General features: G+C 40.3%; 1 protein-coding gene across 3 annotated transcripts; it reads right to left on the reverse strand.

Moving 5' to 3' along the window:
• Window positions 1–3039: 3039 nt before the first annotated feature.
• On the reverse strand, window positions 3040–56781 carry pcdh19 (protocadherin 19). 3 transcript variants are annotated; one of them, XM_068326508.1, is made up of 5 exons: window positions 53808–56781; window positions 50803–50917; window positions 27599–27657; window positions 25716–25888; window positions 3040–5707 (listed from the first exon to the last, which is right to left on the reverse strand). In XM_068326508.1, the coding sequence occupies exons 1-5, from the start codon at window positions 55952–55954 to the stop codon at window positions 5148–5150; spliced, it is 3054 nt and encodes a 1017-aa protein (XP_068182609.1). In that variant the 5' UTR covers window positions 55955–56781; the 3' UTR covers window positions 3040–5147. The 3 variants fall into 3 exon arrangements, with proteins under 3 accessions (XP_068182609.1, XP_068182607.1, XP_068182606.1); XM_068326506.1 differs by having other exon boundaries at window positions 50590–50917; XM_068326505.1 differs by having other exon boundaries at window positions 50590–50935.
• Window positions 56782–72089: the final 15308 nt, after the last annotated feature.

The following is a 72089-nucleotide window of genomic DNA, read 5'->3' on the forward strand; positions in this document are numbered from 1 at the left end:
TACGATCCTCCTCATAGACTAATGGATGTGTTAGTAAGAGCATCCAGACCAGCTTTCATGTTGAATCCACCGGGGGGTTTAAAGAAAATGGCAAATTAATTATAGAAATGAAGCCAACCCCCTTTTTTCTTATCAAAGACGGCAGCTGTGTGATATCCCTCACTTGTTCTTTGTCTGCAGTGCTGGAATGCGTCCTGTTCTGCATCTACTAGTATTCCATCCCTCTCCTCAATCCATACTATCGCACTCAAGAGGAAGATTTGCTGTGTATGTGGGGAGTGAAAAGTGGAGTTTTATTGAGTGAAAATATCATAGAAATTGCTTTAGTCTAGCAGAGAGAATCAGGCTCTGTCTTGGCTTTCATCTTATTTCATAGCTTTTAGACCCTTCCACTCAAAGTCAACTAATAAATCAATATTTCAAGTGGGATCTAGTGTTGTACTGACATCCTACTGCTGGCTGTGAAAACACATTAATCACAGGCTGAATGTGAGCTTCAATGACAGAGTACATGGTCCTGAACAGTGTCTGTTTCAATGTTTTTAGAGACAAACTTTAAATGTCTCAAAATGGCACGTTACCCACTCCAGTAAATGAAAAGAGCGCTATCAGAAGAAAAGATACTGCTACACACTCACCTTAGGTGTTGAATTCTTCCCAAAGGAATAGGAATGAGCAACAATGAATGCATGGAATGCTAATGCAGTGTGAGATCCAGCCTAGAAAAAAACTGGTAATTTCCATTTTATCATCAGAAATTGAGTCCACTTCTCTCTAGGTGTCATTGTGCAGATTTTCACATATTCAAGATTCACAAACGTTCACATTTGGAATTCTCAAATCTTGTATCGCAGATTTAACTAATCTGATCCAAGGTGGAAGGGTTGATAGATAATTCCAGATAAATCGTGGAATCTTCAGTATGCATCAGATGTAGAATATTAACAGAAATTTTAGCAAGGAAATAATAATGAGTGATTTTTGTGTCAGCTGTAATATAAATACATGGAGAGGTTTGTTATAGTTATTTTTTCCCACCTGCATTTATGTTAGTCATGGTAATCTGGTGCAATATCTGTGTGGGCAGACACTAAAATTGTTTATGAAATGACAAGATTAGTTGGTTTAAGTCCTTCAACAAATATGAAAGCCAACCCCACTTGTCCCACAGTTCTAAGTGGAAGCAGATATATATTTTGGGGGGGTGGGGGGAATTTTGATGAGTCATTCGATAAATTCATAAGTTAGTCAAGGATTTTACACAAAGGGTTGTTATTCATGTCATCATGTGCAGACTGCTGAAGTTATAGGATGACTGGTAGACCTCCTGTGAATTTTGACTGTTTATTGATTCATCATTACCTCATCTCAACCCACAGAAAAACTACCAGGTTCATCTTTTTTATAATGTGGGACAAATCCTTTTAAGCAAAAACAATCAAAAAGGATTTATATAACATCACATTAAATGCCGACTTACAGAGTTCATTTTACCTCAAGAAAGTAGTGCATCACTGGGATGGGCTTCAATAAAAATTAGTGCGGCCCAACATAACGTTTGTGCATCCCAAAAGTAATAACAGAATATATGGTAGAAGCCATACGCAAGGATTGAGTTTTGCCAATACTGTAGTACAATATAAAAACTACACAAACTGTTAATTTTAACGATTTTATCAATAACAACATAACTGTTTCAGTAAAAAGGGAAAAAAACAACAGGAAGATTACATATTATCAAAATGTTACAGCCTGGTGGTCATTCTTAAAAAAACAGTTTAATAAAGAAAGATGTAATACAGTTAGTTTTTTTTTCTTTTTCTTTTCACTCAATAGTTTTCTTTACCTTTAATTCATATATTTTCCTGTGGACACTGCACCAAGCTGACAGAACCTTCCCCAGACACATTTTTTTTGTAAGCTGCATTTTGTCTTGGGTGCTGACATTTAGCCATGCCTCACCCATGGAAAAAATCACGTCCATTGCGGTACAAATTTTTGCTGATTTTCGTTCGGCTTCTTCTGCATCTTCTTCTGCACTGTCCACAGTAATATCTGTCTCTTGCTTTTCATTAATCTTTGTTTTTTATTCAGGACAGCACTCATTGTCGCTTGGCTTTTCGCCAACTTTTGCGTCTTTTTCGTAGGCATGGTTATAATGTGAGACTAATTTGTCGCTCTCTCACTGCAGTGTGTAAAATGAGCAGACATCATGTTGCCGTTTGGTCGACTTAATTCATTCATTGTCACAAACCGCTTCATCCGTCTATCCCAGCTGGTTTAGGCCGTGCGGCGGCGGAAACTCGGGCGCAACGCCTGTGCACTGCGGAGCCACACAGAGACGCAGACACATGCCCTCACACCTATGGCCAATTTGGAACGGGCAATTAACCTGAAGCGGATGTGTTTGGAGATGGGAGGAAGCCGGAGATAACCCACGCAGACACAGGGAGAACATGAAAACTCCAAACAGATCGAGACGTGAACTCGGAACCGCATTGCTATGCGGTGACAGCGCTCCCACTACACCACCCTGTCGCCCCTGGTCGATTTTAATAACGCTGAGATAAGCAGATGTGTCTCGTAACGAGAAAACTCGCATGAGATCAAAACACAATGGCGATTTCTGGATTCGGAATTTAAGTGGAGAAATGGATAAATTTTGAATATTTTTGTTGAAAGTATATTTTTTCCCAATATTATATCGCGGAAAATATCTTCTTCTTTTTTTATTGTAAGTATTTAAAGCATTGGTCGGACGCACATTGTCTGCTGATCATGCGTCCCTGTCAAAAAATGCGTCAAAGACGCAAGGACGCATGCAAACAAGGACACTGTGGCTTGTGCAACTGTTAGGTTCCATTTTATCAGTAGCCAAGCTAGCTAACTCCCATTTTATTCTCTTGGAAATGAAGAAAACTGTACAATAGGACTAGTATCAATGTCTTATCTGATCTCCTGAAACAATGTGACAAGAATAAAAACTCATCACAACTTTTAAGTTTTGCTTGTATTGAGTAAAGACAAGGAAACAAAAAAAACATTTAATAGTTTAATTATAAGCTGCTGAATACATTCAGTGATTATTCCGATTTTCATGTTGCCATAAGCCATGGGTGAGACCAGCAAAACATTCAGCTACAAGATCTAGTTTGTTGTATGCAATTTGTCCATTTTCATTCATGTTTTCCCATGTTGTACAAAGTTTTACTGCAAAGCAACATTTAACCACATTGCTGATGTGCAACTCGATTCTTTCAAGACCTTAGTTGAGTCAAACATATTTCCACCCAATCTGTTGTGTGGTGCTGGTAAGAAAGGAAGAGCCCGCTTTATGCCACTCTGGTCTCAACCATATTTTTGAGATCAACTGAACACAGATGGCACAGGTTTACAGCAGTACCAAACAAAGCTAGTGCATGTCCAAATGCCTTCAGTTGAAGCTGAAAAGTCTTGGTTAAATTTAATCAGGCCCAATAATAAGCCAATTTATTAAGATAGATGAAATAGGTGGAATTCCATCACCAGCTTGAGGAACACTGGGAGCCTTTGCTTCTCATCCTTAGATACTAAGATTAAGCAACATTCTGCACTCTGTAAGGTTTTGTTTGCATCTTTTTGGTTTCTTTTGCTATCTCACTCTAAGCTCATTGGACTGACACACTAACGTTGGTGCTGATATCGCTTTTTTGTTGTTGGGTTTTTTTTTCTTTTTCTTTTTTTTGTTTTTTTTTGCCTTTTTACATTTTGTAATAGCCCACACAGAAACTTGATGGCACAAGAACTGACCAATAAGAAACTCTTTACAACAAGGTAGACTGCAACAGTTGCCAGGGGTCACACAGTAAACAAAAAATAATAATCCAAGTTCATTTTTGAAAATAAAAAAAAAATTCAGATTCAATATAAAAGCAAAAGACAAATGAACAAAAGCAAGTTAATTTCAAGTATAACTTACTAATAAAATAACTACACGGCATTAAATATTCTCATTATACATTTTTAAATTATTTATAAAATATATTTTGGCATATGTTTTTTTATTTTGTGTTTGTGTAACAAACGCTACTGTAGCTTCAGTTGAACACCAATTTGTTTTTTTTCTCTTGAAACAAAACATTAAAGGGATTGTCACATAACAACGGGTTATTAAAAATTATAATAGTAAACCCTATACAGAGTTTCACATAGCAAGACATTGAGTGACGATCCCTTCTATCCTAGCCCCACAGTCAGAAGTCAAAATAAAGTACAGGACCAGAGCACAAAGTTCTAATTTGTGCTCCACTGGCTACAATCAAGGTTGGGCACAGGATTTTTCAAAAGCAGGTATTAAGTATTTTTTTCATACAACTTAATTTGAACACAAGGATCCATCTGTCCCACTTCCAGTGTTTGGTGTGTCTGGGCAGATTGTGAGTTCATTTCGCTCCGTCCTTCATGAAATATAAATACTGTAAGACCTCATAGTCTGATGACACCAGGATATCTTCAAGGATATGCAGATAAATTTCTCCTATAAATTGGGAAAAGGGCAAAAGAGAGAAAGAGGTGTCCGTTTCCTTCTCCTGGATGCACTGAAAACTGTTGGAGTAAATTGAGGATATTTTTATATGAATCCTGTGCATGTCTGTTGTTGTTTACTACATTGATGAAGCTCACTATACAAAGGAACAAAGAGCGATTTTGGCAGCTAGACCAAACTGCAAAAGCAAAGAAGGCAAATATCAGTGTGTGATACAAAAGTAGTTCAAAAGGCATAACTGTACTTAGGAAGTGGCACCTCAGATGTCCAAACACATGGCGCAAGTGCTGGAGAGCACCACTGGCTATGTCCATGCAGTCCGCAGTAATCTGTCCACTGATTTTGGACTGATAGAAAGTGAAACAAAAAAACAAAACAAGGACAAAGTACTGCGACTACAACAAAGCCACATCCACTACCTCTTGAGCACAAAACTAGCTGCAGCATAAAGTCCATCTGCATCCCGATCTGGATCTTGAATATTCTAGACTGCAAATGGGCGTGTCTCTCTACTTCCACAGCCTGACTTTGTTCTGGGTACACACAGCTATTGCGGGGTACATATACATTAGTTTGCATTGTATGTGTGTATGAATCTCGGCGTGTGTAATAGAGAAACTTGCTAAAGCACAATGTCCTTCAGGCGTTTGCTGCTGGGGGACTCCTTGTCTCGGCCATCGTGGAGTAGTGTGTTGATCTCCCTGACAGCTGGCTCACTGTCCTTCCCCTCCGGCTGCCGAAGCAGGCTGTGGTTGGCAATTCGCTCTGCGTCGCGGCATTTCAGTGTGTTGTAGGCAGATGACGGCTTGGACACTGGGCTCTTCAGGTGCACAGGGGAAGTGATGGGGCTGGCTGCCTCGCGCCCATTGCCAGCTTCACGGACAGCACCTCCATTGGCCTTGGGGCTACACACCTGAGACTCCTGAGTCCGCTTTCCTTTTATCTCTCCCCGTTCCACATCCTCTGGCCCATCCTTGCCAAAGGTGGCAAAAGTCCTTTTGGTTGTGCCATCCTCATAGTGTGGCACGTCCACCGTGGTGGCCTCAATGGACAAGGCGATGACATTACGGGCATGCTCGGGTGACTTTGCACGTGCCGGGATTGGAACACGAGGCATCCAACAGCGGTCAGAGTGGCCTAGGATGCGACACTCGTCCTGGCAGTGAAAACCTTCACTGGGATCTGTAAAGGGGACAAAGAGAAAAATGGTTGTTAAATTTGTCCTGGCATGTTTTGAGCCCGCATACTCATTTACACACAAGTCTTGTTTGACTCATTGGAGTGTTTGTCTCTCGTCTTCAACATTTCTGAATGTTTTGTTTTTCACATGAAACGCACACCTGCATCAAGACCGCAGTGCTGTTAACACTGCTGACTGATGACTACAGCTGTATGATTGGGGCACTTCTAATATGCCAATTAAATTACGTATTGTTAAATCAAAAGTCCATTTGCAGCTCTTGTGTAATCAGGTTTTCTGTAGCAAGGCTAGATAAAAGGCTGGTTTAAACAGTGCAATCAGATATCTCTCAGAGAGACACCAGACAAGTTGCGGTGTTGTTGGTTGGTTCATTTCTCTCTCTCTCCTTCTCTCTCATCTGGCGCCGTGTTATAAATATATAATGATGTTTAACGCTGGAGTGAAAAAAGAATTCCCTGAGTCTGTATTGCTGCACTCTTTTGTACTTGTGAGAAAAGACTTTCAAGACATTTTTGGAATCTATCAACAAAAAAATGTGTCTTGCTATATTAATCAAATTGAATGCTACAATTTTGTAATTTTTTGTATCTTGCTTGTTTTAATTCACAAATCTCTAAATGAAAAAGGGCTTGGTGCTAGAAAAATGAAAATTTGTGGAAGAACCTCAATTTTTTTTTCAATTAAAAAAATCTTGATTGGAGAAAAACAGATTACATTATATATTACATGATATGCGTTCACAAAAATAATTCAGAACTGGAGACATGAATCAGAAAAGCTCTCTATGCTACTGTGTTTTCCACCTGCACCAATATTCAAAAGCACCTTTCACACAGATACGCATCACATTCCTGTGCTCCCTACTGCTCATTTCACTCCTGGCAAGAGCCATCCTCCATTCCAGGGACCCAAGGTGACAAGAGGGGATTGTGAAAGGGATTGCCATCGACCCAAATGCATACACTTACATCTGGCAATCGCAGCTTGACAGATCACCTAATTAAAATCAGTAATGATCTGTTTTTCTCCCCTTTCCTGCTCTAGTGAGATGTACCTCGACTAAGGCCATCGGGTGTCTATACTTAAAGATTGGAAACAGACTTTTTGGTGAAAGATATGCTCGGGGTATTTCTCAAAGTATAATCTGATGAGGCTGACAGATAACATGGTGACTAAATGACTGAATGAATGATCAAAGTGTATCATAGGCTGTTTGATTCCGTATAAGGGAGTGAAGCAGTCATCATGTCTGAAGGCTTGAAACATGAGCACCAGCAACAAAAACGGAGATTGTGTGGGTCCAATTACACATAGCTAGGGTTAAATAGTGAGTCTGAACACCATTTAACACTAGTTAAATGCTACAAAAGTCATGCACATTGATGCATCTTTTAAAAAAAAGGTCTTCAGCTGCATCATTCACAAGCAGCTTATAGGATTTAATTCAGTTGAGGCATGGCTGGTAATACAGTAATCCCTTGCTTGTTCGCACTTCAAGATGCACAACTTCATTAAATCGCAGATTGTTAGTTGGTAGTCACGTGATACCGTACACGCATGCTACTGGCTGACAGCCACTGTACGTGCACTGCGTTCCGAGACTCATGGAACGCAGTGCACTTCTGTGAAACACAAAAGTGCCTCAGAGAGTCTATAAGAGTGTGGGAAAAGGTAATACAGATATCAGGTGGTTTATAGGGAGGGTCTATAAATGTTTTAATTACTGTAAATAATAAAATAGTTTGTCGCAATATCGCGCAATTTGTTTTTCGCAGGTGGTCCTGAAACCCATTAACCGCGAGTAACAACAGATTACTATATTGTTGAATGCAAGGGATAATTAAAGTATCAGAACAAATTAACTAAACCACAAAAGAAAAAGTTTTTTTAATTTTTTTTTAATTTTATATACTGGTTTGATCTCCGAAGGGAAATCAAGATAGCCCAATGATAAATTGGTGATTCTTGACGTTTTTATTTCAGCATAAAATCTAATGTACAGTGAGATAGTTAATATTTTTGTGCTAGCAGGCCATGCCAAAATCCTGTTTAGAATATGTATTTGTAGGTTCAATAATGCCTTCTAAAGTTGTACAGACATGCTACACATCAAATCTACACTTAATAAACTGATTTTTCTGCAAAAATCTGTTTGGGCATATTACATCTATTCTCTGATAAAAAATTTCAAGCATGTTGGTAATGACAGGAATTTTCTCTAAATACTTTGACTTTTTTTGTAGCCTGAAGCTTCTAAAGCATGAAAAGCCTTCAGGCTCAAAGATATACAAGTTGTATGCTCTCTACTTAGCAGTGATGCATATGCAGTGAATACCATTTTCTTGCCTTTCCCCACGGAGTCTATGGGAGGGTTCTGGGTTGTAAATGACATTGTTATGAAAGCATACTCTATCACACATCCTGCCTCTGCTAAGGGTTTCATAAAACACAGATGTTGCTCTAAAAGACACACAAAGTGCAGGAGACATTATTTCAATTTTTAAATAAAATGACAGGACATCAACCTCAAACACACACACAATCTCCTCCTACTCCATAAAACTTGTCAACTGCATTAGCAAGCAAAGAATTAATGACTTTTACAGTGGCTTTTAAGTTTTGAAGTGAACAAGTTCAGAATGGAAGACAGCGAAGGCACCTCCTGCAGTGAGAGAGTGTTCCAAGTCATTAGGAAAGTAAGACTGCCAATCAGTTCCAGGAACAGACCTAGCGCACGGAGCAGGATGTCATGAGCGACATTTCCTATCAATGATTTAATACATATTAATTACTGAGGGAGCTCCGTCAGGAGGAGGAGCTACCTGTTCTTGTCAGTGTCTCATATTTCCTTTGTAGCAGTGTAATGGAACTACAAGCCAAACTCTGCGTATTAAATAAGACGGCACTGTTATTAAACTGAGCTCCATGGTCTGACAAGAGTTGCATCACAAATATGTTCATTTACACATGTATATTCAGGTACACATGTACACATGTGTATACATTGGAAAATCAGAAGACTGCTTAGTAGCATAAATGACTCTGCAAAGCTCTTTTAATTAAATTACACCGTAATCCAGATATTTTTTTAAACAAACGTAGCACATGTGAATATTGTCAAGTGCGTAATGTATAATTGGATAGCATGATCGAAAATCTATTTTTTTAAAAATCCTAGTTTTCCCCTTATCTTGATCCACTCCAGACACTCTTGTTTTTTTGGTGCATGCATCCTTCCAGCCAGTTTCAAGTTATAGTTCCTTAAGCAGTTCCTAAAATGAGCAAAACACAGCGTTTGGCAATGTTAAAATGATTTTAGAAAATACTGTAATTTGCATTAAACCAGGTCCTTTCAAATTTTGAAATTTCTACTAATTTTTCCCACCCGCTGAGTTTCCTGACAAACCATTATGCTGTTTTTCTGTGATCCTGTGAGCAGACAGATGACAAACAGATGCTGGTGAAAGCACAACACCCTTAACGGAGGTAATAATAAACATTGTCACTTCAAATGTAAAAGCAAATTTCTCCTGATAATGCTGACCATGTTATTTGGTTTGTAGTTATGTGGCATAGCATTGGGAGAAAACCCACACATCCCCTTGATTTCATCTTTCATCTGTTGCCTGCCAGCAGCCAATTCAATTCTGTCTCCTCCCTGTCGATCAGATGAAGACGTCTTGAATTCAAGCAGACAGATCTCCAGCTTCATCATGGGGCTGCCACAGCCTGACAAGCTCATTGCTTAATTCATCCTTGTGCTTCGAACATAATGATCCCTACATGTCATACAGTTAAACATGCTATTTGCCGTTTACTAATATAAGAAAGAAAGAGGATGGAAAGCAGATGGAAGAAAACTCCCAAAAAAACTCAGTTTTCACTGGATATTTTTCTTTTCGTATGGCTAACACATGGCGCTTGCCTTTGAGGACAAAGCCAATATTCCTTCCAAAAACAACACACAGCCTCAAGGTTGAAAATGATGTAATCCTGTAAAATGCATGTAAGCACTTACAAGAAACAGAAGGCAAGACCGAGAGGCCAGAGACAGGGTTTAGTCAATGTGAACCCAGATTCAGGTGACAAAATCTTAACTCTATAGTGTTTAATTTAACAGGAGCCAAGAAGCAATGGGAACTGATGACACAATTCAGTCAATTCTAGCAGGATGAACCCTAACAGAGATTTGGAACAGCAGTGTGGCATGATAAATCATTTTAGGAAGAGTGTCTGCCACATTGGGCTTAAACTGCTTCTTTTTGTATTTCTTAGGTTTTTTTTCCTCCGCTGACATTTTTATTGTAGCAGTAACAAGGAATGTCCTGATTCTGTTTAAGAGAAAAACAGATACTCTTAAACAGACACCCAGACAATGCAATTAAGGTGTACCTGTAATGTTGCTCTTGTGAAAGAAAATAATTTAAGGCAATTCAAACGTGAAAAGACGTTTTCCTTTTATTTCCTCTCCATCTTTGACTCATTTTGAAAAGATGATTATTCAGCTCTGGTGATCAGGGAGTTACTGGCAACTCTGATTTTATGCTTTGTGGGGTTTTTTCCCCCCATTATTTTGCATTGTGATTTCTTTTCTAAAGGACGGCACAGTGGTGCAGTGGGTAGCGCTGTCGCTACACAGCAAGGTAGTTCTCGGTTCGAGTCCCGCTGTGTGGAGTTTGCATGTTCTCCCTGTGTCTGTGTAGGTTCTCTACGGGCTCTCCAGCTTCCTCCCACACCCAAAATCAGGCAAATTGGTCAGTCCCAAATTGCCCTTAGGTGTGAGTGTGTGGTTGGTTGTCTGTCTGCATGTGGCTCAGCCTGTACCCTGCCACACTCCCGCAGTCGGCTGGGATACGTTCCAGCACCCCGTGAGCCACGATGGCGGAAGAATCGGGTCTAGAAAATGAATGAATGAATGCACTTGTCATAAAGTCTGAAAGAATTTGACACATTGGAAGTTAAATAAAAGTCCGCAGTCCTGACGACCCAATTTGAAGAGAGCTTTGCACGGGAGTAAACAATCTCTGTCTTGTCTTAATGGTATGCAGAGGAATTTCATTTACTGCGAAAATGCCATCCACTTTTCTGCTTTCATCTTGGGGTATCTTTTACAATGAGATGGCTGTTTTCTAATTGCTCTCATATTCATTTTCCATCCTGGCAGTCATATGGAAAAGATTGATTAAATCTAAATTGTTACTACAGCCTTGATGGAGCCTGTGATGCAGGAAACTAAGGGAAGTATCACAAGGGAAGAAATATTTGGGAGGGGGAAAATGGCACCAGCAGGATAGAAGAACAGACGACAGTCTGTGGTTTGCTCGGAGTCTGAAGCATGCTTGAGACCTAACAGGCTTGGCCCTGACTGAGCCTCACACAGGGGACAGAGCTTAACATCTAGGATGACGTAACTATAGCAGAGGGCAGTTCTGCATCCAGCTAAGGCTGAGGCTTGGCCAGGCTGCCTCCTACACCACTCACCAGGGAGAGTCCAAGCTCTGCTGTCATCCCATCCAGCCAATTCAGTCTGTGGGCCATAAATCAGCCTGGAGGCCTGGCTCCTGTGGGAGCAGCAAGATGGAGTGTGATGGTCTTGTTTTTACAAACAGTAGAGGGGCACCCTTACTGCGCCACGCAAGTCATCATTCTTTACACAGCACCAGGTCCTCTCCTTCTCCCAACAGCATCTGGTTCAGTCACATCAAGGTACCCCCCTCTCAGCTCACCAACTCAAGCCGAATATTTATCCTACTCCTTCTGTCCTCTTCCGGCATCAGTACCACTATCTCATGAACACTGGTGTAATTTAATAAATCCTTCACTCACAAGTCTATCAGTCTTATTTCTACCTATTTGAGCAGATTTCCTGGTGTTCACCTAGTCAATTATTAATTTTGAAGGAAATTAGACTCAATGGATTGCCTTTTTAGGGCTGTCACATGGCTGGTGAAGCCAGGGCTTTGTACAGCCTATTTCTGACCATTACCACCACTGTCAGTTCAAAATTGCAGAGTGTGTCTAACAGCTTTTCACTTCCAGAAGACCTATCCCCATACTGCCAAAAGCTGATTCAAAACAGCAAGTTAATTTTAAGTTGATGTTGAAGTCATTATTGTTTTGTATTTGTCAATAATTATTTTAAAAGCAAGCAACAAGGCAATTCTGCAAGTGTTTACATCCATTGTTTGCATATTTCATCCCTTGCTGCTGGCCCATCCAGCTCAGCCTGTATATTCTGCAGCGGAGCCTGGTATAAAGAATGAATTTCCAAACTGGTGTTGACAAACAATGCACTGGGTTCTAAATTGGTACAAACAGCATCTGTTTAACAGCTGTGTAACAGCAGCGGGAGGGGAAAAAAAGCAATCACTGTGCTGTTTTATAAATCACTATGTCATCGCACGGCACTGTGTTGCTCAAAAGCAGGACCACTGGCCAATGGACTGCTTGATGTTGTGGAAACGGTGCGAGCTGGTTGTCATAATAACATACAGTGCATGACCAGGCTGGTTGCAATTCCACAGCAGCAGATTATACATTTTCTGAAAGGATTCTCTAGCCTTATTTTGCTCTTTCCCTGCTAACCCTGACTTCTAGAGATTTCACTGTGTCAGAAAATGTTGAGTAAGGCTCCAGAAGCGTCACCCTTGGATTGGAGCAGGACTTACAGTATCTAGATCTTATGTGATAGAGCTTTTTAGAACATAATTCATAGCCTCATGTAGTTATAACTGTTATTCTCCCTCAACATGCGTCCTGGACTGGGTTGAACCCAGACAGATGGACATAAACACATAAGCTGTGTTAGGCTGCCAAGAAGACTCGGCCCAACAGAAAACAGAGGGTTCCCAAGATAGGTAGAGGGAGCAATAGAACATACTAATGTATCCATGAAATGGCAACAAGCCGCTGTGATGGCCACACTGCCGACCCAGAAACATAGATTCGGTAAAGGGCTCCTCACTGTGAATCTGTCTCCTACTGGAAATAAACATAATATGCTAGAAAGGATACTGCTTGTGCCGAAGCCCTTTCCTGGGGGACAAACTTACAATTGTAATTACAGGTAAATTGTTTTCTATGCGGTTTCTGGCCTTACTAGCACATTTTTGATTTGCATTTTTACAAAAAACAAAGTTTTAGAGCTTTCTTATGTGGCTCTATATTTGGATGTATTGGCTACCATGACCGCGGTGCACTGGCGTCGTGCCCAGAGTGTCCCCTGCCTCACGCCCTATGCCGCCGAGATAGGCTCCGGCTCCCCGTGACCCGCTGTGGTGGATACAGCGGTGGTAATCTGAAGATGACTGACTGACTGGTTACTATGATCAAGCACAAACATAATTCGTTTTTTGTTTCATTTGATAAAGATTTTCACACCCAAAAACAACAAAATCAAAAAATTGTGGGGAAAAATGTTCCTTGCAAATACAATTTAATGACTGGAGGAGAGTCAGCAATGCATTTTGATTTAAGATTTGGATTTATTTACAGTAATGACTGGAAATTTTAATATGCACTGTATGTGCTACAAAATAATAATGCTATACATATTGCTGTAATTGGTACAAGAAATTGCCTTAACTTTGTGGTAGTAAATTAGATACATTTGTTGCCACACAAAACTATTTCAAGAAAAACCAATCAGTGATGTAATTCAATGATGAATTTCATCAGGAAAATTCATCTTTGGATGGTGTTTTAGAAGGGATCATTATTTTAAAATATGAAAATTACAGGATAAAAAGATGCAATTAAATGCAAAATGAAACTGCACATTTAGCTCATCTTGCTTGAGTAATTTTGTTACATTTCCAGTTAAAATATATTACCAGAAAAACTGTGCAGGAAAGAGACCATTCAAAAGTGAAACAATTATAATTTTATCAAAACATCTGCTATCCTAATGCAATAATGGATGCCAGAGATTGAAACACTATGGGAAAACATTACAAAACAATACTGCTACATTGGTTGTTTGTTAATCTACTCAGTCCTTGAAATTCCACAGAATGGCACTTCCTACTTTCATTGCTTCTATAACTGGTGGACAACTATTACTTGCATTAATATGAAAAAAAGACGCAAGGTGCAGATACCGTCCTTTAGACAATTCAATGTAATACTTAGATTACAATTATTCAGTGATTAAGTTGCATTTATTTAACTCTGAGAAAGGTACGTATTTAATAATGCAAATAATAATGTATTTAATAATAGTGCAATTTCCTCCGGGATTAATAAAGTATATCTATCTACATCTAATATAATTTTTTGTGATGTGATGTACTTCATGAAGTCATCAAATGCCATTCTATTCAACACTCACCAACCAAATAATTCCTGTGGGCTTCAAATTAACCTGCATTTTGAAGCCACATTAACAGGATAATACACTCCTAAAACTCAGTACAGCAGTCTGACTGCCTGCCTGTGTCTGTCAGCTGCCTGCTTGTCTGCCTACATGTCTGCCTGCCTGCCTCATTCTGCTTGGTTAGTTTTCTCTGAAACACTTCCGCAGAGGACATCTTTAAATACACTGGAACAAATGCAGGATTTCTGTGTTTAAGCTTGACCGAACTAGCAAGCTAATTTTCTATTAAACCCTTCAGTCTGGGAGAAGCAAAGGGACAGAAACAGAGTCCTAAATTACATCTGTGACTGGGGATTGGAGTAGAGGAAAGCCGTACGAGTAATGGGGATGAAGGGGAAATGTTTCATTGGTAGAGGTATGAAAAATGGTTTGTCCCAAGCGTGAAACGATCAAATCCCGAAGCCAAACGTTATACATTAAACACTACATCTACAAAATTGTTAGAACCTGTTTTTAATTTCAGATATTTTAATGTGGGTCAGAGAAAAACTAACTGCACTTATCAGGAAAATGTAACACTGCAGAATGTGTGTAGCATGAAGAGTTTATTTTGTAACAATATGTGTGTGAGAAATTAAAAATGATTGACAAATAGGGAATGGATTTAATGGTCTATGGCACATAAATTCCATACAGGAAGAAACCGCTATATTCTCGTATTTGTCGTTGACAGGCATTTCTCACCCTTATCCTTTTTGAATATTTTTATTTCCCCAAGTGCTTTAATTTTTGTCTGAAATAAACACATTGCCTTGGCTCCAAACAACTGTAGCACACTGGGCAACAAACCAATTTCTAAGGATTCCATTTCTCTCTGCAAGCTTCAGCTTTGCCTGAAAAGTGTGGCCTTACATAATTAATATAATGCGGCTTCTCATTCAGTCATGTTCAATTTGTGTCATCCAGGACTATGTGTTTTAAATTCTATTTTATTTTCTCGCAAAAGTGACAGTGTGGTTCCTACTCTTATTCTTTTCTTTAAAAAATAAAATAAAACTTGGCATTTTTCCTGAAAATTCAACCCACATGTGGAAGTAGGACATGGCGAATATGGTTGTATGTGGTGTGTCATACGGGTTTGACTCAGCAAGGCAGAAATATATTGGTAACAGGGGGGTGAGCCACACTGACAAATTGGTCTCGATTTGTAAAGACTGTTGCCCTGTTTCCAACTGATCCAGATTGACAGTGCCACTCAGGAAAGAGCAACAAATAAAATAAATAAGGATAACACAGCCAGGACCTTGCTGCTCAGAGATGCCTTAGATTTACACCTACTGGGCAGAGGGGAGGCAAGAAGGAAGCGTTTGTAACTCATTCTATTTCTCTGTCACAGGAGACATTCTGCTTGGCGTTTGGAAGTCATGCTGCTTCTTTCCTAGGTTCTCCATTATTCACCACAGGGAGGGAAGTTTGCACCAAGATACCATTTAATATCAGGCAGTCAAAACCATTGTCCACAGCATTAGCCACCCACCAACCAGCAGTGCTCTAAATAGCGGATTGTCAGCAGCGATGTAGTCCAAGGAAAGAGCTGCAGCTCGTATCTAAGACTTGCAGATTGAAATGTAGTTGGGTGACTGGTCTGAAGAAAAGACAAGGAACTAATAGGCATATTTTTTCTGATTTGAGGAACATCACTATAGCATAAATGATGGCAGGGGTCTGACACAGTGGTAGTAATTGGATTTCTCAGGGACCTTGTGCCCACTGATGATAACATGCTGAGCTGTGACATGAAAAGTCCTTATGTGTGGCAAGGGAGCAAGGTGCAGCAGAGTGGAAGTGACAGGTGTCAAAGATCTAATTCCCCAGCGCCTTCCCGATCCTCGACTTCCTTTTCTCTAGAGCTTGCAGAGGAACAACCTACCCTGTGGTAAAGCCAAAGACCAGGCTTGACATTCAGTCACAAATCGAAGCTAATAAAACCAATGTAGTGCAGAGGAGAAGGAGGAGGGAAGGGGGGGGGGAGTGCTGGCAGCGCCATAGATATAAAAGGTCATGACCTGATTGCTTGCTTTATTTATTTCCTGATGCTAATGTGAGCTGAATACAGGGGGAGCACAGGATGTCTACGATGTGTTGGAGAACACACAAAGGAGCCAGAGACTCCCACTGTGGATCTTACAGAGGATGTGGGATGGTGCAGTGTCTGGCCTGAGTTCCCTCCCTGTCCTCTGCATGTGTTCTGGCTTCATCTTTAACAAGGACTGCATGAGAACAGGCACATCATTAAAAAGAGCCACTCTGAGGCTTTCCTGTCTGCTGTTAAACTTAACAGCCGCCCTCTCCCATTACCTTTTATCCTTCCTTTTAAAGAGGAGGGGGACAGTGGGGTTTGAAAAGTCACATTTGGCTGGCAAGATGCCTCTATCGAGTGAAGTCTGTCCTTTAGTCAATTATACATAAACAGAGTGAGGATAAAACTGCCTGGAATGTATTAAGGTATTGTTTCTTTGAGGGGAAGACAAAAACCTTTATACTGCAATGAGACAATCTTCATACTGTAGCACACACTTGCTTTACACTGACCTAATTATGTATAATATATTAATGCCATATGATAATTTGCTTCATTGTCAAGACAAAGATGTGGTAACCTTGAGGATGCATCACGTTAGCGGCCATTATACAACAAAAAGGACCTTTGTGAACCATGTTTCTCATGTCGATGAATTCACTTTTATTGGATTATCCTCCACCACTGGTTGAGACCTTGTCCGGCTCTTGACCCCTTTCAGACACAAAAAAGTCAAACAGGCAGAAATCATCAACAGTGTCGTGAATAACATAAAAATTTAATTAACTACGATTAACTCTGTGTCATTTTAAGGTTATGCTCATTAGAATTTCTATCTATAGGCAGCTGGTATAAATAATGACAATAATGATAAATAGGACAAATGTTTCAGACAACTTGTAGGTTCTGGAATAGGAGAATATTTTGCAAGACAAAATCCAAATTAAGTCTTGACCAGAAGACCTGGGAGGCGACCTAAGTGCACATACATCCCTTCAGATCCTCCTCTTCCTGTTAATATACCTTCATTCCCTCATCAATAGTTTATAATCTGTGTCACAAGCTGCCTCTCACGACTCAGACCTACTCAAAATGTTGAATTACAGCATAGTGAGCTCATCCCCACGAGGTCATCCAGGGGGCAGTGAGTGAATGCTGACACTAATTGGTGAATGAAAGATAGTAATGATGGAGTTAATTTAGAAGATTCCTCTTAAACCTCTGTAGGGTACAAATCCAAAGAGTGCATTCTTTCAAGTCATGCTTCCATAGGAGTGAGAGAAAGTCCGCATTTCATCTATAAAATGTTGGAGAGTAAATGATTTTCACTGAATATACATGAGTATAATAAATGGAAATGTTATAGCAGCATGCCTAAAGGAAGTAACCTTTTGTTGCCACCGCTGAGGAGGACCACATAACTTTACATATTCCTGATACTCCATCTGAGTTATTATGTTGTCAGGAGAAACAAGGGGATAAGAGCTGAGGGGAAAAACCACGGTGGAGATGACGAAGGCATTGGGGAGACACTAGAATGAAAGAAAAATAGGACGTAGGAAATCTCAAATGGATTAAAGAGGATGGAAGTATTGTGATTTTCACAGAGAAAGGAAGTAATGGGGGTTAAAAAAAGAAATGCAAGCTGCTGCAGCATAGGAGAACCCACCCCGCCACCTCCCACCCCCTCTCTGTCTTCCCCCCTCACTCACCCCACCCCCTCTCTGTCTTCCTCCCCTACTCCAGCTGCAGTGATAAATGTCTCTTTGTATTCTGGACAGAAAACTGCAGGCTACAGTGTACTTGTCAGAAGACAGCTGATTTTACCCTTAAACAGAGCAGAGTATATTCTTAATCTTTCCCTTCAACTAGGGGGGAGATAAAACAAATGCTTTGTGCCAAGGCACATTAATGCCTGAAAATCTCTCCTCATTCACTACAGTTCTGTGTGTGGTGTGTGACTGCGAATGCACTCCCGTGTGCATGATGTACAAGGTTTAGTTATGACATATGCATACAAACTTCATTGCTGTTTCCTGCATTTCCCAGCATCCTTGATACATCTACAGTATAGCTGTGAGGTTCCACCATGAGGGTTCAAAACTGGGAGCTGGTGCTACAGGTAATAGAGCTGATTATAGCTATCCAGGCTGCGGGCCAGCTGCCAGGCTCTGCCCTGCCTGGAGGGAGCACAGGCTGCCTGGTGTCTGATATCCTGGGTTCCCTGTAATACAAGCCTTGCTTTGGCAGTCACCCTGTGACTATCTTGCCCACTTCCAGCCCACACTGAGGCTTCTTTGAGTTAGTCTATGTGTATAATATGTCCTTATCGGGTTGTTTACTCCACATTGTATTAGTCTATAGCGATACTATTTCAGCAACAGGGTTGCGGTAACTCATGCTTAAGCAAATGAACATCAAAGACTCGAGAAAAAGTCAAGCTGTTAAAAGGGGATCTGGGGTTATATTATCAGATTATGAGTAGTTTCAGATTTATTTATTTTTTCATGAATGCAATCATATTAAATAAGAGTGGATCATGAAATACTGTAGCTCACTGTTAACACCATGATGGTCCAACGGTAGAAAGGAAAAACTCCCTGAACCATTAGCATTGCTGTACTGGTTAGCTGGTTTTACCACGGTGCTGGCCAGTTCTTTGCTCATTTGAATGTGTTGTTGAACAACACATTAAAAAAAAAAAAACTTATTACTAGTGATGATGTGTGTATTTTATTGCCCAGGCCTCATATACAGTTTGTCCATGCTTTCAAGAACATCATCTCAAAAGGTGTTCTGGTCTGATGGTAGTATTAGCAGGACGCCATCACTTATCGGTGACTTCCAAATCAGGTTTACAGTGTCATCACACTATGGTAAAGGTTGCGTTAGGTACGAACACAACATAGTCCTTGGTTGAACACAGAGGAGAATTGTTTTATTGTTGTGTTGAGTCTTTGTTGCTCTCTAACAGCATTAACTTTCTCTGTCCTCTTTTACAATGACTTCTAATGGACTTCGTCTCTCCATTGTAGACTTGTTTTGGTTTTATTTACTGAATGGAGTGATGTTCTTGTGTTTAATTAAATAAATAACAATTTAACTTATGTGTAAGAGTACAATGATTCAAAAAAGTCATCAGTATCTATAGAAGGAAAATGATTTCAATGTGGGTGTCTATACTCACACCACTGGTAAATGACAAGCCCCATAGAATAGGAGGTATTTTTAAAATTTCATGTTGAAGTTCTTATCCCACAAGGTAAAATGGGAGTTTATTTGAGTTTAAAATACATATGAAGAAGCCAAAAAAGAGATCTTCATCCCCTGACACACAGTGATGGTAAATTTGTGAACTGCTTAAGTGAGATACATCTTTGAACAACAATACCGACTTCTAGCCACATATTGTTGAATTAATTTCTAAAACAAATCTAAATTATATTATTGGGAACAGGAATGTGATGTGATTAATAGAAGTAAAGCATGTGAAGGTGTGTTTGTGTGTGTGCTGCAGTTGTACATCCATCTGTTTTAACCCACGGTCTCATTACTGCTTGCTTTTTTATTGCACTGGGGCAGAAGCTGCATCCATGCAGTGACCTCAAAACAATTTAAAACACCATGGCACGATTAGGGAAAATAGCTGCAGCCTCACATCCTCCTACATGAATCAGTCCAAGCCACAAAAGACCAGTGAATCGGAGACGACGCCGGAGTTCTGCCGGTAGAATTCAGCTTTATGCCTCCGTCTCTGCATCTCTCCCTCTGCCGTATCGTCTCTTCACTTTCTCCGTCTCTTTCCCTCTTTCTCCCTCCACCTCTGATTAACCTTTACATGCGAACACACACCATGTACTGTGCACACACTGAAATTTAAAATTCAGGTTCTCCCTCCTCTCTTTTTAATACTCACTCGGCCCCCATCAACTTCAGCACATTACCTGTTCTTAATCTCCCTCCCTCTGTCTAGGATCATCCTGATCCCCCTGTTTTTCCATCTGCTGGTTATTGAGGCCCAGCTTGGCTGGGTATTCAAAAAACAACTGTGATTCACTTGGTTTCTGCGGAGATTATTAACACACCTAGCATGCCACAGCATCATGAATAAGCAATGGATATCCAGAGCCCTATTTTCTCTCTCTGCGTTTCCTCCTTTCGCTGCCTCTCTCTTGCCCTGTCGCATTGTGAATTGAATGCCAGGATTGTCTAGAAAATGAGCTGTCAGTGGAGGGCATGCAATGAGATACATCAGGTTCATTGTGAGCCCAAGAAAATAATGAAGTTTTTCCATTTCTCTCGCTGATATGTTCAATATGCTATCCATGACAAGTGTAGAGAGATAAGCAGTCCCCTCTTGAGCTGATTAAACACACTGTGTATATTAGGGAGAGCTTTGGCATTCTAAGGGTTCAAGGCGTGCTATTATTGTAATACAATCTCACTATATGTGTTCAGCATGGTTTGGAAACAACTTCTGCATGCTTTTCTCTTTTTGTTTGTATCAACATTAGTGAGGAAAAGCAGCTAGAGGCACTGCTTGTAAAATATTTAAAGAAAATCAAAACGTGTCAAGTTTGTTTAAGTTCTTCTTCATATCTCTTAACTCTTGGAATTTACCAAAGAACCAACAGAAAGGGCTCATACAAGATTTGTAGAATCTTTTTTTTAAATAATTTGTTAGTTTACATATGCAAGTACTACAGACAAACTCATCGATGCAGGAGGGAAGAATATGTTTCCTAAGTGGGAGAGATCGTTGACCGATTTTACCTGATGCAAAATAAATATTGGTCAGCTCTGTTTTATTAGATTTAGCTGTAATTTCAATAAAACAGCCAGTGACATCATTGAGTTCCACCTTCACTCAGCACTGTGAGCATGACTGCAAAGACGAGCACAGATGGACACAGCTTGAAATGAAATTTTATTTCCTCATACTTCCCAAGCCTCTTCATCTCAGAGGCGAAATCTGCATCTTGGTGGTTCATTACAGACTTCACCACACCTGCCTGAAACCATTCTCTGATGTGTTCGAGTGTGTAGTGCGCCTCAGAATCTTATCTCCATTAATGCATGCATTGCACTGAGCTCTTTGTCACTGTCAGCCATTTTACCTCCACCATGGGTTGCACATTAGATTAAGCAAATCCAAATCAAGATGGATGCTCCCAGTCTAGGGTTTGATGTTAATCAAATCATGAGACATCATAACGCACACTTGTTGCCGGCCTATATCGCACAAAGAGTTTCGATACCTAATTCAATCCAATATTCTTTGGGAGTTATATCCTCTGGCACATTCACACTCCTGGAGTAAAAAGAAAAAAACACTCCGACCTGTCAAAGAGATTGCTTCCTGTTTTGCTCTTTTTATTTTTGCTTCCTGAGACTGCTTACTACATTCTCACCTTATCGCTCCATTTCTGTCTCCCTCATACAAACTCTCGCTCTCTCTCCATCTCTCTCTCCCTCACCCCCTCTTGAGTTGTCGGCACAGCCCTGTTCCTGTTGCCTTCCTGAGTCTGACACCTGTCAGCATTTTTGTTAGTAGATCAGAGAACTACCAACCAGAAATGTTCTAGTATTGAATATAGGGCAGGTTTGCAGCAGGAAAATCATGAAGTGCTTCTTATTCTTTAATTCGATGGGGGGTAGGGAACAGCTTGACTAGCAAAAAATTGAGAGATGTGGGTTGGAGATGTTTAGATAGATGGAAACAGAAGAGAAAGTGAGAACGGAAAGAAAGGGAAACGGATAGAGGAAAGGTAGGGGGAGCTGAATTCAATTAAGAACGGCGAAGCCCAAAGGATCTGCTGATGAAAGACGGGAATATGGTAAAGTCTGCAGCCCACGGAGGGGGCTTCCATTCCTGGGCTTCAGCTTCAGGCACACACCCACAGGGAGGCTAACAGATAGATGAGATAAATTCTCCAGAGGTGGAGGCCAAGGAAACTGTCAGAAATAAAAGAGGCCTGTTCCCTCATCTGTCTAATTGAGCAATCTAGGATTCCTTTGAGTCTGTTAAGCCAAGGATATGCACTTTTTTGTTTTTACTGATGCATACTGACCTCTTGATAAGTCCAAAACCAAGACCACAAACCTCTAAACCGACAAATCGGACAGCATAAAGAGGCATCACGCTCTTCCTTTCCCTCCCGCAGAGATAACTCCAGCGATTTAACAATACATGAATCTTAATCCTTCAAAACCATGGCTCATCCAATCCAGGGAGAATTAAAGTGTGAGCTATGACAATCAAAGGGAGTAAAAAAAATAGATTTAGCTCTTTGTCACAAGCACCCTCCGATTCTGTTCCCTCGCTTCTCCCTTGACACTAATGGTTATACAGAGCCCAAGCTAGCATGTCGCACATTTTTACCAAATCCCCCTAACTTCACAGACATGCCTATAAAGATAAAGAAGAATTCCTTTCACATTGCTTCCTCTCCATTTATGGTTAGGGTAATATCATCCTTTTTTATTCTCCTAAAAGATATGAGCGGGCTATAATGAGTTAGAGATAGCCTATCCTATATAGATTTTAGGAGATGTAATTTGTAATGTAATGTAATTTGTACTTCATATACTTCCCTAATCTAATCCAGTGGGTGAGGATACTTCAGGTCAGGTTTTACTTTTTAGATTCTTGACAGAGATTCATCAAAGGGACATTCACTCAGATTTACATCCGAAAGCTTTTTACAGGCACTTCACCAAATGTTACGTTGCCACGATGTTGTTTGGAACCACAAAAGACAGAAAAGTGGTGAGATAGTGAACAAATACTAGATATAAAACTCCAAAATTGACACAAAAAAAGGTAACAAAAACAGGCCTGGGTTAGTTAGCAGCTGAATCTTGTCACACAAATAGATTTCCACATGAATGCCTGAAAGATGACTGGGATAGAGTCTTTGTGTGGAGGTAATGGCTTGTCTCCTGGGCAAACAAAACCCTCACATGGCACTGGGAATGGTAAACATTTGTACCGTAAAAGCCCGAGAGTTTAACCCTTCCTCCTTCCCCCTTTCACTTCCCTTTTGTTCTCAGCATTTATCAACAAAAGAAAATAGAACAATAAAAACAGAAGAGAAAAAAAAAACAAGACTCTTCTATCCACCGCTTGTGTGTGTTGTTTTCCGTTGGCAATTGCAGTCTTTCAACTTGTTTCTTACTTTAACTGGCAGGAGAGGTACACTGTACAGCAGACTTGTCCCCAGAAGACTTCCCAGTAGTGGGGTGTTTAGCGAACATGCCTATTTATTTTCTGACAGTCCCCTCTATTTACTCAATAGAAGGAATAGACTAGGTCCGTTTTTGTTAATTAAGACAGGCAATCTTGAAGTAAAACTGCATCGTTACATGAATGTAACCGCTACACTGTTTTCATAATATACAAGCCGGCACAGTTATATTTTCTGCAGTAGCACTCAAGTCAACACACACGAAGGAAAATGAAGCTGGGAAAAGTGTGAGCTAGTGTTCTCATGAGAAGCCACAAAAAATCTGATGATGTAAAAATCCTCATATAACAGTAGAGACGGACACAACTGAGACTCATGCTGAATCTGCCTATCTTAGTCAGCCTGCCATGACCTTTAACTATGTAATTAGACCGTTGAGATGGTAATGGAGGGACATTTTCATTTAGCATGTCATTACATTTCTGCACGTGTAAGGATCTTTGGCCAATTCATTTAATAACTGTTAACAGACTTATTCTCTGGTGTGACCAGTGTGCTGACTGATTTTCAAAACAAAGGGAGAGAAGATAACACTGGTGCCATTTTCACAAATCCGCTGGCTTAAAGCAATTCTGTAGTTGATTATGATAAAAAAAGCCAATAATAAACTAATTCAAATTCTAAACAGATAGGTAGTTATTATGTATTTGTTCTGGTAGAAGAATGGATAAAACTGTGAGACCGCCTCATGTTTTGTTTACCAATATTATGCTGCTTCATTATGCATTCAGGGGGCATTGCATCTATTTTGCTGAAACAGATAAAATCATTGGTGATGCTGATGAAAAAAAGAACTGCCTCAGAGAGTTCTCCCCACTTGTAATATCCTTCTCGTACATCATTTCTAATTGTCTCCTATAATGAGCCCCTACTACTTGAGCACCTGTCAGGATGTATTTCAAACATGCAGAATTTTGCAGCAAGATGCAAACCAATTTTAGCCGGTAACATATTGTCAGCAAGTACAATTTTTTTAATTAATTATCCATTTAAGATGATTGGTTGCCATACTAGTATTTCTCAGCTAAGTCATGATGTGATTTAACGGCGGTTAAGATAGAGCCATTTCTATGGCTGTGTTCTTGATTTACATAAAGCGTAGGTTGACAAATAGAACTTTTCCATGTGAAGAATCTAGTTAGCCAAACACGCCAGGTACATGTCGAGAAAAAGCTCACATACAATACGTATAATGCTGCTTTTTCAGCCACGCCCACACATTTTACATTCACTGATTAAAAATAAATAAATCCCATACCTGTCATTCCTGTGTGCATTTTTAAAAATTGGGATGTTTTCTTTATTTTTTGCTCATTAAAAGTTCCTCACTATATGTGCTGAGAAAGAAGAAAGAGTGGTGAGAAAATAGATAGCGTTACTAGGGCAGTGTTTGTAGAAAGGAACCGAAAATACAATGACAACCGAGGGGAGAAAAACTCAATTTGGTGTGAGTTCCTCAATTTGAAGCACAGTGTAAATGTAAACTACAAATATTACGTGATATTTAGGTGTACCTTAAGTGTGTGCTTCTAAAATAAAATATTCTATCCAAAAAAAGTTACTAATATGTGTTGCCCTTACACGTCACATGCCCTGTTCTCCAGAGCTGTGGCACCTGCACATTTCCTTTGAACTCAATAAACACAATCGGGTGCAAATTTTAAAATCCGTTCTCCCTCTCTCCTCCTCTTAGTGACCCTCTGTCTTCATCATATTGACTGGCAGTAGTTAAGAGTGAACACGACCCTAACACTGACTGCTGCCAACTGAGTGGAAGTCTTTTTTTTAAAATGGGAATCCAGAAATGAAACATCAACATTAATTCTCTGTTAAATTGACCCCCTGAATAATGGATGAGGGCACACGGAGATATGTAGATTTCCACCTTCTACCTTGTGGGCCTAATTGCCATCATTCAACCACGTGTGACGCCTGCTCCACTTCTACTTTAAGACATAGCTACTATCCGTCAATAATGTTGGCTAAGCCTGTATCAAAGGGTAGTCTCAGCTGTCAAAGATCCCTCACATTAGCTGCTCTAGAAGGACATCAAAGACCAATAAACACCCTGATGTAGTTCATACTTGTACATCTAAAGCCTGCACAGGGCATAATGCATCTTAAAAGATGCTTCAGGAGCATAAAATAGACTTGCACTGACAAATGCCCATTGGTCTTATCTTGGAACACGAGAAAGGCATTTCAAAGGTTGTTTGAGACCACTACACGCACATATACACATACAGACACACACACACACACACACACACACACACACACACACACACACACACACACACACACACACACACACACACACACACAGGTATAAGCAGGGATTTTCTTACCTTGGTCTGGCAGCTGGCAAACATTGGGGGGGACAGTCATGTTCAGCACATCATTGACAGCAGTGTCAACATAGTGTCCTCTCTGGACATCATGTTCGCTATCGGTCTGGTCGCTCTCCTCGTGGCCGCTGTCCTTCAGACTGTTCCCCTCTAGGTCCTTGAATGTTGATGTGCTACATGGGGGCCAGGAGGGAGGAAACGGAAATGTTGATTAACTGTCAAACCTCCTTCCCTTGCATGCTGTTCTTTGTCCCTGTGTGGTTTGTGAGGAGCAGTATATCTTCCTTTCTCTGTTGGGGTTTTACATCAGGTTGTTGGAGTTTTTAGGGTTTGAGGTCTGTTTCAATGAATTCAAGTTATTTCTATTTTCTTCTAAGTTCTTCATGACACTAAGTAACAAAGACTATGCCACTTTTACATGCATTGTGGAAGACTGCAACAGAAGGAAGTATAAATCTTCTTGGATTTGGGTGATTTTTACCTTCAAAAATAGTATAGAAGCTGTGAGTTGCATCATAAGGGGACATTTTGGATGGATGTGCTGACTTCAAGGACAGTACACTGAACAAACAGAAGGCACTCACTCACTACAATCAAACAAATACTGCAGTAATCAGGAATTCCTGGAAGGAAGATGGATGTCGGAAACGCTGGAAGCATACAAACTGAGCATCTGTCTGGTTTGGGGCTCACAGTCAATAAAGAGTGTGGGGTGGGGGGGCACAATCAACAGCTGCACAGTCACAGCATGATTTCCCTTCATTTGATTTCCATCCCACTGGAACAAATTCTGCTTTACAAACAACACTAAATAGGGGGGAATATATGAACATGTGTTCTTGCAGGGGAAGAAAAATTATGATCGAGTTCATATAAGGGGAGAATAGAGGGTGGAGAAAATGAGAGTAAAAAAGAAAGGCAGAGCAAGTGAAGGGCAGTACAAGGTAGCTGCATTCTTCAGCTTGTCTCACATTCTCCAGCCTGGGAGGAAGGACTGCAGGTAATGCTGGCTTTCTGATGTTATCACTGTAATTGCACCTGTCCCAGACCATAGGCTCACTGGCTCCTGGGGGATTTTCTTTGTAGTGCGCTACAGAGGCCCACACTTGAATTCTCTTTGTTTACATTAATGCAGGGAATCTTTTTTGGGAGGAAATTGCCATAATGGGTTTTCAAAAGGCCCAATTGGCTTCAAACAAAAGACAGGCTGGAATGTTTCATACCTGCAGGTAAAAAAGGAAGGCTTGTACCGTAGCTGGACTGGGCCGAGTTATAAAAACACTAATGGCTAGAGGGAATTATTATATGACCCCCATCCTGACCATATCCCAACCCCCAGTCTTGCATTCCAGCAAACAACTAATTCTCTGGCTCAGATAAAGATTAAATAAAATAAAAAAATTTAAAAAACCCTGAAATTCCCTTTGCCACCAAAAAAAAAGGCAAAATTACTGACTATTCATGAAAATTTCATTTTTAAAGACAGTGTGGAAATTTCTCAAATATCATTTAACAGTTGAGTAGTTGTTTTAAGTCGTAACCTTGTGCAATTCAAGCCACATGTGCTGTTAATGAACGGAATTACAGAAGACTAATAAGGTTAGCTACAAAAATGAAAATCATCACTCGCTGTAACTGCCGCTCTGTGTAATCTAATATCCTGAAAGTATGAGTTTGTGCCTCATTTCAACAAGTGTCTACTAAATGCATTACATAGTAATTTTATTTATCCTAAAATCTTATCTCCCATTGCAATTACACCGAATGAAAAACATGCAGGAACACGCAAACTGCAGCAATCATAGCGGTGCACTCATTAGATAAAACAATTACAGATAACAATTTTAACAAGGCGCTGGTAACAATTCCTAATCAAGACATACCTTTTAATGAGGTGGGCTCTGCTGTTCACGTAACTGGAGTCGATGGAATAATTCTCCGTCTGTAACAGAGGATGTAGGAGGTGGGGTGAAAGGGAGTGGGGGGTTTAGGTTGGGGGATGAATGGAAACAGAGAGAGGTACTTTATATAATTGACGCAACCAAAATAATGTTACCAGTAATTTTCTTTCAGTAGAAATGTTATATTACACAAAAGCCCCGGTGAGCAGCCTCGACTTTCAAAGGGCTGAATCCTATTCTTTTTCAAAGCACACACACAGACAGGAGGACGGGAGTCGAGAGCTGAGGAAAGTGCTGGAGGGAGAGGCTAACCCTCCTGCTCCCAATCCCTTGCTCCCTCGCTCCACTGCTGGTCAGCCCACTGTCTTTAAGATGTAGTCATTAGGGTAGACGGAGGGAGAAGAAAAGTTTAGATTTTCTTCTCTGAACTCTTCACTTTTATCATGTTTGAGGAGACATTAACGTGGAAATATTAAATAAATAACTGCAAGGAAAGTAGATGAAATTAAGAGCGTACTGGGGGAATCTTAACTTCAAAATTGCAGATGAAAAGGCTTTCAGAATATGCATACGATAGATCTCTGACCCACATTAGAGAACATAGTTCAAAGGCATCCCACATTCATTCTCAACATTTATTTAGCAAGGAGAATGTCTGACGAGTAACAGGGCTTGTACATGGGGTTAGTGTATACTAAGCAGGTCAACTCCCCTGCATCTGCCAGGCATCACTCGCATGAGGTAAACCATCAGCGGACCAAAGGGTATCAAATAGAGTCTCAAAGGGATTCCCCAGTCCTGCTAACAGCCAGGATACGACCCTTTCAACAGCGTTTGATAACATGCAGGTGCCTTCTGCAGAGAGAAGTCGCCTTCACTTAAAATTCCATGGAGCAGATACTGTATCCTGATAAAAGCTGTGAGTCAATGGCGAACTTCCGAGGGAACTCTACAGTACCGATATCAAAGCCCTGTTGAATAAAAGTCACCCCTACGATAAGAAAGGTTAACACAGGCACTGGAGCACAATTGCTGATTATCAAGCAGGCTGCACATTTGACACAGGCCTGCTGGGGTAGCAGCAGCACTTCTCAGCTATCATGCATGGTGACCAAACACATTCGGTTTAAAGCTAAGTGAGTGACTGTGCAAACGCACTCCTTATTAAATGTTAATGGTGCTGAACATTTTGAACCTTTTCAACATCTGCATGGAAATAAAACCACAATGCCACAGAGTCTGATGGGTGAGGACAAGGGAGCAGTGGAAATGTCAAACATCGGTCCAAGTCTCCTTGGATCTCTCTTGAAATAAAAACATGAATTCACGAAAAAATAAGCCTGGCTGATCAGAACAGCCGATGTGTGGTATTCACCTCTGGCAAACAGCTCTCGTGACCTGTTGTCAGGCTGTGAAAAATGTAAGAGCTTGTACATGTTAACAAATGGTAACCAAAAAAAGACGATATGCTGTGGGGTATCATAACGATGACAATGATTTATTTTAGGTTTCAAACTAAAGCTGAATTTAATGTATGTCAGGGGTGTGTTTATCTTTTAAAATTTTCTGAAGTGCCTGAGCAAACCTTCACTCATTAGAAACTTTGAGTTTGCACCAAATGTTAGCATCCTTTTGCCTCCTCCTTACCATTTACCCCTGATTTAAAAATTTAACTCAGTGCTGTGGGGAAGCTAAATCATGTGAAAGAAATTAATACAGTGCTCGGTGTTTGTTCTCTTGTATTACCCCTGACTCCTCTTGTTCCCGCTCATCTTGTCTCCATTAAATATCAAAGTTAGCCACTCTGTCAACATACATGCAGCCATGCAGATTAATTATTAACATATACTTTTATCTAAAAATTAGATACTATTTTAAGGATGTATGTGTGATATTGTATTTCACAGATGAAAATATTTCATTTAAAATATTTATAGATCACACACAATTTCTTTTTAGAACAATAATTCAATCATATTTTGAAGCTAAAGCAGTATATGTTTTGGGTTCCACCTGTGCTGTATTTTGGTCCCAGTGAACATAAATTAAACTTCCTCATCTTTTACAGTGGCTGCGCATCCAGTGAGAGACTAATGAAAATGCAAAGCATGAGTAACAAGGGGAAAACTTCATTTAAAAGACAAGATTAAAAAAAAAAATTCTTGTGAATGTCACTCTGGTGGCAGCCTGTAATTGGTTTGGGTGGCAGGTTCTGTGTGAGCACAGCCTTGAAAGAAAAGCAGCATGCCCCTGCTCTCAGGCTGTTCCAGTCCAGAAATGGAACTGTACTTTCCATAATACAATTCTTCCTTGTTTTTTTTTTTTTTTTTCTGGAGCATTCTCTTCAGTATGTAGCATTTGAAACAAAAGAAAACCCTCACACTCTTCCACCATCCTCAGTTTCTTCTTCACCGTTTTCTCCCTATAACTCATACCAACATGAATGCTGATAAGTAACTGGGGAGTGTCTGGGGAAGAATCAGAAGCTTTAGTCCAGGATGCCTGTGTAGAAATGTAAAGTCCGCCCACGCATTTCTGACCAACCTCAAATTAGAGAACATGTCAATAGATCTTGCCTGGAGGTCAGGTTTCAGGCAAGAGGATGAGGACTGCTTAACTACAGCAAGGAGGCCACAAATGGCTCCTTAATCAGGTTGGACAATGTGTTGTTGTGATTTGAGCGGCCCCAGTTTGGCGGCCATAGCCACTCTACCCCCATAATTATTGTTCCGTTTCATCTGGAGGACTGGAGGGAGGAGTGCAGTCTCCGGTGTCACTGTGTGACTGATAGGTAGTCCCAGGATGAGCGTGGAGGAAAGTGGAAAGAGAAAAGCAAGAAAGAGGGTAAAGATGGGAAGAAGTAGGTGAGACTTGACCTGCAGGAGAGTTGCGGTCCAGCTGCCTCAGTCTAGTAGCTTTCCTTTTTTCACCCCTTTGCTTCTTTCTCTTCAGTTAAACCTGAGGCACGGGGACAATATGTTCACTTCTCTGCCACTGAGAGGAAAAGCAATCTCCTTGCCTAGTTGCTGCTGTAAGATTTGATTTGCCTTTCTCCCAGCGTGACAATTGGTTCTGTAGTCTGGATGCAAGTGTATTCATTGTGTAGAGGCATGGGGAGCACCAGAGTGAAGAGGAGGGGTAGGGGAGTGAAGACACCAGTTGTTACACCAGTAAACACCCAACAAGTTCAGCAGATGTCAGAGAGATAGGGGAGAAAAAGAGAGAAAAAAATGTCACACAGATGCCTATTGAATGTATTATCAACCCCTATTGTATGTTTTATCAACGCTGATACAACACAGCATTTAAATAGAGAAGGAAGCTTACCAAAGGGGGAAAAAAAAGAACAAATGCACCATCATTCACTCGTAAAATACTAAACGGGAAAAGACATTATTGATTTTCTTTTAAAAGATTTAAATGAGAGTCATCAGAAGAGGGCATGTCCCTTGGTCCCTGAAAGTTCATAACAGGAACAGATCTAATAGCAAACCGCTTTAACCCTTACATTATTCTCTTGATGAACCTGTGCATTATGAATTATAAAGTGTCAAAAAGATCAAAAAAGGACTCAATGTCTCAATAATAATTTTTTTTTTTAAAAACACACAATGTGTGAGGCTGTGAGCAGGTTTCTGATGAAAAAAATTCTAAAATAATGAAAAAGGAAAATTCTCAAATAATAAAAAGATATTTGGAGTTATATTAAAAGCTTAAAAAATGAAATCTAGATCTTAAAAAAAGTGAAACAAAAACATCAGAAGGGATGCAAAGCTATATTCCGTGAATTTGAGCATCCAGCTCTGTCTGCTGTTCAGCACTGATTGCTTGTTGTGGACACGGGATGCTCTCACTGCCACACCTAAATGCAGTTTAAAACATATGGAGCGATAGACCAGTCAGAATCGATTCTAACAGTCGGATCAAATTTTGCTGCTTCATTCCGTGTTTGAGCAGTTTGAGGTTGAGACTCAGTTTCTGTTTATTGTTGCTGCAGTTCACTCGTGAGCCCCCCTCAGTCCCAGAAGGAAACGTTACACATTATGTTCCTTGTTATTGATATCCCACTGCTAAAGCAAGCTATGAGGAGAAAGAGACCGGGGGGTTTACAGGGCAAGCCAACTGCAATTACAAAATAAAAAGGCTTCATTACCCGGCTCGGCTGGTTGTGGCAGCATTTGATGTTGAGAGAAAAAAAAAGGAAAAGAGTGAAAACTTTATCAAATGAACAATAGTCGGTGTAGAAAATGCAGGCAATCCCCTCATGTAATTCAGCAGAAAAGTGTGAGAGTATATGTGTCTGTGGGTGATTTTCTCATCCTATACACTGAGAATATGAAATGAAAAGCACATTCTTACACACCCTCGTTTTATGCTATCCTACAATACTCAGGTTCCAACAAAACCTGAATTGCAAGGCTGAGCAGGCAGACAACCGTGACGCCTTTCGGTGCATCTCTAAGCACCTTATATTCAGTCTGTGTTACACCCATGGCAAACACATAGACCACCAAGACACCTGCACAGTCCGGGTTTAAATTTTGCTTACCGTGTAAGTAGAAATATTCTTTGGCCCCAGAGCTACCACTGCCCTCTATCCCCATGACCATCATGACCACCATCTTCCCGATTATAGAATTTCCCATAGATCCTCTGCCATCTGCTAGATTATAGATTTCCCTCTTCCTTTATAGAGGGCAGGGCCCCTAAGGGAGGATCAGCGGTAAAAAGGGTGAAAGAGTGCCTGAGGCACAGCCATGGTTTGCGGATGAGATTACATTTTCTATTTCTGCCTGTTAAAGGGGGGCTGATGTGATGAATACAGAGTTGTTACCATTTAATACCAACTGGCTCCTCTGCAAACTCAATTGTGACAGAAGGGTACACATGTGACAAATATCCTGCGACATTCTCTGAATCATTTCACTTCATCACCCATCAATTCACCCCAAACCCAGAAGCCCATTTGGGAATCAATCGTGTTATGAAAGTGAGTGACTCTGAGGAGAAAGGGTTTATTGGTTTCCAGGCTCCCCTGCAACTTGCATATTTCTGCATGTCTCTTTCTTTGTCACACACACACAAGCACGCATGCACACACACACACACACACACACACACACACACACACACACACACACACACACACACAAAAACTTGGTTGAGTGGGAAAAGACACGTCTCTGACCACATGTTAAGTGTTGAACACTGTTTGACCTAACTAAATAACCACTGCTTTAGAACACAATGAAACAAATAGGTAAGCACAACACTTCCTGTCTGCATTTCTGTCGCCTTTCCGTGAGAAATTGAACAAATATTTACTCATTTGGACCAAAACAATCACCCGTTGTCTCAAAGGAAATAGGAGGGAAAAGGAAGAAGCCCATAGAACTGCCGTGGCTTTCTCCACCTGTGCATCACCCCCCCACATAGGAAACTGCAAATTGTGCGGCTGGTTCAGAGACAATAGTCCAGACCAGTCTCCATGTCACTCAGGCCTGGAGGCTCCACAGAGCCACAGAGTCCAGTTAGTAGAAATGTGATTAATTATACATACATTGATAGAAACAACATTAATTATTCATGAGCTTCTCAACGTCAAAGCTATTTCCCTCCCTTTCAGCATGATGAAAAGATTTTAAATAATAGGCCCCATTCGAAGACGTCTGCATTCCAGCGGACTGGACCAACACTAAAGAGGCTTAAGCTGGAGCCGTTGTCTTACCAGGCAATTGCTGCCTGGACCAGTGTGTTCCAAACTGCTGGTGGCTGCGTGGATTTTAGGTTGTGTGTTTTTGTTTAGTCTTTGTCTGAATAGACAAGGCATGTGCTTAAGCCTGTCAGATGGAGCTTTAGTGTCCACTTATAGTGAAAAGGGGTCTACTAATGTGTCACCAGGCACACAAGCCTGGATAGAATTTCATTTAACACCTGTTCAGCATTCAGGTCCGTATGTACTTTGAAACCCGCTGATATTCAAGTCAGAGAAGAAGATAGCGATTTATGGTTTTAACACAGTAAAACAGGGGGAGGGAGGAAAAAGACTCTTTCTATGCTGCTTCCTAAAAGAAATCGGCTTACTTCTCCTAAAGCCTGTGGAGCCTAATCAGACTCAAATAGCAGGAACTTCCCCTTTAGACGAGTCTTGAGGGATTTTCTTTCATTTGGATGTCAGATTGAAATGTTGTCACACTCCTGTTATCCAAAAATCTGTTCATGTGCATATGGCACCACATGCTAAAGCGTAAATTGGTGGCTTTTTTTTTTTTAAACAGGCTCAGGAAGTGTTGGGGGTAACATCTAATCCAGGTAGACTTTGAGGTTGCTCTCTGGGAATAAGCTCTATAAACATGTTTTGAGCAGTCTGTAATTTTTGTGAAATAATTACTAGATAGTGTGTTACCATCTCAGTTGTGTCCTATATTATCTAGTGGTGGTAGGGGGAAAGGGGGGGAGGCACAAAATAAGTGCACAAGGAATTCCCAGAGGTTTCTCCCACCTCCCCTGGGCTGGACTATGAAAATAAACATTCAAACACAGCCGATTATGTAAACACGTTCCACTTAAACGCATCCATGAGAGCAGTGACTGAATAAACACTTTATCTTTGACTCAGTATCCAAATCAGTGAATTTAGAATTAATTTTGATTAACTAAACACTCACGAGGATATCAGAAACGAGAAGTCGGCAAACGATCGACTTGCACTCTTCACGATTGCAGGGCACGGCTCGGTGTATTTTCTCTTAGCAGCTTAACGATGGCTGCCAGCCACATCGTTGCCGCTGGAGTCTCTCTGTCTGTCTCTCTCTCTTTCACCCTCCCTCCCTCGTTTTCTCTCACTCACTGTGACAAGGCATCTTTCCAGACATTTTAGTTAGATGGAGATTTGCAGCAGGTCATTACAGACTGGGAGGCTTTGTGAGCGGATGCAGTCACTCGGAGATGGATTGAGTGAGTCTGTTTATTGACGTGCCTTAATCTGACACTGGGTAAAGGGAATGAGTCACCGCCTCCAGACACACTACCACATCACAGCCACTCCAGCAAATATGGAGGCAGCAACCGGGATACAAGTGGAACTTCATCAGCGCTCATTAATCCAACTACCGCAGGCCACTCGCTCAAACAAATCATGTTTACACTGCCTGGTGGCTGGATAGAGGGGTGATGGAGCTTTACAAAGGGCATGTGTGCAGGTGCTCAGATCAGCAGCAACACACACAGACACAGGCACACACACACACACACACACACACACACACACACACACACACACACACACACACACACACACACAGCCACAAATACAAACATGCACTCAGCTCATCAAAAAGCCACCTGGACTTTTTAACCCACAACTCAACAAAACGTAATATCTAAGTACACCAATGAGTAAAACTCAGTTGTTGTGCATTGTCTCACAAATCACAGCCTGTGCTCGAATCAAGGGTAGATGAGTGGGCTCCACACCAAAGTATGAATCACAGAAAAGGGCTTTTTATTAAACAGATGGACATCTTTGTGGCATCATAACAAAGCCACCGCTATCAGTCCGGCCTAGTTAGCATTTTGATCCTATTTGCGAGTGCTTCAATGTGAAGCACATCTGCTTATAATATTTGGGATGGTCTTTCAAGGCAGCTGTCAGCACTGGGATTGACAGCAGAGTATTAGCTACTCACACATCACTGCTGCATCTGCAAATCCAGCATGTTAACAGAATGGTGACAGACTGCCATCAGGGCACAGGCAGAACAAAACAACATCCAACACGATGGGGCCGACACCGCTGATTGCTTTGTTTTACACTACTGTTAAGTACACTGTTTCTATGGATGTCAACATGAGACTGTATTTTTTTTAATCCAACCATAATTTACCAAACAAATCTAGACCAAACAAATCTAGAAATATGTGTGAAATGCGTAATCCGGTCACAAATAAAAATGGGTCAATTTTAAAGAAAAGCTAACACGCAGACACCCAGACGAAAAGGAAAAATAAGCAAAAGAGATAAACAGTGTTAAAAGGGGAAAAACACAAGACAAATTTACAGTGAAAGCATCCACTAGCACACACACACACACGCACACACACTCAGTTGCACTAGGGCAGAAATATGAAGCTGGGCCTTCTGTCGCTTCCACTGGGGAATGGTGGGGAGTGGGAGAGAGGACCAGATGCAGCAGGCTTGACCCACTCAGTCGTGAGGGAGCGGTGCGTTTCAGCAGCTGAAACACACAGGGATTAGCTGCTCCGACTTCATTTAATTTAATTTGTATTAGGAGCATCTTTGGGGGCAAACATCGTTTTTCACTGCAGGGCGATATACAGGGTCATGGAAAACAGCAACAGACGGTACATCTCTGCCTCCTGCCGTAGCAGTGTATCCATGAGGGAAGGCAAGGCACTTTATTCCAAAACTACACACACACACACACACACACACACACACACACACACACACACACACACACACACACACACACACACACACACACACACACACACACACACACACACACACACACACACACACACAATCAAGCAGATATCTTGTTTCCCTCTAATTATGCCTTTATTATGAAGTCAAATCTAACACATTGAAATGCATCTGAGACCCTGCATCCACCTTTCCACAGCTTGATTTCTTGAAATGAATGCCTTGAATCCTTTTGTTCTGCCATCATAACCAACATGTAGTAATTTTCCGTGCTTATTAAAGCTCCGCTCTGCATGCTTTTGTGTGTGTTTGTTGCTAACACACACACACACACACACACACACACACACACACACACACACACACACACACACACACACACACACACACACACACACACTAAGCTGTTACCTACCAAGAACATATCTTAGGGGTGGATGCTTATCTGTGCCGATGCAGATTGGAGTTCTCTTTGTCTCAGTGCGGTACACAATAATATTTGTCTTTTGTTGTTTTTCATTATTTCTCCAAGGTTGATATAGTTTGATATCCTATAGTGGAGGCATTCTATTAGTAACTGCCAGACATCTAATGTGCTTTTACTTGTACTTTGATAATTTAACAAATGAAAAAGGAGAAGAAAAAAAAAAAGTACAGTTGAAGAATTCAAGTCCCTATTGAATGCTGGAAAATGACTTATTCTGTTAAGCAGGGGAGGAAAACAACTGCAGTGAAGGAGTGCCCAACCTGCCTGATCACAATTTAGAATAACTGCTAAAAAGAAATATGGCAGCGATCAGCCATAAAGTCTGTTGTAGCCAAAGCCTCGGGTCATATGAAAGCTTCCTTTCTGTCTTGTGAAGGTGACATAGTCTGACAGAAAACTAACGTACCATGCACTGGGAAAAGTTGTTTTATTAGAAAAACATCAAAAAAAAAAAAGTGAGTTACAAAAGCATTGCTTTGTCTCTGCAAGACAGAAAGGACTACACTGTGTAGTGCATTATCAGGCGCTCACTAGAAAACCTTTTTTTTCTCTCCCCCAGCCCCTATCAAAAGATGTTACTGTGTAAATGTCAAAAGAAAAAGAGCCAAGAGAAGTAATCTCCTTCTCCTTTTTGATCGCAAGTGGAATAATTGGAACCCTCTTAGGCTCATTACAAGAGTTGCCCGCCAGCCAAAAGACAGCTCCAACTGCCCCTTTTCATTCATGTTTGAGCTTTGAAAAATATCGCCTCCTCTAGTAACAACACTTTATGAGATGCAATGACTAGAGGTCCTGATACGTACACTAACAGGTAATCCTACAATCCCTTTGAAAAAATATCTATCAACTACCACTGTCAAACATCATTTCAAAACAATGGGAAAGAAACAGCAACAATCTGGCTCTAATAGTATCGTTATGCAAATGCACGGCACCTCTCACCCCCATTCATTTTTGTCACTGCCGTTCTTCTTGACTGCATGAGGGATTGCATATGTGAAATGAGTTAATTTTGATCCTTATTAATAATAACCTGGCCATTATTGTTATTACAACCATGCTTGTAATTATTATCTCTCTAATTACTTTTACTGTATTACCCAAATTAACCTTATTCTGGTTTTAAATCACCTACACTGATGGTACCAAGACATGCCTATGAAGAATGGCACCAATGTCCCTTCAGATAAATCTTGTATAATTAGCTGTGTGCCTTACAGGGCTTGTGTGATGGTAATAATTAGAGTTACTGTAGCAAAGGTCACGCAAAACAATTTAGAGAGGATGCTGGCTGCATGGCTAATAGGAAGAGAGAGGGATTGACAAGTGGGAGGAAGGAGATTGGATGAATGTGGAGGCTCTCCTTTTTCATCTTTGAGAGATCTTACAATGGTTTACCTCTACGGTCGGCTCACCTCTAACTACTGCTCTCAAAACTGAAGGAAAGTGAAACCCCATTTTAATGGCGAGGAGACTCCCAGGTAACAAAGTCTAAATGGGTCATCACTTTGGTTTGAGGAGCTGCTACTGGTATTAGCTGAAATTCATTTTGCTTCTTTTGAGGAGCTACAAATGATCCGCTACTTGTTTGTATCTATTCGCTCTTCAATGCTTATGTCTAGATATCATTATTACGTGTGTGTTAGGGAGAAGGCTGTGGGTGGAGACTGAGGGTTAGGGATGGGTATGTTTCTTCACCCTTAGTGTATAGGTTAATGAGCAGAGACAAAAATGTTGACAGTGAGGTAAACAAGCAATGCCACACTTAGGTACTTCTATTCCTACACTGCACTCACGTGACTTGTCTCTCTATAGAAGTCCCAGGCTGCTCCTAAGATGACAGCCCAAATCCACCGGGAATTTGCACAGCTCCCTCACCTCTCCACCGTCACTCCCCGATGAGACAAGCGACAACCTCGCACTCTAATATAGCATCTCTAACAACACATATGCTTATGTGGGATAGATTGGTCTATATTCCCTGATGCAATGCTAACACCCCCCTACTCCCAACAACACTTCATTAGCAGTGAGAGATACAAACAGCTCAAAACTGGTAGCACAAAGCTTTTTTTTTTCAATAGCTATGGGTCCTGGTTTGTCATTCAGCAGCTAAAATGTGTAACAGCTGCTCAATAAATCAATACTTTTTATGCATTAACGCTATTAAAAAGCATTTACAGTACTTTAAACTGCAGTTACTAAAATCATATTCTCTGTTGTTGTATTGGGTTTTTTTGTATTTATGAATGCATTTTCAATGCCTCTCTTTTGGAAAATAAACTCTTCTGTGGACAAGCTATGAGTCACAAACTCAAAACAGATGGAAAATCTAAACAAACTTCCAGCACTTCATCTAACTGAGAAACATGTCATATCTTGTTTAATCTGTGCCAGTCCTGAAGTGTAAAAATCACAAGTTGTGATAAGAATTATGAGCCCGGCTATTTCTAGGCTGGGAGCAGTGGTGGACTAGTCTAGAGACGACAACCTCATGGTGACAAAAAAGCAAAATATATAAAATTGTCAATTTTAATAAACCATTAGCACGATTCATTAGTGCCAATACATTTCCGTGGAGTCTTTGTTTTGGCTAAAGACAAGTGTTCTACTACTGCTTTTGTTTTTACTTTGTGAAAACAGATGATTAGAGTGGAAATAATGTTAATCACATTTTTTGTCACAATAGCTTTGACCAATTTATTGGTGACAGATCAATTTATATGTTCCAATGAACTTAAAGCCACATCGCTTTATGCAACAAAGAGCGGAACTGCTGTATGAAACAGTTAATACGTGTCTGCATGAAAATGATCAAAGCAACCCAGCATTGCACTCATAAAACACTGCTGGGCATCAGATTTAGCCGCTTTATTCACTCAGACTGAAAATCAATCGAGCGGGAGCAGAGGCATATGCTAAGATCCATATGCCTTTATGTCTGTGAAGGGTTTAAAATTTGTAAATTGTGATTATCACTGATCATAGTCATCATATGCTTAAACTCTGACTCATATCCACAGCTGCCCCATTGGGTGACTATGAACCGTCTTCCCCCATATCCAAGTCCCAAACAAGTGTCGAGGGAGGCAGTGATAAGCAGGTCCTTATCCCTTTAAAGTCAGTCCCATAATCCAACAGTGGAGGGGTGAGGTAGGGGGGTGGGGGGGGGCTTCAGTTTTAAGGGATTTAGTCTGGATTATAGCTAGTCCTTCAAATTAAACCAAAAGTCATCTTTCTGCAGTTGCTCATGCAAGCTGGCGACTGGCTTGTTACCAGCATGGCTAACAAAGAAAATGGAGGTCTATAATTAGAAAACATTCTCATCCAGCTAGCAGGCAAACAACCACAAATGTAGTTAATGCAACTCATTCTCACCTGACTCTTTAATTTATCAGCTAAAATCCTGCGACTACAACCACTATCTTTCATATTGTGTACCTGACTCTTGCTGCCAACCAGCTTAGCCACAGTCAAGCTCCCCAGCCAGGACAACACTGCTCTATCCCCATTGATGCTGCTTCCCACAGAAAAACAAGGCCAAATCTGGGTCTTAGAGGCTAAAATAATCATTACTGGATAACAAACAAATGAAGTCAGAACACTACTCTCGTGTCTGTAGTCCCCCACCACCCTCGGTATTTTGCCTGCTTTCCTATCACAGCCACATTTTAGCATTTAGGGCTTTGAGAGCGGACAACATTTTGGCCAGACAATGCAAAATGAGAGAAAAACAAGACTAAATTATGGAGAAAATATGCAACCCAAATGAAATCAATAGTTGAACATATTGAGGAATGTGCTTTACAGATTCACTTTCTTGGCAAAGGCTCTCACTCAACATTGATTTTAAGTGAAAGTGAAACGAAGAGATGGCTACCTTAGCATTTTTAAAAAAAAATTTTTAGATTAGCATTAAGATTGAAAAGGAGAAACATCTGTCCAACAAAGCGGCCAGCACAACATAAGTTTAAAAATTAACTCATTCAATTTTAGCATTTTTAAAAAAAATCAACAAGTTTCAGCATATTTCCAAAAGGATTTAAATATTCTGTCAGACATTGTGTATTATTCTTCACATCAATATTCTTTTACAGTCTTAGAGAACAAGTAGAAACGCTAATGCATTTGAACTCAACCGTTTTTCTTCTGCCATCATCCAGGCTATTCTATTTCAATCCTTACAGTTGGCTTTGATGTCACTTGCAATCAACCTTTGTTGCATTCATATTACCCTCATTGAATTTACAACCCTTGTTTTTAAAGTGAAAAGATTTGAGCACTTTTCCCTGTAACCAGTATAGAAATGCAGCCCTTCACTCAAGCGCTCCATAAAACTGAACTGGGAACAGCTCTCAAATAGAGGACAGGTACAGGAGGGTAATCATGAAATAAGGAGGTTACTGGGAAAAGTAGTGCACCCTGAGTAGTCTGATAGAGGCCAAGTGCTTTTCATTCATTAACTTTGCCGCCTATGGTAAATGGTGGACGTGAGGGGAAAGTCAAAGCCGGCATCCCATTGTGCTCCACAGCCAGACATTAACTGAATCCTGAATATTTTTTTTCTGATGCCACGAGAAAGCACAAAGAACTGGGTGAAGTCGAAGTTGTTATCATTTCCCTTGCAATGCAATCATAACTTATCATTAATACTGTTTTCATCCTTCAAGCTTAGCCCAAAGTAGATATCTAATCTATTCCTTGGCACACATTCTTATCTTTCCAACTTGACTTGGTATCACTCAAGCAAAGAAATGGTTCCCACCTCCCTTGAAACTAGATACGGGTTGAAATAATAGGCCCGGACTACTTCTGAAAGGGCCTAATTCCATGAAAACAAACCTGTACAAAACAGGCCCGCCTAAATTGCTTTCAGGAAAACTAGATAATCAAAATGCAAAACAGTCTTATAAATAGAAAAAAGAACCCACTTCTAACAACAAATCCCCTATACCTACGTCAGCAAATTCTTCCCCCTGAGTTTCTACTTGCACATTTTGTTTAGGTTTTTCATGCTATCACAGTGTATACTCTGCTCCATCAATGAACTAGTCTGATTTATGTCAGCCTGAATCAGACTGACTGCATGGAGCTTTATAGACATCATGAATGAAAAAGGAGCCACGCATTAAACACATTAGGGGTCCCACCATCTTCTCAGACAGCGGGACAATGGGTGGTGGAGCTGAGATAAAGAAGGGGTATAACAGGGGTGAAGAAATGGTTGACATGGCAGAGAAAAAGGGGAAAATGGGAGAAAAGGTCCAAGACTTTGGTCACACAGGGCAGAGGGAACGTGAGTGCTCTCAGAGGCCAATACTCGGTCATAGCCCATTAGGCTGGCTTGGTGAAAATGCTACAGCTCATTACATGCTTTGCCTCTGCTCTGTGGACGAACAATGCACAATTACGTTACACTGCTGCCGCTCCTCTAGCCATACTGCTGCATACCTCTGAGGCAGCCAATATTGCTGCTGTAGCAGCTCGTCTGCCACCAGCCTCTGCGCTCATCAAACATCCCATACATGTGCTCCCTAATACCCAGGTTTATGTCTAAAAACAAAAGCATTGCATGCATTTGCTGAAATGAAGCGAAAGGAGGAACAGGAAAGGCTGCTGTACTGCTGGAGCAAACAAAACAAAGCTATAATGCAGCATTTGTGTGTGTAATACAAAGACGTTAGCTTCCTTTTGTCTGCTTTAAAGTCTAAAAAAAGGCGGACATGTAACAAAGGGAAAATACTTTTGTTTCCAACTAAATTTAGTTTCATTCAGTGATACAACTACTGTGTTAGATCTGATGCTTACATGCACATACAAGAGAAATAAAGACCATAAAGTCTATGAACTGAAGGCAACATGACAACATCTGCAGTGCTGTGAAAATAAACCCAGGATTAATCTATCCAACAACAAATTGGTACTCTTCAAGTCATCCTCTTTTTTATGCAATTATGCATGCAGTAGCTGACATTTAATCTGATGGGGGAAATGCTAACATCCTCCTGCTCCCTCTTTGTTTTAAGCATAAAAACAGGACACTTGGAAAGGTCATTCTTCCCTGGTGTAAGCTGCTTGGAAAGTTTCCGTTCAGAATTGTTTTTATGGTTTACAAAAGCGCTTCCCCCATTTCCTTGTCATTCAATAAGAATAGCACCAACACTCACCAGCCTAGGGAATAGTCTTACAATTGTGGTAGGAAGCCTGTTAACCTGAAGCATGTACTAATGTCCATGAATCTTAATTAATACTGGATATTTTCAGTCTTCATTTTTCTGTACAAATTTGAATAAAAGCGTTTTGTCAAATTCAAATCATAACAGTTATTAGTGGAGAATTTTAATTGGCTTTATTTCCATTTGTTTACTGTGAGAAAGATTCTGGTTTTGCTGTTATTTAACAAATTGATAGTAAATCCACAATTACCCTTATTTGTACGGAGGGGAAAATATATTGTGATGACATTTTATAATGCATGCAAAAAAACCTTGTGTAAATGCCTCTGTTTTAATCATGTTAAACCAGCAGGACAGTTGAGCACATTCACTGTGGGCTCCTAGAGCTAACAAATCTTCCTTTTGGCCATAACAAGCATTATAGTTTGCGAATTTAAATATGTAAGCTGACCTTTTCTATCCTATATTAATATAACTACAGGCGCGTGCAGCACAGGCAGAAAAATTTGCATTAATGAGAAATCCTTTCCTCTTCAAGGGATTTCCTGGAACATGTTTTGTTTTATTAAAATTCCTTAAAACCTCACTTCTGTTTTGGTGAACAAAAAAATCTGTCAGTTTGACAAATCTTGCGGTGAGACTTGTGAAAAGCACATCTTAACAAAGCAATATCTTCTTCTCCTTTTGGCTTTTCCCTCCAGGGGTCGTCACAGCGAATCAGTTTCCTCCATCTAACCCTGTCTTCTGCATCCTCTTCTCTCACACCAACTACCTTCATGTCCTCTTTCACTACATCCATAAACCTCCTCTTTGGTCTTCCTCTTGGCCTCCTGCCTGGCAGTTCAAAACTCAGCATCCTTCTACCAATATATTCACTATCTCTCCTCTGGACATGTCCAAACCATCTCAGTCTGGCCTCTCTGACTTTATCTCCAAAACCTCTAACATGTGCTGTCCCTCTGATGTACTCATTCCTGATCCTATCTTTCCTGGTCATTCCCAGAGAGAACCTCAGCATCTTCATCTCTGCTACCTCCAGCTCTGTCTCCTGTCTTTTCCTCAGTGACACTGTCTCTAGACCAAACAACATCGCTGGTCTCACCACAGTTTTGTACACTTTTCCTTTCATTTCAGCTGAAACTCTTCTATCACACATCACACCTGACACTTTTCTCCACCCATTTCATCCTGCCTGTAGACGCTTCTTCACTTCTTTTCCACACTCTCCATTGCTCTGGACTGTTGACCCTAAGTACCTAACCTGTTGCATGTCCTTAACATCTCTTTATCTCTGTCTGCCAGCCTGTATAAATCAGTCTCTGCCTCCTTACTGTCGTACCTAGCATAAAAGTCATCATAAGACCTTGTTTGGCCTTTGCTACCTCTACTTTCACCTATACTCCTGTCTACTCTCCTCAGTCCTCTCAGTGTCCCACTTCTTCTTAGCTAACCTCTTTCTCTGTATACACTCCTGTACCTCCTCATTCCAACACCAAGTCTCCTTACCTACTTTCCTTCCAGATGACACATCAAGTACTCTCCTACCTGTCTCCCTGATCACATTAGCTGTAGTTGTCCAGTCATCTGGAAGCACCTTCTGACCACACTGAGCATGTCTTAATAAAGAAATATGTACATATTTTAGCTGCCTCTTTGTTGGGACTCGAGTGTCCAATGACTTCTATTAAAGGAAGCACAATGCATATTAGTTTCAGAGAGCTTAATTTGAGAAATAAAAAACAATGCTGCAGGAAACTCATTTAAATGGGTAATTGCATCTACACAGCATTGCTTGCAGGGCTTAACAAGGTGCGTAATGATGTCCCCTTCCTCAGCGATAAACATCATCGCTACGTCCATTTCCTTCGCTCCATTTAGCTGTCTCACATTTGTGTGAGGACCCATCAACCTATGAGCCCAATGCCATTATATCCCCTGCATTTAGGTGCGTGTCCTTTAAAAATCTTCTCAGATAAATTGTTAGACAGCTAATGCCATTATAGGGCTCCACAAAAAAATCTGCTTCCAATGATGTTTAAAAGGTTTACAAGGAAGATCATTCTATCCACATTTTAGAGCTTTTAAAGACATAAAATAGAAAGTCCTTTTCAGTGACGTTGTCTCAAACCAAGTCAGTTTATCTGAAGAGACTGATGATGAGATTGCTTTCTTTCGACAGGTTAAAAATATCTGTTTGTTGTTATATATTTGTTTGCCTCTGTTCCTCAAAAGAGAGTATTTGAGTACATTAGATGATTTACTGATTCTTTGGTTTGCTAATACCATCATTTTAATTGATTTCACTATTGAAACCCCATATTGTATTAACATTAGATTAAGGCCATTTTTGTATTTTCTGCAGGCAGACAGAGAAAAAGACCACATTTGAGATATTTTCTGTTAAATCACTAGGATTACACAATCTGCTCTGTCTCCTTTCTCCTGTCCCCTCTCTTGTCTCCTTTATTTTAAGATCGACTTGTTCTCTGCTGTATTACTCCCTCTGTGTGCTCCATTCACATGTGGTTAAGGACACATATAGTGACATGTGCATCAGACACTGTCAATCATGTGTTTTAACACTCAAGCTCTTGGCTGGATGCTCTGATCCCGATGAGAGGGTGGCAACCCAGCAGGCCTAGATGCGTCTGACTGGCTGCCTGAGGTTGTTATGTCATTTCATTGTAACTCAGCGCCATTGAGAGTGACATGCTGTGATGGGGTGTTGCAGGTTGGGGTCAAGGCCATAAAAAGCTAACCAAGTGAATAACTAGCATTGCTTGTGCATGAAGTGAAAACCATCTTGTTGAATAATGTCACACAATTACCCCACAGCATCATCGGTTTTGCATGTAAAACATAATAAGAGAAATGAGATAATAAAAAGAACACGAGAACATCACTGTCACACTGTTAATGTATTTCTGACAGACAAGAATTTTTTCACCTCATAAAGACTGGCACTTGAAAAGCTGAGCATCTCTGAAGTCTCCACCTTACAAACAACCTCTCTAAATAATTAGCAGGTTCATCTGCCAGTCAGTCGGCACACATCTGAAGCTTTTGGAGATGAAATGATTCCTTTTAAAATCCTTGAAAAGATGGAGACTGCAACATACATTTACTACATTTCAAGCACATCAAAAAATTAACAAAAAATACTGACTTTTTGGATTAAGTAATTATGTTCTTCTCATTGCACAACAGCTACATATCACTTGTTTCCCACTGTGATTGACAAGTTGTTCAGACTTAAATAGGTTCTGTATCACCTGAGAATTTTCCTTACAGCTATATTTAATGCAGAATAATATACTGTATTTCAATGAAAACTGTTGATTTTGTTCCTTCAGAATAAATAGAGATTACTTGGATCCATCATTATAAGTATGCTTAAAGGGCAGAGCGATTATATTATCTATTCCAACCAGGCAATTCTTATTCTAATTACAGTAAATATATCATATACAGTATATCCCAGTACAAAGCTGACAGTCAAAACCCTAACACGATCAGCTGATGACCATCTATATTTTTTGTAGTTTTTATCAGTGCCACTAATTGGAGATCTAACAAGACACAAGGTAGATTTTTTCTTCTGAGCTGTTGTGTGGTGTTCTTTACTTTTTTTGTCAGTCACACCATGTTCAAAGTAACAAAACAAAGATTCCACCACAAAGTTTGTAAAGTTAAAATACAAAGTTTGATTTTACATTGACTAAAAAGATGGCTAGAGAGTTTAGGGGTTTTTGCATTTAAATTGAAAATCGTCTAAGATTAAAGAAATGTGTCAATTATTTCAGACATTAAAAATGTGTTCACGGAGGACAAAGCTCTAGTAACTGTAGAATGTGTGTAAAACCTTCATTTAACAATAGAATTGTCCTATAAAATCGAACACGCTGGCAAGCACAGGGGGATGAGGACGTAATCAAATACTTTAAAAGCAGAATCACAAAAATGTTCATTTATTGAAAGTGTTGAATGTGCCTCTTGGTCTTCCTTCTCAAAGATTTCAGTGGTAATGTTTTAAATGATAATGTCACAGCACTTATTTCAAATAAATGTGATGCTCTGCAAGACATATTATGTGTGTGTGTACATTCATGACTATGTGTGGGAGGAGATTGGCAGTTTCAACAGATGTGCAGTACACGCTGACAGCATGACATCTACTTTGCATGCTCAATACGATATGTTTGAATGCTTCCATGCATATCGTCCCAATGCGAAGCGATAACGAGGGAAGTGCAGCCTCCCTGGAACCACTCCCTGTTGTCTCTACATCAATATCGAATGTCTTCCTCCCTGATATGGGAAAACAACAGAGATACTCTGACAGTTATATTGTGTCTGTTTTCATTTTCTCATTTCCCTTTGATTGACCATGAGAACTGAACAGATAAAAAAAATGTGCATCCATTTCTATTCTGTTTGAACCAAGGCGGGTAGAGCAGTTTGCCCTCTAAAAACAAGGTTGATGGTTCGATCTGGAAGGTCTGTGGTTCCAGCTTGATGGGAGCCTCAGTATGATTGTGGGTGAATGTTCCACCTAAATGTCCCCTAATGTGTTGTAAAGTTGGACTACAACAGCACAATATAAATGCAAATCGAGTCCATTTACCAGTTTTCCTAAGATTTATGTAGCTGCAGAATCTTTCAGGAAACAATGTAGAGGATGATTACCAATTAACTAAACTCCCCAAAGACTCAACAATTTCCACAATATAATCCAATCCTCCTCTTTTTGTGATTTATTAATCACCTCTTTCTGATTCATTCATCAAATGTCTACAATAAAAATAACTGCTATTCCTTATCTGAATAAGGCCAATCAATAAAATGAGCCAAATTTCTGCCTGATATGCTCATTATCTGGAATCACAGGTGTGAGGAGCCTTAGTACACATTACAAATTCAAAAACACATTCTAGCCAAAGGCCATTCCTTTACTGTATAATTGTCTCTTCCACCAAGTGATACACTATAATTAAGCCATGGAAGACAGCTCTATTCTCCTGTGAGCATTCATATTAGAGCTACCACAGGCAGGTCTAACAAACACCTCACAGCTGATGCTTTTCAAAACAATGGACAGCGATGTTGAGGTAGGTATACACTGGTACACATTCTCATAAGGGAGAATAGAATATACACAGTATGAGGCCTTTGGGGAGACCTGTCACTGTTATCTTGGTCAGCTCTGCTATATTTCTATGTGCGTGTGTGTGTGTGTGTGGGGGGGGGGGGGGGGGGCGTGCATGCGTGCGTGTCTGTGTGTGTCTGTTTGTGCATGCGTGTGTGTCTGCCTGGAAGTTTTGTCTGAAGCATAAAAAAACCTCAACTCCAGCTGCTCAGACACAAACGAGATGTTCACTGCCCAACATAAACTAACAATGGAGTGAAAATTTGCATCGATCCCGAATGGAATTTACAAATACATACAGATCGTATCCTTTTCATCCTCATTAGTTATCCTAATCTGGTTTTGTATCTGCATTCTGATGCCCAAGACTGTTTTAATCTTCATGTAGGAAAAATTCACAAACACTGAGACACTGTTCTGCCCTGGTGTGAACGCAAAATCCATCAAGGATAACTAAATCCTGGATAAATATGTGGGTAGATTTAGGTTGAAAATATTTTTGGGAGACAAAGAAGTCTTATTAATCACAACGGCACAGCCACTCACGTCCAAGCTAGTCATTGGCATGTGGTTTGAGGACTTGGGGAATCAAGCGGTTTTAAACCCAAGCTTGCTCATTGAAACATAGCAATCATCAGTCATTTCCCTGCTATTTCTTTGTGTGTTTGTCAGTAATTATGCTGGGAACATATTTTATTTAAGAGCAGCATCCTGCAGAGCGTCTGGTTTTTGCAAATGTCACAATGAGGAGGAAAGAAAACAATGACAACTGTTGTGGCACAGGGGTTACTTCATTGGAGAGGAAGGCATGCACTCGCAACGGCTACATCTCCCTTTTCTTGGTCCAGGAAGAATATGCAAAGACTGGGTCAAAGAGATGCTTGTCAACATCATGTGTAAGGCAGACAGGAATGGAAGCTGCATGCTAAATAGGTCCAGGCTTCATCAAGCCAATCAACTGCCTCAGAGAAAAAAGAGAAAATGTGTTGAGGGCTCAGACACCTGGCATTAAGTCTCAATCAGCTGCACTCTCTTCTCCCCTTCCTCTCTGTCTATTTGACCTCACACGGCTCTGTAAAAGCTACTCTAAGCTTTGCATATGGAGTCATAAAAAAATCAATCTTCAAACCTGCTTGTGTCCCTCTCCACTTTTTCATTAGCTCAAACAAATAAAGTCTCCTCTAATCCTACTGAAAATGTGCTATTTTTGGATGGCGGAGCCACAGCGACAAGTTGTAGCTGAATTTCCTTCCAGTATTTTTGATTCCTTTCAACAGCCAGACCCATATTTTTAGGCTGAGAAAAGGGTGGTGGTGACCTACATAGTGTTACCTATCCCCTAATAGAATCATAGCATATGGGTTAGTGCTTGTGCAAGCTGAATCCCCCACCTTTGCCTCCACTGACCGGATAACACCGTAGGACAATCCCCTACAACATTCCTCATTCCTCCCTCCTGCGTTATTTACACACACACTGAGCCAGAACCAGCTCAGACCCAGTAAATCAGCATGTCTGTAAATAGGTCTCATTGACCCCACAGGATCCATCGGTGCCTGGATCTCTCTGGATCCACCAGTCAATACATCAATATCTATCTTGTGTTTCTTGTTCTAAGACCCCAACTCCCACCCAATCTCCTTCTCACTGAATGTTAAATGGAAATTGGAGTCATCAATTTGAGTGTGTGTGTGTGTGTGTGTGTGTGTGTGTGTGTGTGTGTGTGTGTGTGTGTGTGTGTGTGTGTGTGTGTGTGTGTATCTGAAGTTGTTGCTGTGTACCGGAGTGAGAATAATACACAAACACACACGTGCAGATGCACATTCTTATGTCACACACACTTACACACACACACAAACATAAATGTCCCTTTCTCTCAAGGGAAGAAGAAGAAATTGGTCCCAAGGAGACGATGCCCAAAGAATCTAATAGACCACTTAATACATACCAAAATCTATAAAGTAAAGATCAGCTTGTCACCACACTTTGTCAGAGCCTTGTTGCTCTGCTTGAGACACGCATGGTATGTTAGGGTAATTCAACAGCTGACCGTGCTGAGCAGCTACGCGGTAACTGTACAGCCAAATGGGCAACGTACAAATAAACCACTGCATTGATTATTCTTCCTGGTAGCACCTGAAATGCCACGTGTTTGGGTGGATTAGCTTGGTCCATATATGTAGCAGTGGCTCAAAATCCTGTCCTTTTTGCAATTGGGCTGCAAACAAAAATGAGAGAGAGGCCAAATAAAGCGCTTTTTCAGGCCCCCGAAATTCTGCTTGGTGAAGCACTCTCCACCACGGGTCAGCTTCAGTGCCTCAGTTCTTTGAAATGCCTTAAATGATTCCACTCATATCAAGTGAATTAATGTCACATATGCCATTTCCTATAGTTCAGCTCTCAATCATACCAGACAGACATTTCATTGACCTGATACTATGTGATAGAATTAAATGCTAAATATCACCAGACCTTGAGAGGTGCTGAAAGGCAGTGAATCTCTATCTCTCTGTTCAGATTCAAAGATGTCAAGGCGATCTACTGATAGTAATTAATGAAAAGGTAAATACATCAAGGCTGACTGTTCCCCTCTCTGCTCCTGACAGCAGGACGATGGGTATCGATTTAAAACCAAACTTCCACCCTTCTTACACCATCACACTTAAAGCAGTCCAGTAAAGGATTTAGGACAGAGCACAGCGTATCGTATCTCACCTCTGGCAGTGGCATGCCGTTGATGATGAGGTCTGGCTGCTGGTGACTCTGCCCATTGAACGTGTGCTGATAGCCATGGTTGGGAGCTGCATTGCGTGAGTTCTGGTTCTCCACGTTGAGGAAGGTGCTTTCGGACCGCCTGCAGCCCAGCGGCAGGCTCTGCTGGTGGTAGTCGAAGTAGTTGAGCGAGGAGGTGAGAGATGAGCAACTCACCACATTCATCTTGTCCGTTTCCTCCACGTCACGTGGCACCAGGCGGATGTCATTCTTGCTCAGCTTCTTCTTCTTGCTGGACTTCTTCTGGTTGCCATATGAGTATTCTGCCACCCTGCGCAAGTAGAAGAAACTGAACAGACTCAATAAAGCAGTGTTCTGCCTTACACTCCTCTAGCCACACAGTCAAAAATTACACCTGGCCATGCAAACTAAAGCACCGTTCGACCACGAGTGCCGGACGAAGCCTCATTGCATGCATCAAGGAGTGGATGAGCTGATTCAAGTGACTCCCCACTCTCGGATTGCAATGGAGCTGTCGTCCCTTATTTGTTTGCATTTGCATGCAATTTGCATGCATGTCACAAACAGGCAGATTATATGCAAACATGCCAAAACCACAGAAGCAAATCAAAAAGAACACACTGGTATCAAACAGCAGTACTGGGGATATGCAATCACATTCAAAACACTTTTAGTCCACATTAATTACACTTATTTTGTTATCGAGCAAGCCCACTAGCAACATGGAGGGCAGAAGACCTGCAGTTTCAATCTCATTTAGTCGCCCTCAGTGGCTGCTAAAAAGTTGAATTGAGTATTTTGACTTTAATAAGAGCAAATGAGCAACATTGGCAGGTTTTATCAAAAGATCCTCAGACTGAGAGAAATATTGATTTTTTTACACAGCTTCACACTTTTCTACAGGAGAACAGATGCTATGCGCTTTCTATTGATAACAACAAATTCATGTGTTCCATACATCCTGTGATGTTTTTTTACCATCTGCATTACTTCAAAATCTCTAAGAGGTCGTGATTAACCTTTACAGCACAGAGCATATGGTTTATTTTCTGCCGTCAACAAAACTAAAGCATAAAACAGCAACATCTGGAAGGTTTTTCTTCCTTGACCTGTGTTTTCTTGAACGTGTGTGCTTTGTCAGTCCTCAATGACCTCTGTCCCTCACTAAAATGCAACCCTAATCCTCCCTCGCTTTCAAAATTACTCTGGTTTAGAAGTGGCACTGTAGTTTGTCTCTTTCATTTTTCTTTCAGATTGCGTCTTGAAAACAGCTCCCTCCTCTATTCTGTGCCGTACCCCATCTCTTTTTCATGATGTCTCTCCACTCAGTGCCGAAATTGAAATCCGGGAGGGAACATCTTGAGAGACAGACAGACTGACAGAGGACAAGCTATAAATTGGAGATAACAGCTCCTCATATTTGAGGTGGCGACTGACTAGTGGCACATCACTGCTGATTAAAGCACCCAGCAGGGAGATTGGTTCAAACTAACACAAGAAAGTACTGTGAGCAGTTTTGAATTCTGAATTTTCTGTTGTCCATCATTGTTTTTCCATCTGAAGAAACAAACAACTACCACTGAAAACATGATATTGGAGAAATTACCTGTCGTAGTTACTATTCCAACACACTGAAATGCACTGATAACTCTTGAATTTGCTGTTTTTGAGTAGTTTTTGACTTTTTTATCTTGAAAATGTAGTATTCTCCCTGTTAACACTCTAAAGGTCACTTCAACTCCTTGAGTGATACAAAAAAATTCAGAGACTTTTTAAAAAAAAAATTTTTAAATTTAAGGTCAGACTTCATAAAATACTGGAATGCACTTAAAACAGGGGATACGTTTTAGAAGCATACAGCTGGTGCTAGAATATAATCATTATCCTAATCTTAATCAACAAATCTCTCAGAACCATATTGTGGGAGTTTTAAAATATTTCACAACTACATCCTTGAAAATAGCACCAGTTACCTCCAAATGAACAAAATGATGTTTAAAATAAGATTACACCTTCAGGTTAAATTCTGAAATCCAATCTATATGTAAATTTATGGCGGTTAAGTGGCACAGGGAAATCAAAGCCAGATCTGATCACATTGATGAACGAAGCAGAATTCGGTGTGCAAGGTCTAGAAAATGATATTCTGCCTTTCTCAAAAAAAAAAAAAAAACCAAGGCAGTCACATACTGCAACATCCCGCAACACCCATGAATTCAAAATTTTACCCTGACCTACTTGCATAGGTCAAAGATCAAACCTAGTGTTTTGACCTACTGTCACTGATCAAAGCACTAGCTTTGATCTATGGTCTCACACTGGCCTTCTCCCTGGTCTTTCTATTTTATCCAATTCCTGACTGTACAAAAGTTGAAATTTGACCTTGACCTAGTTTTCTCAAGGTCAAGGTCATCATCTAATTTTCATCCCCTGTAATGTGCTTTTTGTTTCATCTTTTTATCTGCAACAGTTGCAAAGATATTTGGTTGACGAACGGACGGACGAAATGATCGCTTTTATGCGGGATGTGATAAAATAAAATAAAAACCCGAATGAGCAGTTAGTGGCTGTGATGTGATTTAACCTGCATGATTTTGAATGATCAAACTTTTTTTTTTTTTTTTTTTAAATTCATTGATCTAGTAAAAATGCTCTTTGATACGAAATCCAGCAGAGGCAAATCTGAATGATTCCGGAGCACTGTCCATTAATTGCATTACATTAAAGCTGATCACAGCCAATCAGTCGTGGTGGACGTTAAATAATAAATGTCTGTGACTGCTATTGACCCAATGGGGCGTTAATTGTCCTGCAGCACACCCACAAATTGAACATGACGGTTGGATGTCATATTTATGAGTCAGTTGGTTACAATGGACGGATTAAATCCATCAATCACGTTTCCTTAACGCGGAACAGTGCCCCTCATCAGGATGTGTCTGATTGAAAGCAGTCAGGTTTCTCGTGTACCTCCTGTTCAGCTGTGACTCAAATTTGAAGTCCTCACATGCAGAATGGCAGAAGCATAATCACAGATACAGACACACACACACACACGCACACCGTTTTTCATGCTCATATGGATGGACGCACAGCGACGCATACAAACAAACACACACAAGAACCCCCCACCCTTCACGACACACAAACACACACACAAACACACACACACACACACACACAAGAGATGTAGTCAGTACCTGCAGTTGTACGTCCGGATCTCCTTGTTATCTCTCTTGCACTTGACCGCCACAAAAATCATGGTGACAAACAGGATGGCTGCGATAGAGCCCAGAGCAATAATGAAGATGAGGGACAGGTTGACAGGTCCAATTGGCTCCTGAGGGTTCAGGTCTGGTGAGAGGTAGACAACAATATAGGCCGAAGCAGACAGAGAGGGCTTGCCGTGATCCCTCGCCACCACTGTGATCTCGTAGGTGGATTTGACGTTTTCCCCAAACATCCTGGTGGAGCGCACCTCTCCGTTCACCTGGTCGATTTCAAAAAAAGCTCTGTCACCCTCTGAAATGGTGTAGGTCAGCCTGCCGTTCTCCCCCTCGTCGTAGTCGTCTGCTTTGACCTGGGTCACCATGTAACCCACGCCTGCGTTTCTCGGGATGGAAACCTCCGCTGTGCCATTAACCAGCGGAGGATTCGTCATCACAGGTGTGTTGTCATTGACGTCCAGGACAACAATGCGCACTGTGGCGTTACTCGATAAAGACGGGTTGCCATTGTCTCTAGCCAGAACTTTGAAGTCAAAAGTCCTGGTGTATTCGTGGTCGAACGACCTCATGGAGTAAATGCGGCCTGATGGGTTTATACTGACATATGTGTTTACATCCATGTGCTTAATCTCACCGGGGATAATGGAATAGGAAACAGTGCCATTCATCCCCAGGTCCGGGTCTTCCGCTGATACCGCAAGCAGACACGAACCAGGGAGGTTGTTTTCCATTACCATCTCTTGATAGTGAGGTTTGACGAAGTGTGGCGGGTTGTCATTTTCATCCGTGACTTTGACGACTAACGATTTTGTGGCGCGTAAAGGCGGGATGCCACTGTCCTCCGCTTGGATAGTCAGGTTGTATGTGTCCTTTTGCTCTCTGTCCAGCCTGCCATCAACAAGTATAGTTGAGAAACTCTCGTATTCTTGAAGTTTGAAAGGAACATTGCCCTGCAACCTGCACTGAACTTTACCGTTTGCCCCAGAATCCTTATCCGACACCCTCACCAGCGCAATGACATATCCACGCTGCGCGTTTTCACTAACTTCCACCATCTCTGTGTTGAGTGAGAGTAAACTGATGACAGGTGGGTTATCGTTCGTATCCATCACGTTCACTGTGACTTTGCAATGTGCTGGGATGGAATTGGGTCCTAAATCTTTGGCCTGAACGTCAATCTCGTATATTTGCGCTGTTTCATAATCCAGAATTCCGTTAACTGTGATGATCCCGGTTCTAGGATCGATTTTAAATGCGTTCCTCGTTTTCTCAGTGACGTAACTGTGGAACGAGTACACAACCTCTCCATTAGTACCCTCGTCAGGATCAGTTGCATTCAAGTCAATTACTAGTGTATTAATGGGGGAGTTCTCCATCACGTTGACCGTGTAGACCGCCTCGTCAAAAACAGGATTGTTGTCATTCGAATCCATCACTTTGATATTTAACTGGACCGCGCCTATTTTAGGAGGGTCTCCTCCATCCTCTGCGCTGATTTCATATGAATAGTGAGACTGAGTCTCCCTGTCTAAAGATTTTTGTACAACAAGTTCAGCAATTTTGGACCCATCCCCCCTGGTCTTTATTTCGAGTCCGAAAAGCTCATTCGGAGTGATGGAATATGATTGCACTCCAAACATCCCCGAGTCCGGATCGCTTGCCCCCTCTAGGGGAAACCTGGTACCTGGGGAAGCGTTCTCAGAGATTTCAATGTCAATGTGGCTCGTTGGGAATCTGGGTGCGTTATCGTTCAAATCCTCAATTTCAACTTTAATGACACAGATTTCCATCGAGTTTGACATCACTTCTAGGGAAACAATGCACTTTGGGTTCTGTCGACAAACTACATCCCGATCTATTTTCATTTGGGTTGTAAGTATTCCGGCTGGACTGAGTTCCACCCATCGTGGTTCGGAATTGGAAATCACCCTCAAATACGGCGGTTGTGGTGCAATTTGAAATCCTTGCTTTAGTGCGTCCTTTGTCACATTTCCAATCACTGAGCCGGGCTTCATCTCCTCGTTTATTCCATACTTGAGGTTGATCACTGCTTCTGTCCCGACCAAAAATAAAAGTAACACCGCGATGAGCTGCATTAATTCCATCACCTTGATCTGCATTGTACCTGTTGAGTTTTGTTCTGCCTAATGAAGACCTTGATTATTGCTCACAGGAATGTATGTCAGAGAAAATAAGGGGCAAAAAGGCTCCAAATAATTTCATTTCATAAAAGCTTCCGGGGGAAAAAAGTGTTTGGATGAGGAGTAGCTATTGACTACGTAAATTATATCATGGTGTGAAAGCTATAATTGTAACAAGTGCCTATTTTACTCTTCTCGTGCAGAGCAGGTCCTCCAGCCTACTGCAGCGGACAAAACACTGTGGATGAGCGAACTGTAAAAACATGGTGATTCTTCACACATAGTGGTTTAGTTGTGTAAATCCGTGCAGCTCTTGTCAATCTGCAAACTGGTTTCACTCATGTCTGATTTTTTTATGTAGGTTGAAAGGAGAAGAAATACTCAGACCGAGCAGACAAAAACAATAATAAAAAAAAATAAAATAACGACAATTCCCGTGAGTCGCAAAAGTCCAACAATTTTTTTTAAAAATCGTCCGTACAGATGAAGCAACTGCCTTTTAACAATCCGTGTTAAATCATCCGCTGTGGTACCAAAAAATATTTAAGTCGCATTCCGGATAACCATCTTGCACTGTATCCTTACTGGGTTGTATGGGCTATTGCAAGCTGTGACAAAAATTTCCTCTTCGGCCAGTAGATACAGGCATTCAAACTGCACATCTGATGAAAAGGGCTTAAAGGCTCTGCAGTAACAAAATATTCAACAGCTTAAGTCCGATATCTTTGCCTTTAGATCAAAGGTTACATTTCAGGAATGTCTCACCACATTACTGAAGTCCCGATTACCTTTTTATTTCCAGCAGATTTAATCTTTCACCCGCTCCTCAAGTCCTGAAGCTTTCACTTAATTTCCTCGTATCTCACTTGGAAAAAGGCTGCGCACATCCCGACAGATAGTCCATGCAACACACAATCACACACACACAGACACACACACACACACACACACAAAAGAAATCCGAAAATGTAGCCAAAAACCAGTGATGGGAAAGAAAAAGCGACGCAAGAGCCTAGTGAATGAACAAAACGCATTTCATGTTGGGCTGCAGCAAAGTAGAAGCACTGCAGGAGCCTAGATCCAGCCTGGCTATGGCAGGAAAAAGAAATCACCATTCGTTGCCAATGGGCTGTCTAGTTGACTCAAACAAGCGCTCCTCTCGCTTTACTAGTGCACACTGACGGACGCGCAGCTCCGAGTTGAGCGCTCAGTCTCAGGACCCGCAATCCCCTCAGCCAATCAGGGGTTACACAGGAGGGCTGGAGATGCTGGTGGGTGGGGCAAAGTACAGCAATGAAACACGGCCAACTACCTGTTCTGCAGATGGACGACTCAACGGGCAATTACCGCAAACAAGTTGAAACACTGGGTTGTGTATTAGACGATTGTTCAAGCACTGGTCTCGAAACGCGGGTGTGGGGACAAATGGGTGGTCGCTGTTGACGGCTGTACGGGTGCAACAGAGGTGGGGAGAGTAACATTTATTTCACTCGGCAGAGCAGCGACACAGGGGAGATACTAAGGATATGTTCTCTCAGATCTGTCCCTGTTTTCTGTTCCATTGCAGAAGCCAATCAGCAGTAAGGGTTTGTAACAAGTCACAACACACATCCTGGAGTTTCTATGTGAATAAGGGACGCATCAAAGTTTGGTCTTCTCTGTTTCGGATTTTGTTAAAAACAGCATCTAGATCAGTGCATAATTTAAGGTCAAATGCAGATCTGTTGATCTATACAGCTGTTGCAACTGTGCGCAATCGGTTACATCATCTATACCCTCGATTAATGCGCACTACATCTTTCCTGAAGCAGCACCAGGCACCATGGTGTGTCAATTCACAATAATGAACAAACATCTCAATTTTTTTTTTCATGTAGCAGCATGTTGAGAGGAAACCTTGCCATGAGGGGAAATCAATGCTTGGCAATCAGCGTTTTTTTTCTCCTTAGATGAACCGAAAATAGAAGTCCTCAAGCATTCCCGAATAAATATTCCCAAGTGGTTATTTAGGGTTTTTTTTAAAATAAAAACTTTATGAACAACTGGAGTTATAGATCAGAATAAATTGTGTTCAGGCTATCGAAAGCCACAAGCAACACGTTTGTGTTGATTGCTGGGTTACCAAAACGATTGATAAATTGAAATGCAATAAATTGGTAAACCGTATTGCCCATATTGATACAATATATTTTATTTAACATTAAATGACTGTGGATGAAGACATCATTAGGGGTCACCAATCGAACTAATGTAATTTGTAATAAGATATCATTTGTAATGAGATATAATTCCATCCAATGAGGAAAAAAACTTTAACCATAATTGAATTGTTTTCTTTTATTTGCAGGCTATCTATATGGATTATAATGTGCCTGAATATGATGGCAGGTCTGTCAAATAATCATCTTAATAAATACAGTATATCACAAATGAATTGTCATCCGTTATTTTATCCAGTCTTCCTCATCTCAATGTCAATTTGACACACTGGGGATGAGAACATTTCAAGTCATGTAATCTAAGCCACAAGTAAGAAAACGAGTGGGGTAAAAAGTCAAGTTGACACACATGATGACTACCACCAGCCTCCCCGACACATCTTTACTCATTCATATAGAATGAACGTTCACTCACACACACACACACACCTACACACACACACACCTACACACACACACCTACACACACACACCTACACACACACACACACAGACACACACACACACACACCCTCCGTTGCCCATGCAGCCTGCCAGCCTGTGTCCTTGCCCGCCTCTCAGCAGCTTTGTCAGCCACCATCACAGCCTGTCGAGGGCAGGCCGATTTAAAAGTCACAAGGGTGACACCTAGCGTCCACTCCATCCTCTGATTCCACTTTGTCCATTTTACCCCAGACGTTACTCCCCATTTAAAAAAGAAAAAAATCAATGAAAAGCTGTGAAAATCATTTTGATTTGAAGTTTGATTATATTTGTATGCTGTCCAAGAGGTGCAGCCTAAAATGCAATCATGATAACGGATAGTAATTAATTTGCACAATATAGTCAACCAAACTTGTCAACTAAAACGTTTGACAGCTTTCACTATGATAATACTATGGGTATTAACCTTTGAGGATCATAAGGCATCTTTACTGGGGCTCATTTAGGACACTAAATGACATACATCGTATATGACTCTTCATATATATGTATATGAACACTTTCATTGCTGAATATTGCAAATTACAGGAGCGGAATAAGCAGTTATCCATTCAATTTTTAAATTAATCACTTTCATCTCTGAATCATAATGTTTGGAGGTAACATGGTGTGGTCGCAATAACTCTGAGGTAATATAGAGAAAATGTTCTCTCCTCAAGCCTAATGTAATTATATCTTGACAAACAAGTACAAAGAAACTTGTCTGCTATTCTGTAATGCTCTTCAAGACATTTGCAGCTGTATAAGAAAAGCGCCGGAAGAAATTTTAAGTTCATAAATTCTTAATGTTATCAAGTTAAACAACCATAGGCGGTGGCAGGGGGCCTCCTTTTCCTCAGGGCGTTCTGATGGCTGTATGTTCAACATAATGAATTGTTCGTTGGTATTTCCACCAGTCTGAATATGAGAGAATGTTTTGGAGACTTGTTATTCCTGCTTGTATGTAAAATGAATTCTCCTTGGCAACAGCGTCAATAAAAGAGGTTTGATTGTTACATGATGTTTGTGAATGTGCAACAGAATAGACTGCTTATAAGGGCAAGGATGGATAATCGAATGCAACAGCAACAACTTCTGTTATCACTCCTTGTTTTTCATGTATTTACATGTGTCTATTCTTAGCTTACATTGTTTTTTAGGTAATCCGACAGTGACCTTTCCTCTCCTAACCCTGAAATGTTAGGGTTAAACGCATTGGCCTTGTGAGTTTTATTCTGGTTCTAGTGCTGCCGTGACTGAAGAGGGCTGAGAGGGTTGAAAACGCTGCAGAGGTTCTTGCCCCTGCAGTTGAGTGCGGTGTGAAAAAGAGGTAACAGCACTGCCTGGAGCGGCAGGGTTGATCATAAAATATAGTGCTGTAATTTAGCTACAATTTATTTCCTTCTGTCGGAGAGTTGTGGCATATTTCATTTATGAGCCACAATTCAGCTCGATAGACTTCCTGCTCACAACGTTTCATTGTGTCTTGTCATTGATTTTACCTATGTTAAAAACCCTAAATTTTCTAAAGTGAGAGGAGGCGCATTGACTGTTTAGCGCTAGTGTTTGTTTTTCACTGCCATCATTTTTAGTTGGTGATATAAAGATGGGGAAGTTATTATGAGACCGGAATTTGTTGACTTGCCTGAGCCACTAAGCCATCAGTCATTCAAGCTGAGGAATTTTCTAATTCCTTTTCTCCATCATTGCACAGTATATCTTCAGGTATAGCTGCCCTCAAAGATGATGATGACAAAACCTGCCTGCACATAAAAATGCAATATGTATTATATGAAGTGGAGTTTGAAAGTGATAATCAATGCATTTCTTAATACTAATACAATAATACTGTCTAAATCAGAACACATTGGTTTGGTTCCAATATAATTCTATAATTAGGAGAAAAACCCATCTACTTATATTCAATATCATATTCTTTTATTTACATTTATGTCAGTATCTTAATGTACTCCATGCCGTATGTGACACAATGGACTGTCTGAGCTTAAAGGCTGTGCAGCAGCAGCCAAAGCTAGACGACTTAAATCCATGGGAGTTTCACACTGGTTTTGTGCCAGTCCAGTAGAAAGCACACAGAGAATGACTGGTTTTATTTGATTTTGTGTTTTGTTTTTTTTCTCTGCTGCCAAGGAATGACTTGCATCTGTAGTCTGTCCCTGCCCCTTCCTTGGTGAGGATTATCTAAACTCCTCTGACAGATGCTGGCATTATCACCACTATGTCCTGTTTGGCAGTGGAACTCAGCTCATGCATAGACAAGGGCTTACAAGAGCTAGCACAAGACAGCAGAGACAGACAGCAGCACATTGCTTCTGAACTGACCAAAATGGCCTCACTAATTTTTAGCCAGAGCCAAAGATGTCTTTATTATTATGGTGCTCGTCCATATAGTTTCTAAAAAAAATTGATTTTTGCTGAGTACACCTTGCCAGAGGCATAAAAAAGGACACATTTAATCTATGGGCCTCTCGTCAATGACGATACGCCCTCCACTCCATTCCACAGTGTGTCTGTCCCCTAATACATCAATTAGTATCAATTTTTTCTATTCATCTTAGAGTTCAGACAGTCCTCTAGGCTCAACAACATTGATGTGGGTACAATTCAACAAATTCTTCTTTTGTGTCCTTCATCAGCTTTTGCTTTTTTGTTGTTTTTTGTTGTAGTTGTTGTTGTTTTATGTGCTCTGGATTCTTGTTGTGCTTATTTTAATTTCATCCTGTGTTATTTCTAATTTTCCCAAAGCACTGGCCTGGGACCCCCATCATGGCTGAGTTGAGGAAGAAATAGCAGGTAGAGCCAGACTTGTCTCAGTCAATTGTTAATACCAAAGTACAGTAATGGCATTTATTTCTTTACCCATTTCTTCTCTGAGAATCAGTGAGTGGAAATATAGTGGAAGTGTTTGTGTTTCAGTGTCTTTTTTATTTATTAAATCGATTAGATAGTTCTAAAAGTAAACTTTTCTCATTGTTGTCACTTATCACTTTTCTGTGCAACAATGTGTTACCCTCTTCCTGCAGGAGCAGCTTTTCATGTTTTCAATTTGATGCATTTTAGTAAATTATTAAAATATTTTCAACAAAATTTCCTTTCAGGTATAGTTTTTAACCTTTATCCAGTAGAAACATACAATGTATATGAAACATACAATGTAATGAATAGCACTGTATTCATTGAAGTTATACAATGTCAATGGAATGGCCTCATTATTCTTGGAAAGTTTTGTGTGACACTCACAGGAAATGGATTTAGATGCTCCAGGAAGAGAATGGATGTGGTCCTTGATGCAAACAAATGCAAATTAATGAAAGAATTGTTGAATGAGGCTGTTTGAAGTCGCATGGTTGGTGGGGCTCCTGATCGTGAAGAGCTGAATTGATTTAATATGCAGTTTGTTGATGGTTTAAACAATTAATAATTAGTAACCCACAGACCCGTTTGCTTCTGAAATGAAACACGTTAAAGGGAAACCTGTTTTATTTATGCACAATTGGTTTAGCAATTTATGCTGTTAGATGGCAATTAGCAGACTTTGTGTACCTACAATCCTCTCGTGTTTGAAGTCAAATATGTCCTGTTTCTCTTTAATGTCAGTTTGATAAATAGTCATTTAAAATCCTGATGGCTATTTGATCTAGCACTCTCTTGGAAGTTGAATTACAATTTTAAAATACTAGCATTTGGCTTCACCATGAGCCTTCCAAAATGCTTGTTGGGTTTTTTTTTTCTTCTTGTAAATAGCTTTCTCAAAATAAAGCCAAACTAAATAAAATGGGAAAGAAACGTAGACACTAGTCCCAGGTATTCTCATTTAATGTTTCATTTGTCTTGCAGAAGTCTGACAAGTTGTTATGAAGGATGGAAGATAATGTAATAAGTCTGCGTGGTTTATAGTGGAGAGAAATATATTGTATATTTGTGAAAAACAGTTCAGTGTAATCTGGGAGGAAGTGCACAATGGAAAGCTCCCCCATGTCCTAAATAAATGTACGCTAGTCAATTGGTGGAATTGGTCAAAGTCTTTTAAAGTTTTTTTCTAGAACAAGGAAAGTTCCCTTCAGTCATAAATGTGTACAAGAATAGAAGAGCTGCAGGAAACGGCATGTCAAAAAAAAATCCATTCTCTTTTTTTACCTGAGAATATGATTTACATATTATTTGGAGCATCTTTATATTCTTGATTACCCCCCCCTAGATTTTGCAGCCTTATGTCTTTGTAACTGTAGCTGTTTAAACCTTAATATTTAACATTCTTGTGCTGTTTCCATAGCACGAAGCACAATTCGCTTAATGACAGGCACAATACCATGTTTTCAGGCTTCATTCTGATCTAGTTACCATAGTGTGAAAAACATGTCTTTATTCTGGGGCTTAAACCATTAAAGAATCTAAACAATAAAAAAATATTTTAAAAAAGCCACATAAACCAAAGGTACCAGATATGACCGTACACCAGATATGTGAACAGAATCTACTCACCTGGTGTATGGTCAATTAACTTTTTGTTTATTTAATGTCATCTCTGAGTAATGGTCACAACCTGGTGAAAAGAACACCTGAAAATGTAGTATGGTGCCTGGGTGGGACTATGTTGCCATCTGATACTATCTCCACAGCACCGAGCTTATCTCATCGCCCCCTTGGGGGTACTTACAGCTGTTTTCCCATCAAGACAAATTAGTGGCTGTGTGCCTCTTTCACCCTCTCAGAGTGAGGCATAGAATGGAGACAGTGTGGTCACTACCACTTGTGCTTTTGGATTTAAGCACACTTGGCCATGCTCAGCAGAATTTGAAGTTGATGACATATGTCAGTTTTAATTAAATGTGTTTGTTGATCTCTGTATTCATAACTTTGGGATCCAAGAAGAGGAAAACATGCTGTTGGCTCCCCCTCTAATCTGTCTATCTAATCTAATATCCTTTTTTTTTTTATTCATCTTTTTTGAGTGGCTGTGGTTGATTTAGTAGTGGTAATGCTCTAAATCCATCTAAGCCCGACCAGGCTGAGTGATGTAAAATAAGAGTAGGAGTTTATTTTTGCAGAGGATAACAGTTCTCTTCACAACATCCATTGCTCCCTTCATCTCTTCCTGCTGTGGACACTGTGTACCAACAAGACACCAAAACTGCTGTGCAGATCCTTCCAGAAACCTTGATGACACTCCCACTGTTTATAGTGTGATAAAAATCGAGCCCCTACCTGTGAAAAACTTAGATTTGTCAAAAAGAAAACAAATTTCCTTGAAAGTCTACCTTGACCCTGAGCTTCATAAAACCCAGTTATTGTAAGTCCAGACTGTCCTACTGGCACTCATATACTGTACTGATGTTCACAGTATCACTGGGATGGGGGATGGGGAACGGAGGATGTTACAGTAATGAGGGCTTTGCACTATGATTGTGGCGGTTTAAAGTGTTACACTTCATCACCTTAATACTGGGCCCCAGCTACATTTGATGGCTCTAGCTCCATAAGGCTTGGCTCAAATTAGTGGGTCTTGTTATTTCAACATTAGCTTGTCGACACCTCATCTTAATTTCACAGCCAAACCACATCTAAACCATATAAATGGAGACCTTGGAAGATGCTTCGGCTGTTCGTGATGAGGAGAGATAGGTGGTGAGAGCATGTGTGTGTGTGTGTGTGTGTGTGTGTGTGTGTGTGTGTGTGTGTTTGAGTGGGGGGGGTTTACAGGCATATTTGTATCTTTGCCATCTTTGCCACTGTGTATGGATGTGAGAGTGTGCATGTCAGTTATGTTTCAAAAAGCACTCTCCTCCTCAGAGAGATTCAGAAAATTCAAAATAACAGAGATAGGAATGGAGAGAGAGAGAGGCAGCGAGAGTGAATAAATGAGAGATGCAGAGAGAAAAAAAACAATCTTATCCTATGTTATCCCTGCAAAACCTGACAAAACACCCCTGGGACTGATCTGGCTTAGCATTCAGTGTGGTTAGGGGCTTGCTTGTGCTACTATGATTGAAGCAGGCTGGCTAAGTTGGCCTCATAACAGTCCAGTCACAGTGTAGCCTGCCTAGGGATGACCGGCATCTCTCTGGCCACGGATATGAACTAGAAGGGCAGTCAGAGAGTGAATATCTCTGCCAACACTAATATTCAATCCGTCGATGATATGCAAATCACAAGCACAACCACTAAATGTGTCAATATTTTTCCAAAAACAACATAATTATGGGAAAATTTGTTTTAGCAAAGTAGAAGCGACAGTCATCCATTACAATTCATTAAAAATTTGTGGCAGTATTTACAGAGAATGGTCTGTCTGTATTTTTTCCTTGTTTTTATTTTATGTTGCCATGTTAGGCTGTTTCTGGGCATCAGCTTTTTGGTGGGCTTGTTGCCCCAAGCTAATAGAGTGCAGGATGTAAGGTCAAGCTAAAAACATAGAGCCCAGTTTGCTGGTCTCCTTCTCACTTCTTTCTCTGTGTCCATCATGTAAAAAGATGTGTGTGTGTGTGTGTGTGTGTGTGTGTGTGTGTGTGTGTGTGTGTGTGTGTGTGCACGCGCACGGGCATGCATGCATGTATTTGTGGCACCTTCCTGCAGTATTGTGTGGAGGTGTGCTGTGATTTACTGCTTTGTTGTCATTAACGCCACTCCTCCTTTTTAGTCAATATCTTGCTTGTTCCACCACTGGTCTCCTGAGCCAAGGGGAAGGAGCCATCGTACTAGTTGAAAGTGGAAAGTAATTTGTGTATCCACCCCATGAGTCCTATCCACTCTAAAATGTCATGTGTTTTTTATCGGCCTATGCTACATCCTTCCACCAAGTTTCATAAATAAATACATTTTCTTTCATAATCCTGCTGACACAAAGACAAATAGACAACAAACTGATTTTAAAACTGGACATGTAGACATGTAAAAGTGCAATACTGTGGTTGTCAAGTTTACGTAGCTCCAAGTCACAACAGAAGTTATCTTATGACCCTTTCCAAAAGGGCAGACCTAGTAGATCATGCATTAAATTTACAGAGCAGTAGCTGGACAGTCCAATTTTTTCCCCTGAAGGAGGGTTATTAATTGTCCCAATGTTGTATGTGTTCCACTTGCACAAAATGCTTTTTTAAACATTCTAAATTCTAGGCATGTATCCCAGAATGCAATTAGGCACTTCCATTAGATCAAGCGACACGTCTTCTCTTGTCATGCCTGGCGTGGAATTACGGTGAGGGGATGGAGAAAAGAAGGAAATTAGTATGGAAATTAGCTGCCTTAAGGGCCTTTGGCATTAAAGGTGTTGTAAGGTGCTACAAGAAAGCAGCAGTTTTCCCCTTCCAGAAATCTCAGAGAGAGAAAACTCAGGGTTACAGGAGGATTGATTTCCTTGGGAGACTCGTATCCCTCTGTGCAGTGTGGGATTAAGTAAATCACATATGAAAGGCGTATCATGCTGTTTAGTGTACTGCAGTTGTGCATGAGGTATAGAGTGTCTGGAATAAGTAGATTGTGTTTTAACTTTAGACAGATTTTTATCCATAGAGAGTTGGAGGTCCTTCACATTTTAAAATAAACATATTAGAATTTGTAATCTGTATGAGTGCCATGGAACCAAGTCCAGGCCTAACATGGATCTGGATTGCCTCCTGATGCTTTTCTTTACCTCCTCTGGGCATTACGACTTACAAAATACTCACACTCCAGCACAGTGTGAGTATTTTGTACCTTTAAGGTACAGTCAAGCTTAATTTGAATCAAATGAATTTTACCATACAGTCAGTACAGCAAAACAATGCATTGAGGCATAATGTGTTTAGTGTTTAAAAGCAATTTCATAATTCAAGCACTCACAACATCATCCACAACTTGTATGAGTAATAATTATATGTGTGCATACAGTACATAATTAACTCTAATTAAACAAAGTGGAATGCAAACATTTGCCTTGGTTTTAATTTGTCAATACAACAACAACAACATGGCAACATTTTTTATGTACATTCAAGACATCTGAAAATAATGAGAACATAAAAATGTGTTTCAAGCAAATGCCTTGCTTATGTTATCCACATTGTCTTCGGTCATTTAGCTTCAATTGTAAAACGCTGACGTACAATTGAAATCGCTGGGCCAAATGAACTGCTCTCAGCTATTCTCTTTATTTTTAACTTTCTAACTGTCCATTCATTGGTTAACCATTAAGTCATAGCGATTCAATGTTCTTTTGTTAAAATGTAGCTATAGTAGACTAATTACTTACTGCTTTACTTACTGGCGGCACGGTGGCATAGTGGTTATCACTGCTGCATCACAGTAAGAAGGTCAGGAGTTCAAACCCCATCATTTCCAACGTGGCCTTTCTGTAAAGAGTTTGCATGTTCTCTGAACATGTGTCTGAATGGGTGTTCTCCGGTTTTCCCCCATTATCAGGAAAAACATGCATCTCGGGAATATTAGGTCATGTTGGACCGCAGTGGTGGCTCTGGATCAACTATCCATCTGGCCTCGAAATTTCGTTGTACCATATCTGTGTGTGTGTATAATGACAATAAAGAAAGTTTGACTTGACTTTGTTTTTTCAGATTGTGACAGAAATAATGTCTTTTAAAAATAGGTGTAAATTTGATCATCATCATCTTTTCATCTTCCCTTATTCCCAGTGCACACTTGACTGACTACTGACTCCACCATCTACACATTTGAGATCTGAGATAGTTCTCGGACATGAGTACATCAGGTGCACATTCTCAGTAGAAATTATTCCTGTTTGGGTCCCATCAAAAAACTAGGCGACAACTGAACTATGGTCAGTATTCTGTTATTTATTATTTATAAATTGAAATAACTGAAGATCTTTTTGAGGGAAATGGAAGAACAGGCTGAATACAACATCACGTATTGCCACCTCCACTTTGGAAACACTTCTGGAGGTCCCTGTAATGGGAACATGAGTCGTATTTGAAGTTGTACAAACAACTGATGTTGTTGATTTGATGAATTTAGTCAGAGAACAGCCTAACACAAATCATTTGTCCAAAACTCAGCATCTTTGTAAAGAATTTCAGAGGAGTCCCAAGGTTACACGTAAAAGCACATGTCAAGGTTGCACACTGTATTTCTTCTTGTTTCTTCAGTCACCCTTTAATTTCATACAACTTAGACATGTGAATGTCTGTCTACTTGACTTTCACATAAGGCAGATGTTATTTTCTTTCATATTTTTGGAACCAATAGTTCTGTATACATGGCCACACTGGATATTCTAGAGAATATAGAATTTAAAGCTATGGGGATTACACAATAACATTTCTACCATAGAACTGTAAATGTTGGAGGCCTGAAAACACAAGCTTTTGAGGATGGTTTGAAAAGTATAACTTTTTGAAGACGCCAACATTACCATTACCACATAGACTGGAAACTCCATCAAACTGTCCAGTTTGTATTGAAGACCCTATTTAATGAAGGCTTGCTTTTCTGCTCTTACGGTGTAATATTGTTTACAAAAAGTTACATCACCAACTACAGGATTACAGTGGGATTTTTGTTCTGTTTTTGGTTTTTGTTGCACATGGATAAATTCCAAATCTTGGGTGTGTCAACAAGGGCAGAAGCACCCAACACATTTTCTAGAGTTGAGGCCAGGGATAAGAGAGCTGAGATGTAAATTAAGAATTGCTGGTGTTTGACTATTCTGACACAGGTGCAAATAGACACTGCCTGAAGATAATTCCTCTTTCTGGCACCTTCTAGCATCATTATCTCTCTTACTGCATAGTAGAGTACTGCTTATTTTGGCAGGAGGCAACATGACCCTGAGGCTATTGGGATTCCTTTCCCCCATGTGTCAGCTGATGTTTGCTGAGGCCTGAGGACTACTGGTGGATCATAGGATTTCATGATCGACTGCCCATTCAGAAGAGCAAGGGCAAAAATTATTCTCTTTGTGGGTAATTTCCTCATAGCTAGCCTCATGTTAGCTACTGAGATGGAGAAATAAACAAACAGAAAGAAATACTAAGAGAGGCATTCCATGCTCAAGTGTTCTGTTTCCTTGGAAGCCACCTCATGAGTTGTACAGCCTGGCCATTTGTATTCAAGCGGTTTCCTTTCATTTCTGTACTTTAACCAACCATTTATTTAATTTTATGAGTGCCAAACAAGTCATGCCAGGAGTTCTTCAAAGGAGGAGCGACTTTAACTTCTTTGCTGTGTTCCTCTTGATCTCTGGGCACTGGGTGTTTTTCAAGATGAAGTTCAAGATCAATGCACTGAAAGGGAGCACTGGAGGTAAAACACATTCTGACCTGAACAAAGATAGAAATGTGGTATTTTATATGGTATAGAGAAACACTTCATTGATGTGCTGTCTTCTATTTTCTTTCTTCGGGTGATGGATATAATTGCAGTTTTGAAAAAGCGTGTCTCCCAAAAAGATTTTGAACAAGCATAAATTAAAAATTTTAATCTAGTAAGATGTAGGTAAAAGGGCAGCTTTCTATTTTTTTTTAAAGAATTATACTGTAGTTTTTATTACTGCTAAAAACCAAACAACATTGTGAAAGATTAATAAATTAAATTCTAATCAAAAATTATTGTTTAATTGTTGTTTTGATGTAAAGTCTTAATAAATACTCTCCTTGCGTGGGATAATCATACTTGAAAACAATTCGGTTTTATGTTCTGAGTTTTTTAGACAGGAAGACTATTAAAGGTATCCAAAGAGTGTTGAACTATTAATGCCACAGAGCACAAATTCAATTTAAATAAATTCCCCATCATTGTACTAATTTGAGGTAACTGTGACTTTGTGCATCAAGTTTCATTCAAAAAGCAGACATGATCTTAGTTAGCACTGTATCCCACCACTTTGAGGACAGTGAACTTGTACAGCATCTTGTCTTTGTCACTTTCTTTCTCTCCCGTCATTACCCGCCTCTTGAAGAGCTACAACAGCTGGCACACACAAGCTATGTGAGCAGAGTGTGTGCATCACGCAACAAAAATGTGAAATTGGGCAGGCATGAAGGCCATTAACTTGTGTTTTGAAACTGCACTCTTGTGGTTAATTTTCAGGAAATTACAACGGAGGAATATCTTACCAGGGTTGTGAATAGCAGCATTACATTAAAAAAGGCAAAAAGGAAAATTTGATATTACCATCAACTGCTGTCATTACATGTCTCATGAATGAAAGGGTTTGTACTTTTGCTTTAAAACCATTTAGAGTAATGAAATTAAACCTCTAAAATTCCTTTGAACGTAGACAAACCTATATCAGTTTCTTCACTCGACTCCTGTCATTCCAATTTTAGTTTCACAACCAATTTAAGGATTAATTACATCCAAAGTTAATACCCTGGCATTATACTTAGCATGGAGTTCGTGGAGGTTCCACACTGGTTCCATATCGTCTATTGCCTGGAGCACAGCAGCTGTTTCCTCCTCATTATGGGATATTCAGAAGCTGTACAAACACAAACACAAACTTGTAAAAAGCTGAAGAGTTATATAAAGTTTTGAAAATAATGATCAAAGATTTTTTTTGTACACGTGCAAACAGAGTAAAATATAACAGTTATGTTGCGAATCATCAATGGGCAACAGTTGAGCAGGGCTAACGAAAAACCTCCAAAACTTGCAAAGGCATGGTAATTATATTTACTCATAAAGGCATGATCCAGTGTCATGCAACTTATTTGACTATTTTTGGGTACATTTCATTTTTATCAGAACTCCATATTCAAAAATATTGGTTTAAATGCAGTTGTACTCTAGACCTAAAGTATGAAGGAATTCATTGATTCATCTTTTTTAATGGTGCAAAGTATTTAGAGTTATGGATTGGCATACATTTTTTTGTGATTTTTTTATGTAACCTGAAGCCACTATCAAATTCTCTACATTAATCATTTTAAAAACTTGTGGAGAACCGACTAGAAGAGGATATCATACTGTATCAATAAATATGTAATTTCACTCTGAGACAACAGTGACCTGATTTTGGCAGACCTCCAACAGCTACTTGCTAGTAAAAACAGGTCCCGATTCAGAAGTAAAAGATGATCCATGTTAAATATTGATAGGATATGAAGATTTTTCAGCATTATAACCTTGCCAGTACTGAAACTGTCATTTGATTAAAAGATTGATTTAGTGATAAGTTTCATTCTGCTGCAATTGTTTGAGTTACAATAACACTCTGTCAACTGATTGAATGTTCTTTGGCTAAGGACAGACAATGTGATAACTGTTTCTTCAAATAGAGAACACAAACCAAATGACATGAATGTTTGTTTTGGTCTATATCAAATTGAATCATGGAATAAATAATGTTTATAACGGTTTGTATGATGTAATATTCAGTGTTTTCACCTTCATCAGTTCCAGCCAAAAGTAACTGGCAAGAGCTAGTAATAGAAGGCACTATGCAACTGTTTTATACAATGGGCCTTGTGTCAAAACTGAATTTATTCACACGGGTGAGTCCAAATAACTTTTCACGCTGTCACACTAATATAAAATGTTTGTTTTGTGAAGCCTCATAGTTGTTTCCTTTCTATTCAAAAGGAAAAATGTCTGTTTCTTGGATTTTAAATTGAGGTTTGTATGAGTCATTTAGTATTAAAGCATTCTGCTAAATTAAATTTAAAACCACATTTGATCTTTGCTCAACTCACAGGATAGAATGACAAAACAGGTTGGTGCCACGGGTAAATGAGCTTGAACACAACACAGAACACAGATGCACACATTTGTTAAAATACCATCACATGAATCTGAATAAAATGGGAACATTTACCTATCCCCATTCAAATCAACATTACACAGAGAGGTGGAGAATATATTCGAGGTGACCCCTAACCTCTCAATTTACCATCAGTAAATTACAGAATCTGGTCTTTAATAGAAAAGAGCATTCAGCTATATGAAGCCACACAATGGAGTGTGAGAAAGATGAAGGCGAGACAAAGATAATGAGGAAGGTGAACAGGAGTATTAGAAAAACTTCCCTCTCAGTGTCATAATTTAGCCAAATCATTATATTGTGCACTAAAGTGGAATCCAGGGCAGTGATTAAGATAAATAAAAATTCATATGAAGTAGACTCTGTAGCCAAGCTAACTTCTTTAAATGGAAAAAAAGGGAGATGAAGATGTTTTAAGTGCACTTTTGCCATTGACTTTAGAATGTGTAGTTTTGAAGATGGTCCAATTTCTCTATATCGACCCATAACCAGTACACAAACTCCATTTTATCCTTCAAAAAATATCAGAAAATTGAACTATTCAATATTTTGAACTACAGATTGTTTTGATCTTGTTTACTAGACATTCCTTGCCTCCCGTTGATGCAGCTATGGTTTGAACTTTCAATCATTGGAATAATAAAACATTGCTTTGGCCATTTAGTGCATTGCATCCTTGTGTACATGTCACACTCTC

The sequence above is a fragment of the Antennarius striatus genome, chromosome 10 (genome assembly GCF_040054535.1).
Source record: "Antennarius striatus isolate MH-2024 chromosome 10, ASM4005453v1, whole genome shotgun sequence".
NCBI lineage: Eukaryota > Metazoa > Chordata > Actinopteri > Lophiiformes > Antennariidae > Antennarius > Antennarius striatus.

What these genes read in the sequence shown, in the direction of transcription:
- pcdh19 (XM_068326505.1), bottom strand. Translation starts at nt 55,954, where the DNA reads ATGCAGATCAAGGTGATGGAATTAATGCAGCTCATCGCGGTGTTACTT. An exon ending in ATCCGGACGTACAACTGCAG is followed by an intron (nt 50,936 to 53,807) that starts GTACTGACTACA and finishes GAGTCTGTTCAG; the next exon opens with TTTCTTCTACTTGCGCAGGG. An exon ending in ACGGCATGCCACTGCCAGAG is followed by an intron (nt 27,658 to 50,589) that starts GTGAGATACGAT and finishes CCTCTGTTACAG; the next exon opens with ACGGAGAATTATTCCATCGA.